General features: G+C 34.6%; 2 protein-coding genes and 1 pseudogene across 18 annotated transcripts; all 3 read right to left on the bottom strand.

Moving 5' to 3' along the window:
- Positions 1-39,169: 39,169 nt before the first annotated feature.
- LOC145115318 (laccase-4-like) lies at positions 39,170-41,653 on the bottom strand. The gene is made up of 5 exons (XM_079051590.1): positions 41,551-41,653; positions 41,021-41,172; positions 40,656-40,900; positions 40,428-40,556; positions 39,170-40,329 (listed from the first exon to the last, which is right to left on the bottom strand). The coding sequence occupies exons 1-5, from the start codon at positions 41,638-41,640 to the stop codon at positions 39,269-39,271; spliced, it is 1,677 nt and encodes a 558-aa protein (XP_078907716.1). The 5' UTR covers positions 41,641-41,653; the 3' UTR covers positions 39,170-39,268.
- Positions 41,654-44,447: 2,794 nt separating this feature from the next.
- On the bottom strand, positions 44,448-50,391 carry LOC145113865 (vacuolar-sorting receptor 2-like; annotated as a pseudogene). The gene is made up of 8 exons (XR_013710889.1): positions 50,050-50,391; positions 49,290-49,967; positions 49,081-49,189; positions 48,836-48,989; positions 48,618-48,724; positions 48,451-48,516; positions 44,611-44,768; positions 44,448-44,466 (listed from the first exon to the last, which is right to left on the bottom strand). The product of XR_013710889.1 is annotated as a vacuolar-sorting receptor 2-like (transcript).
- A 9,222-nt stretch (positions 50,392-59,613) lies between these two features.
- On the bottom strand, positions 59,614-62,602 carry LOC145110973 (uncharacterized). Of its 16 annotated transcripts, none has more exons than XR_013710135.1 (6): positions 62,194-62,602; positions 61,833-61,990; positions 61,381-61,557; positions 61,201-61,307; positions 60,712-60,815; positions 59,614-60,614 (listed from the first exon to the last, which is right to left on the bottom strand). XR_013710135.1 is itself a non-coding variant. In XM_079047279.1 (5 exons), exons 2-4 carry the CDS (start codon positions 61,883-61,885, stop codon positions 61,223-61,225), a joined length of 315 nt encoding a protein of 104 aa, XP_078903405.1. In that variant the 5' UTR covers positions 61,886-61,916; positions 62,194-62,602; the 3' UTR covers positions 59,614-59,921; positions 61,201-61,222. The 16 variants fall into 16 exon arrangements, 3 of the variants coding, with proteins under 3 accessions (XP_078903405.1, XP_078903406.1, XP_078903404.1); XR_013710134.1 differs by having other exon boundaries at positions 61,833-61,916; XR_013710136.1 differs by having other exon boundaries at positions 61,833-61,913.
- Positions 62,603-72,089: the final 9,487 nt, after the last annotated feature.

Raw genomic sequence — 72,089 nt, 5'->3', positions numbered from 1 at the left:
CCAGTATGCCTTGCATGGCTACGCTTAGATAGTTGAACAAATGTAATATTTGAGTCTCTATATATAGAGCTCAATCTTTCTTATTCAATACATCTGATAACACTACGCATCTTGAATCTTATATCCTATGTTATTACTCTCATCTCCTTCTTACTCTCAAAGTTCACTTAAATATAACTGAATATTATCTCTCTTCGGAGCAAGTCATTCTTGACTTAATCACTAAGTTTGATCTCACTTACTAACTTGGTCTGATTGCATTCCTTGTTAAGAATCAACTTATGTGTATACTTGATATAATACATGCTGTCATTTATATTTCCTTACATTTCTGCACCTAACTCTCTAATTATCTAACTCTAACTTATTATTATTGTTGAGCTTTTAGATCCTTCGAGATAAACTATTCCACAACTACACTTGTTCTAACGTTTGTTCAAGTGTGTCTCAAGTTTTTCTCTCAACATAGTTGCTCCATTATATGTTCAATTAGGATGAGAACCTTGGAAAAATCATATTTGTATGTATAATTGAGAAAACATGGATCCAAGGTTTCTAGGGTTGCATGTACACCATAGGAGTGTTAGAATGCTCAAAACCCATCAAACATTTCATTTGGGGACTATCTCCCCAGATTCAAGGGAATGTAATTGTTGCAAACCCAACAACTTTCGACAGCGCCAAGCGCCTTGCTCAAAAGCTCATTGACCATGGGGTACAGAAGGGCATAATGACTCCCGTCACCGAACAGAAAAAGGGAATTGATAACAAGAGGAAGTTTGGAAGCAAGAAGAAGGGACAACCAACCCAGGAACCCGCGAAGAAACAACAGACAGTGGCGGTTCATGCCGCTGCCACCCCTGCTGCACCAACACCTGTAAAGCCGTATGCGGGCACTCTCCCGAAGGGTGATAAATGTAACTTTCACCACAACGATGTCTGCCAAGAGATGCACTGTACAAACTGCAACAGAAAGGGCCACACTGCCCGATACTGCAGAACACCCACACAACAGGCCACCCAACCCACTAATGTTGGGGTGAGTCAAGCGTGCTATGGTTATGGAGAAACAAGCAACTAAAAGAGTAACTGTCCAAAGGCCAACAATAGGAACGATGGGGGAACGGGAAGAGTCCTAGCAATATGACATGAGGAGGCAATGAAGGATCTTGCAGTGGTCACTGGTACGTTCCTCCTCAATAACATTTATGCATGCATACTATTTGATAGTGGGGAGGAGAGAAGCTTTGTGAGTCATAAATTTAAACATATACTTAAAAGAAACCCTCAAACACTAAACGAAACATTTACCGTGGAAATGGATAACGGAAAAACCAAAACAACAAACGATGTATTCATAGGGTGCACACTAACTTTGAATAAACACTCCTTCCAAATCGACTTAATGCCGGTTACCATAATGAGTTTTGATGTGATCATCGACATGGAATGGCTAAGTCCTCACTGTACCGACATTATGTGTTACGAGAAGGTCGTTCGCCTTCACCTACCAAGCAACGAAAGACAGTACAAACCCGGTACAAACCTTTGCCTCATCTCATGTATCAAGGCACAAAAGTGTTTACACAAGAAGAACCACGCCTTCTTAGCCCACGTGGTTGACAAAAAGAAAGGAGAAAAGAACATTAAAGACATCCTGGAGGTGTGCAACTTCCCTGATATATTTCCCGAAGACCTCCCGGGAATACCCCCGGAACGACAGGTCGAATTTAGAATCGACTTAATACCCTGAGCCACGCTAATCGCCAAGTCGCCATACATATTAGCTCCTGCGGAGATGCAAGAATTCTCAAGTCAATTGAGTGAATTACTGGACAAGGGATTTATACGGCCAAGCTTCTCACCCTGGGGAGCTCCGGTCTTATTCGTAAAGAAGAAGGATGGGTCGTTTCGCATGTGCATCGATTACCGAGAACTAAACAAGCTCACGGTAAAAAACCGATACCCTCTTCCCCGGGTCGACGGCCTATTCGAACAGTTGCAAGGGTCAAGTTACTTTTCAAAGATAGATTTAAGATCCGGGTACCACCAACTACGGGTCCGAGAAGAATATATCCCCAATACCGCATTCCGAACTCGCTACGGTCATTATGAATTCGTAGTAATGCCCTTCGGTCTAACCAATGCGCCTGCAGTGTTTATGGACTTAATGAACCGGGTGTGCCGGCCTTACCTAGACAAATTCATGATAGTATTCATCGATGATATACCAGTCTAATCACGAAGTAAAGAAGAACACAGCCAACACCTACGGCAAGTTTTGGAAACCTTAACGGCGGAGAAGCTGTATGCGAAATTCTCCAAATGCGAGTTCTAGATCCGAAGGGTGGATTTTCTGGGTCACGTGGTCAGTGAAGAAGGGATACAAGTGGACCCTTCGAAAATCAAAGCAATCGAAGGCTGGGAAACCCCAAGAACCCCAACGGATATCAGACATTTCTTAGGCCTCGTTGGTTACTATAGGAGGTTCATACAGAAGTTCTCCAAAATCGCTAAACCGTTCACCACCCTAACTCAGAAGGGTGTAACCTTCATCTGGGAGAGGAAACAAGAGGATGCCTTCCAAACCTTGAAACAGGCCCTATGCAGCGCCCCAGTCTTGTCTCTTCCAGAAGGGACGGAAGACTCTGTGGTATTTTGTGACGCATCCAATCAAGGATTAGGCTGTGTACTCATGCAGCGAGGAAAGGTCATAGCCTACGCGTCAAGACAACTAAAGAACCACGAGGTGAACTACACCACGCATGACCTTGAGCTAGGAGCAGTCGTTTTGCACTAAAATCTGGAGGCACTACCTCTACAGTACAAAGTGTACCATCTTCATGGATCACAAAAACCTCCAACACATTCTAAACCAGAAAGAGCTCAACATAAGGCAGCGGCAATGGGTAGAGCTACTGAACGACTACGAGTGCGAGAACCAATACCATCCGGGCAAAGCCAACATGGCAGCAGATGCCCTGAGCCGGAAAGAACACTCGGGTCGCCGAGTAAAGTCACTAACAATGACCATCCATTCCCACTTGTCTTTGCAAATCAAAAAGGCTCAACTGGAAGCTTTGAAACCAGAAAATATCACAAACGAAGCCGTGCGAGGGATGGACAAGAACCTTACAATCAAAGACGACGGAGCCTACTACCTCATGGACCGAATCTGGACACCGACGTTCGGTGGGTTCAGAGATGTGGTCATGAAAGAAACCCACAAGACAAAGTACTCCGTCCATCCAGGTTCGGACAAAATATACCTGGATCTCAAGAAACATTATTGGTGGCCGAACATGAAAGCCGAAATCGCTACCTACGTGGGCAAGTGTCTGAATTGCGCCGAAGTTAAGGTAGAGTACCAGAAGCCCTCGGGTCTACTAAAACAACCAGACATACCCGAGTGGAAGTGGGAACGGATAACTATGGATTTCAAAACCAAGTTGCCCAAGACGGCAGACAGACTTGACACCATCTGGGTGATTGTCGACAGGTTAACCAAATCCACCCACTTCCTGCCAATAAAGGAAACATACAAGATGGAAAAGCTAACCAGGACCTACATAAAGGAAATCGTGAAATTACACGGCGTTCCAATATCTATTATCTCCGACAGAGATAGTAGATTTACCTCACGGTTTTGGCAGTCACTTCAAAAGTCCTTAGGAACCAAGCTCGATATGAGTACAACTTACCATCCTCAAACAGACGGGCAAAGTGAGAGGACCATTCAGACATTAGAAGATATGCTAATAGCTTGTGTGATAGACTTCGGCAAGGTGTGGGATACCCAATTGCCACTGATTGAGTTCTCATACAACAACAGCTACCACACTAGCATCAAAGTCGCTCCATTTGAGGCTCTATATGGACGTAAATTCATATCACCTCTGTGTTGGGCGGAGGTGGGAGACATACAACTGGCAAAGGGGCAAGTACCCAATAGCACTCTCACCGGTCCCGAGATCATTAGGGAGACAACCGAGAAGATCATTCAAATTCGGGAACGACTATAGGCCTCCAGAGACCGACAAAAGAGCTACACGGATAAACGACGGAAGCCCTTGGAATTTCAAGTCGGCGACCGCGTGTTGTTGAAGGTCTCTCTTTGGAAAGGGATGATACGCTTTGGAAAGCGTGGGAAATTGAATCCAAGGTACATCAAACCGTTCGAGATCCTTTCCACAATCGGTCTGGTGGCTTACAAGCTTCAGCTACCACAAGAGCTCAACAATGTACATCCTGTCTTCCATGTGTCTAACCTAAAGAAATGCTTGTCTGATGAGACCTTGGTAGTCCCACTTGACGAGATTGAACTAAACGAGAATCTCAACTTCAACGAGGAACATGTGGAGATAATGAATAGAGAAGTCAAGCGGACAAAACAAAGTCGCATTCCCATTGTGAAGGTCCGATGGAACACCAAAAGAGGACCTGAATTCACTTGGGAGCGCGAAGATCAAATGAAGCAGAAGTATCCACATCTCTTCCCTAGTTCATGAGGGCCTACTCTAGAACTAATTTCGGGATGAAATTCCCTTTAACGGGGGGATGATCTGACAACTAGAAAATTTTGGGTCAAACCAAGTCTAAGGAGGTCTTGTGTATAAGTGTATCTACAATGTTTATTTATGTAACTTTGATACAATGATGTTTATTGAAAGTCAAGAGGACACCATTTCTATGATTAGAGATGATATAGACTTGGAAAATTCATGTTAAAACAAGCCTTGAATGATCAATGCAAATCAAATAAGAATCAAATAGTTATAACATAACAACATGTGTTTATGCCATTCTCGAATTTTTAGGGCCACCATCCTTATGATGTTTATCCCTCAAAACCGAAATCATCTCTTAGTGGATGATCAAAAAAACCGCAAACCCTTTTAAGGTGTCACCTAGGACCGCAAACCCTTTTGTGGATATCCCTAAAACTGCAAACCCCTTCAAGAAAAAGTAAAACCGAAAACCCTCCTTGGCTAGGTGATTTCGGTCACCTCAAGACCGAGAACCCCATGGGATTTCGGTTGGTTGTAGCATCCAAAGCATTGACCTGCAAGATTGGCATCTTCCCTTTAAATCGCTTATCCATCAAACATCCATACTATACATACCAATACTCACCATATTTCCATGCCATGCAAACATTTACACACCAAGTATCTAAGAATGACATACAAGAAACCAACATGTAACAATAAAGGGGATAACCCCCTCCTCCTTTTAAGCATCGGCCGAGAGTGGGTTATCCCACTCTGGCATTTCATTTTGCTGAAACTTTTCTCTCCTCTCTAAAAACAAGGTCATCTTCTTCAAGGATCACCATCTCAAGGTCGATCTTAGAGTTTTTGGTAAGCTTCTTCGTAAATCTCAAGTGTTTTTATACATTTTGATGTTAAATTCATCATGTTTACACACATTTTCGTGTGTTAGATTACTAGGATACCAACCCTTCCAAGAAGCTTACCAACTCCACACAAGAAGCTAGGCTCGACTCTCGTCTCTCCCTTCAAGCCACCCACGAAAATTTGCCAAGATGAGCTTCATACCCCCATTTTTCGAGTTTAACATGCTTATTTTTTTTTGGGGGGGGGAATACAAGTCAAAATATGTGTCTTATGGATATTTGCATACTTCATCTTATTATTTGAATATGAAGTAATATTTGTTGGGTTATGAGCATTCTAACACTCCTATGGTGTACATGCAACCCTATATACCTTGGATCTATGTTTTCTCTATTTTACATGCAAATATCAATTTTCCAAGGTATCAACCTAACTAGCATATTATGGAGTATATACCATATGAAATATAGTTGAATGACATGCCTTTTGTTGTAGCTTGATTCCTTGTACCTTTAAAGATCTTAGTGTCCCAAGTGTTGCACCTCAAATGGTTCACACAACACCACCAACAATTGGAATAACTTGAGAGAAGATTAATTACACTCAAAAATCGGCTAGCCCTAATGTGTCTATCACTAGTCACTCCTTAGTGCCAATTTCATGAGCTTTGAGGCTTCATATATAGTGTGCACATTAGGGTTACACCATGTAACTCATGACTTTACATATTCCTCATGATCCATGGGTTTTAACCTCCATGGAGTATCCATGGGTCACCACATGGGTTTAGCCCAACATGAAGAACTATGGATCATAAGCCCACTTTATAAGAATGAATGATTTACCAAATCAATCCCCATTTATTTAATTAGTCTCTTTTGATCACAAAATTAATTCTAAACTAATTATTGATCAATACTAATTAAATAATATTAATATATTAGAACTTATAATATATTAATAAATCATAAATATCCTCTTCTCACAAAAGTCTATCCAAATTGTTCCGATGTCATACAACCCAAATGGACCATGCTACTCTCGGGTCAAGTACATACCAATAATAGTTATGGGCTTAGACACCTAATCCAACAGTCTCCCACTTGGATAAGTCTAATAACTATTATTGCAAGCATGACTCCAACCCGACTAGCTATCATAGATCTTAAAAGTCGTTGTCGAACTCTGATCTAGTCAATGACGTGTCCATTAGATAAGGGATCATATATTCCTCTATTCTGGATATCATATGGACTGACACATGGATTATAATCATTCTCTCTGTCCATCTGTTGTTTCCCGATTTCCGATTTATGACGACCGACTAATTGAACAAATCAAATCAGTCAGGCTTGGCCAAGCACTTAGGAGTGTCATCACTAATTCATCGAGGGGCCCACATGTCACACCCCGATCCTTGTCGGAATCGATCGAGGCGTGATATATTGTTCAAAGTCTCATGACAACTATGTTATAATATGATTAGATTCAATTAAGTACTAAGTATGCAAACAAGATCCACAACATACAAATACAAATCCAAATATGAACAACATTTATTACATCAAATTTAAATAGTCTTGTGGATTTCTAAGGCACAACCTATTTTTCATCAACTTCATTCTTCAAATCTGCATCATGGGTAAAAACAGGTCAACTACGAGAGTTGGTGAGTAATCTAATTTTAGTAGAGAAAATTGTGAAGTTGAAACCTTTATAATTGGAAATTTGTTTTCTTTTGAAGTCGGCAAACAATTGTATTTGAGATAACGGTTTATAAATCAAAAATTGATTAACAAATGATAACAACAACAATAAGTCCTCACCCTATATATTCATATGTGTATATATATATATATATATATATATATATATATATATATAAATATATATAGGATGGAGCATCTAATCATCATACACACTCAACCACGTGCGATCAATCACCTTCGCGTCCCAAGGCGGGGTGGTCAACCCAATAGCGCTATTATTGTCCATAATGTACCTCAAGAATACGGGCATAGTCATGGAGATTAGACTAAAAATGGTAATGCACTACAAGTACATGTAGCGTAAACAAACAATAGTTATACAATTAATGACTCACGTATAAATGTCCCAACAATGTCTCAATTGTGATAAAACAATAAAATGAAGTTGGAATATATTAGAACCACATGATACACCCCAAAAGTATTGAAAATTATAAAGTATGGGGTAGATTACTCACATTAGTCCCAAAACGAAATGCGTGTGTCGTACGATAGACGATTCGGGTCAAAATGACGTAGAACCTAATATAATTAATAGTTTTGGTTTAGGAACTGCTAAACGAGAATGGAGTATTAATACAAATAATTAGACACATATTCTTATATTAGATGAATTAACAATAATTCATTTTGATTATAATATTAAGGTATTTATTTGTTAAATGAATTTTAAATTGAATTACTTACTTTGCATAATTAATTTATATTTTCAATTTAGGCCAGATTTTAATAATTTCTTATTAAAATAATAACTTGCCCAATTATAATTATTTACAGATTTTAACAATTATTTATATGAAATAATCATTAAAATGCATTTTTACATGCTTAAATACTTAGGAAAATAGTTTTAAATAGTAAACAGTATTGAAAAATTATGAAATTATTAGGAAATCATTATTTCATACAATATGAATTACTGTAAAATTTGTATATTTTTCTGAACTGTTTTAGTATTTATTTAATATTTTAATGATTAAACAACACAAAATTCGGGAAAAATAGTAAATGATTCTCAAAAAATCTGTAAAATTAACCATAGTTTTATAACATGATGTAGAGCTCAGTGTATAAGTTTCAGATATTTGTGACTATGGGAAGTATTTTTTATATATTTCATTATTAATTAATCAATAAAATCATAAATAATAGTAAACAGTAATATAAATGCATGAAACTTCATAAATTATGTTTAATCAATATATTGGTCATCCCAGAATTTTCTTAGAATTTATAGAATGCAAAAAGTATTTTATGTGAATTATTGCCCTACTTTATTGCAATAATTATAGTAATTCAATAAAAATAAGTTATTTTCTAAAAATTTCCAGAACTTCTTATTTTATTGATGGGATTCTGAGAAAAATCAGGTTTATGCATAAAATGAGTTTTAGATATTTTGGTGGGTTTAATTTGTTTCTTGTAAGAATATGAAACTTTTAACAACATACCTTGATGAATGCTTCAAGAGGGATGAAGATTTGAGTATAATAGATTGTTCTTGGCTGGAATATGAGTATTTCTTGGATGAATTTCGAGATTGAGAGTGAGAGAAAGAATAGAGAAGGTTTAAGTGGTGAAGAGAATAATGTGTTGGGAGAAAAAGGAAAGGAAAGTGGATGGGAGGTGTGAGTGGGAGACCATGGGAATAATCTTTTTGCTTTTGGTGGTCTTCATAAGTTCCCACTAACACAAGCATCTTTTACATAATTAATATAAGAGTTTTATAAAATTTAATGTAAAGTTTATAAAAATAGAGTTTTATAAAATTTAATGTAAAGTTTATAAAAATAGAGTTTTATAAAATTTAATGTAAAGTTTATAAAAATGGAGTTTTATAAAAGATGAGTTATTATTTGATTATAACAATCTACTTTGATTTGAAGTTTAATTATAGCATTCAAGTTTGATTCTTTTAAATTTAATTAGAGCATTATACTTTGATTTGATTTTAATATGGTATCATAATTTAATTTGATTATAGTTATAACGTTGTACTATACTATGTTGCTATTAACGTCAATTTATATCGTAGTATATGAGTTTCGATCCTATTAGCGTCAAGTAATATTGAGTAGGGTTTGAATGAGATTGCGAGAGGTTTCGTTTGTGATCTTTTTGAGTGTCCGGCTTCGCAACGCAAGGTCCATAGACCCCGTTAAGCCATGATTTAGTGTCCTACACAATCCCGATGATTGGGCAATAGTGTTTTATCGCTTTGGTTCGTTGTTTAGCACTGTTAAGGCTAAGGAATATCAAACACATGAACTTTCCAAATGATGTTTTCTCATTAAAATAGCGAATTGTACAGTGATTACATAGCGTAAACCCTAACATACAAGGGTTAATGGAGTTGATCGGTTTAACTTGTTGACTTTGTTTGACTTTGACTTGACCGAAATTTGATGGTTGTCACATCATCCCCCCGTTAGAGGGAATTTCGTCCCGAAATTTGCATTTTGACTGGGACTTCAAGAGTTTGGAAAAAGATGTGGAAAACATTTCGTAGTATAAGAAATTGATTATGGTGAGGAACAACCCTCCTGATGTCACATGACGACCTTGGAAATTTCTTATTGTAACTTGAACTGAGTCAATTTAAAAGGAGTTTATTATTTTGGGATGATAGAGTATTCTATGTGTGCTTTTATACTCCCTGTTTTATCCTTGGTATTTCCACTATGAATATTTTATAACGTAGTTAGTGAGTTCCATCATTACGAATGTTTCAACAAATTTTGACGAAATTTGCATTATAAGTCCTACAAGTTCTTTTATAGTCGATTGTCGTAAACTAGTCGTATATCATTAAGATTGCAAGGGCATTTTGGATGGGTGACCCCGCCTTAAGCCCACAACCAAACAAGGAACAGGGAATGAGGCGGAATCACACATTCTAAGTCCATAGAATCTTAATTATATATGACCATAATGTTTACACTAGCCCTCATAGATTCCAGGGGCGTAGTATTATTGGGCTAGAAGTAGGAATTGTAGTTCAAAATAAAATAGTTATAAGCCTGCTATCTTCAAACTTGGGCTTTGGCCCCGCCCGATTCCTAATCAGAATGGTCCAATACTCCCAATTCTCCAAGCGACCAAGCGATATCAAGAAATCAAAATCGATTCATCCCCATTTTCCCAATTCGCTGCCTATCTCGCCTGTTGTTCGTTTGTCGCTGTCTCGCCAAGTCAGTCGCCTGGTCTCACTCTCGCCAATCGCCATCGCCAAGTGCCCAAGTCCCCATTCTCACTTCACAGAAATCAGGTATGTAATCCCGAGACCCAAATCCTGTTCAGATGTTCTTTCTTTTCTGATTGTAAGATTGTTGATTGTTGGTGTTGGCGTATTGCACTGCTGCTGCTGTTTTCTGTCAATTTGTTGCCTATTTATGCGTTACTACTGTCTTACTGAGTTTCCTTTTAATTTGGTTGTCATTTGCGATTTGGCGATTTGCCAATTTGATTTATAAGTTATGAACTTATAGATTTGGTTATTGATTTGGTTATGCTTAACAGCTTGTCAGCTTCAAACAAAACTGAAAAGTGACAACAAAGATTGATTTGGTTATTGTTAAATGAGTTATTGGTTATTGTTCTAATTTTGAATTTGATTTTGTTTTGATTGGATCAATTGTTCCTTCATTTTGATTTTTCTAGATATAATCATGGGAAAGATGAAAACATTGAAAGAGAAATTGTTGTCTGCTTACTAATATATCATTCATAATCTGTTTTTAAAGACATTAAAGGCTGTCGGGCTGAGTTGTAATTCTTTTTCTAGGTGTTTTTGGTGTTTATTTGTAGAAAACAATCTAATTTTTTTTTAATTTTAATTTCAGTTTATAATATTTTCGCCTCCCCCCCCCCCCCAAGTTAATTGTTCAAGCTCCGCCACTGATAGATTTACTAGTAAAAACCCTGAGTTTTTTTTTACATAGATGATAAGACTTATTTGGGTTTTGCCGTGTTCTCAAGATTCATGGTTTATATACTTGAATCGATGCTAGTTTTAGTAATAAAAAGAAATTTTGAATTTAAACGTCGAGGTTAGAAGCTTGTACTGATATTTAAGGGGTTAAAAAATAAAATTTTATTAGTTACCTATAGCGACACACAAGTCATAATTTGCATGTGTGAAGACTTGGAGTACTTTCTAATTGGTTCGTGTGTGAAGACTTGGAGTACTTTCTAACTGGTTCATGTGTGAAGACTTGGAGTACTTTCTAATGAAAAGTGTGCTACTGGGGAAATTTGAAACTGGTACGTAGCTTCAAAGTCAAGAATATGCGGTAGGCATGTGATGTATTAAATGCATGAGGCACATAAGTCATAATTTGCGGCAACATATACGTATATGTGTGTGAATTGAAGAAGAAGGTTACAGTTCAAAGATCATATATATTCATTTCCTCTTTATTTGTTATTAATTACTTCTCCCACTTCACTTATATAAATCATCACATTCTTACTGCAACTTTTAACTTCTCCCTCACAAATGGATCCACCTGCAGATCATCAAAACTCCATAGATGACCTTGATTGGTTTCAGTACTTTGATCATCAAGATCTTTTCAGGTATATATAAACGTCACTCATTACCCCATCTTTCGCACAGAAAAGTGATTTTGTCTATATTGATCACAACATGGTTTGGATTTGTAGTGATCAAAAAGAGTCTTTCATCATGTTGGATTTGATTATCTTGAGTTTTTTTTTTTTGGATTTTTGCAGTGGTGACATGCTCGACCATCATGATTACGAGTTGTCGGAAAAATTGCATGAAGTGCTCGATCAGAACGTTTCCACAGTACTTAACAAAGATCAAAACATCATTTCTAGAAATGAGTTTCACGATTTGGATCCCCTTAAAGACATAAGCTTATGGGATTGTTGGGAGGATGGTAATTTACCATTGGTTAGTTTCAGTGAAGACTGTAAATCCGGTGGTGAGGCTACAGGTAGTTCTAGTGCTGCCACCACTGATCACGGTGGCCGGAAGGTGGCAAATAGATTGAGACCATTGGAGTTTGAAGAGATAGCGAAGTACTTTGAGATGCCGATAATCATGGCAGCAAAGGAACTAGGGATAGGGTTAACATTGTTGAAGAAAAGATGCAGAGAGCTAAACATAAACAGATGGCCTCATAGAAAACTTAAGAGCCTTCAATCCCTCATTCAAAATGCCAAGGTAAACTACGATAATAACCTTCTATACATTACTCATGCATGTATGCATGCACTTGGTAACCAAAGTTGTTTTGGTATTTTCTAAAATTTTAATTATTAGTTTCTTTATAACATAAACATAGGCCCTAGGCATATGCCACATCGAATCAATTGTTTTACTACGATTTCTAATTTATATTTACATAAACTTAACTCATTGTAAATTTTATGAACTCACACGAAAAATATATTGCATCTACCTAAAAAAACTAGGAGTTGGGATTAAAGGAGGAGGTAGAGACGTTAGCAGGGCACAAGAAGATGATGGAGAAATTGCCAGGTATGGAATTGACAGAAAGAACAAAGAAGCTTAGGCAAGCTTGCTTCAAAGCTATTTATAAGAAGAGAGGACTTAACAATCCTTAGTCCTTACCTTTTCTTTTAGCCATTTTGTTATAATTAGTGGATTTTAATCTACATTGTATGTGTTTTTCTCTTGATAGATTGATACCCTTTTTAGTTTCATTGTGTTTGTCTATTGATTTTTTATGCAGAAAATTTTGTATAATTTGGGTATTATAGTTTGTATTATGTATTTAGCTATATTCTAGATTGCCGACACGACTACGCTGACGACTCTATACTAGAGGTCTATATAAATAGACTTATGAATTTAGTAGGAATAACTTGATTATAATCTTGTGATTTGTTCCATGTCTGATCCACTCCTAAGATTCACTCGACATGCCCCCAGTTATGTGTAATTAAAATTTTATTAGACTGTTGATCCTAATGAGTCTACCCTAAGTCCACAACCAAACAAGGAACATGTCAACTATGAGAAACACGCATATGGACTTGTGAGTTATTTGTAAATTGATTAGGGAAATAAAGTTTTTTTTTTTAGACATTGTTGGGTAAAATAATTGTAAAACACTTGTTGGGCCATGGTTAGGAGTGTTGGGCACCTTTTGGGCTTTCCATGGTTACTAAATGTGAAACATGTAGCACTTGCGTGGGCCCCCACAAAACTAAGTTTTCACATTTCTTTCCCATTTCTAGGCCCATTAGGGAACTTAATAGTCCAATGAGTTGGCCATTTTGGAGTGTATCCTTTCGGATACGTTTGATAAGGTCGGGTATTTTGATGGCTCAAAAGTAATGTGAATGACGCGCTTTGGCCTATAGGTTTGGGAACTCTCGCCTTTGGTCCCCAGATAAGCAAACTGGTCCCTCGGTTGATTGGGATGTATACGAATGTTTACCTAGTCAGGACTTTCGGGCTACCGGCACCTCCCCCTTCCAGTTACTACGCGTCAATTACTATGATCCTACCCGACTAGAGTGGATGACTTTGAATTTCCTATGAGCTCTAAGGAATATATATGTATATACATTTTTTTTTAAACCACTTGAATATGTGTGTGATTTTTAGAGAAAGAGGAGAATATTCACCAGTGTATGCACACATATAAGTGTCAGGAGTAATACGTATGCACTTAAGGGAGCAATTAACACACAAAGGTATTCCTAGGATTTTCTAAGTGTGAATTGTATGCAGTTGTGTGTGTATTTTATAAACTAGCATACGAGAGGACCCTAGAGGCTATAGACTAGGTCAAGGCAATTAACCTAATTCCCTATAGTCAAGGGCTTTGATACCAATCTGTCACACCCAGATCCTTGTCGGAATCGATCGAGGCGTGATATATTGTTCAAAGTCTCATGACAACTATGTTATAATATGATTAGATTCAATTAAGTACTAAGTATGCAAACAAGATCCACAACATACAAATACAAATCCAAATATGAACAACATTTATTACATCAAATTTAAATAGTCTTGTGGATTTCTAAGGCACAACCTATTTTTCATCAACTTCATTCTTCAAATCTGCATCATGGGTAAAAACAGGTCAACTACGAGAGTTGGTGAGTAATCTAATTTTAGTAGAGAAAATTGTGAAGTTGAAACCTTTATAATTGGAAATTTGTTTTCTTTTGAAGTCGGCAAACAATTGTATTTGAGATAACGGTTTATAAATCAAAAATTGATTAACAAATGATAACAACAACAATAAGTCCTCACCCTATATATACATATGTATATATATATATATAAAAATATATATAGGATGGAGCATCTAATCATCATACACACTCAACCACGTGCGATCAATCACCTTAGCGTCCCAAGGCGGGGTGGTCAACCCAATAGCGCTATTATTGTCCATAATGTACCTCAAGAATACGGGCATAGTCATGGAGATTAGACTAAAAATGGTAATGCACTACAAGTACATGTAGCGTAAACAAACAATAGTTATACAATTAATGACTCACGTATAAATGTCCCAACAATGTCTCAATTGTGATAAAACAATAAAATGAAGTTGGAATATATTAGAACCACATGATACACCCCAAAAGTATTGAAAATTATAAAGTATGGGGTAGATTACTCACATTAGTCCCAAAACGAAATGCGTGTGTCGTACGATAGACGATTCGGGTCAAAATGGCGTAGAACCTAATATAATTAATAGTTTTGGTTTAGGAACTGCTAAACGAGAATGGAGTATTAATACAAATAATTAGACACATATTCTTATATTAGATGAATTAACAATAATTCATTTTGATTATAATATTAAAGTATTTATTTGTTAAATGAATTTTAAATTGAATTACTTACTTTGCATAATTAATTTATATTTTCAATTTAGGCTAGATTTTAATAATTTCTTATTAAAATAATAACTTGCCCAATTATAATTATTTACAGATTTTAACAATTATTTATATGAAATAATCATTAAAATGCATTTTTACATGCTTAAATACTTAGGAAAATAGTTTTAAATAGTAAACAGTATTGAAAAATTATGAAATTATTAGGAAATCATTATTTCATACAATATGAATTATTGTAAAATTTGTATATTTTTCTGAACTGTTTTAGTATTTATTTAATATTTTAATGATTAAACAACACAAAATTCGGGAAAAATAGTAAATGATTCTCAAAAAATCTGTAAAATTAACCATAGTTTTATAACATGATGTAGAGCTCAGTGTATAAGTTTCAGATATTTGTGACTATGGGAAGTATTTTTTATATATTTCATTATTAATTAATCAATAAAATCATAAATAATAGTAAACAGTAATATAAATGCATGAAACTTCATAAATTATGTTTAATCAATATATTGGTCATCCCAGAATTTTCTCAGAATTTATAGAATGTAAAAAGTATTTTATGTGAATTATTGCCCTACTTTATTGCAATAATTATAGTAATTCAATAAAAATAAGTTATTTTCTAAAAATTTCCAGAACTTCTTATTTTATTGATGGGATTCTGAGAAAAATCAGGTTTATGCATAAAATGAGTTTTAGATATTTTGGTGGGTTTAATTTGTTTCTTGTAAGAATATGAAACTTTTAACAACATACCTTGATGAATGCTTCAAGAGGGATGAAGATTTGAGTATAATAGATTGTTCTTGGCTGGAATATGAGTATTTCTTGGATGAATTTCGAGATTGAGAGTGAGAGAAAGAATAGAGAAGGTTTAAGTGGTGAAGAGAATAATGTGTTGGGAGAAAAAGGAAAGGAAAGTGGATGGGAGGTGTGAGTGGGAGACCATGGGAATAATCTTTTTGCTTTTGGTGGTCTTCATAAGTTCCCACTAACACAAGCATCTTTTACATAATTAATATAAGAGTTTTATAAAATTTAATGTAAATTTTATAAAAATAGAGTTTTATAAAATTTAATGTAAAGTTTATAAAAATGGAGTTTTATAAAAGATGAGTTATTATTTGATTATAACAATCTACTTTGATTTGAAGTTTAATTATAGCATTCAAGTTTGATTCTTTTAAATTTAATTAGAGCATTATACTTTGATTTGATTTTAATATGGTATCATAATTTAATTTGATTATAGTTATAACGTTGTACTATACTATGTTGCTATTAACGTCAATTTATATCGTAGTATATGAGTTTCGATCCTATTAGCGTCAAGTAATATTGAGTAGGGTTTGAATGAGATTGCGAGAGGTTTCGTTTGTGATCTTTTTGAGTGTCCGGCTTCGCAACGCAAGGTCCATAGACCCCGTTAAGCCATGATTTAGTGTCCTACACAATCCCGATGATTGGGCAATAGTGTTTTATCGCTTTGGTTCGTTGTTTAGCACTGTTAAGGCTAAGGAATATCAAACACATGAACTTTCCAAATGATGTTTTCTCATTAAAATAGCGAATTGTACAGTGATTACATAGCGTAAACCCTAACATACAAGGGTTAATGGAGTTGACCGGTTTAACTTGTTGACTTTGTTTGACTTTGACTTGACCGAAATTTGATGGTTGTCACACCACAGATATCGCTTTTATCCACATGGGGTAAAAGGAATGGATAAACTTTGACCCAAATGCTCACTTATACTTACTCATTAATTACACACAACGATATGTTTTATAACAACCAAGTTACTGGTGCGTTTACATATGTCAATGTGCAACCGACTTGCAACTACAACTCACATGTCTCCGTTTGAAGAATATAAGATATTATCGTCTCATGATCACTCGTGATAAAATCCATGAAGTGATTCAAATGAGCGTGGGTTGAGTCCAATACTCGAATCTTATTCCAGGAGCACTCATGAACACTTTAGCAAACTTGTTCTATGACCAAAACACACCTCTACAGACCCATTCATGACAGTCTTGCCTCAATACCTACTTCCAAAGTATGATCGACTGTGGATGGTTTGAAAAACCTAGTTATTCGGGAAGTCAAAACATGAAAAGTGAAACACAAGAATAATACTAATCCTATATGTCCCCAAAACTTTTGAGCCATATTGATTACTCATCATTCATTGTATAATGTTTCGAATAATCAACTTAATACTTGAATTAAAACAATAGTCATGCCATGCTCCAAGCATGCACACTATGTTTGTCTAAACAATAGTTATGTCAGGCTCCAAGCATGCACAGTATGTTTGTCTATGGTCCTTACTTTGTGAATTAGATCAATTGAAAAACATTTCAATGATGCTCATTTCACAATTTTAAATCCTTATTGCAAGTGTAAGAATTCCAAATTCTTGTCACTGCTAGAAAGTGTTACATTCTAAACTATCATGCAATGATTCTTTTGTAATGTCTAGGTACCAAAAGTCACATAGACTTGACCAATGATATTACAAAATATTCCTTTGGAGATTGTTACAGGACAATTCCATGGAAATGAAGTCTCAAATTCAAAGTACATTGCATGCAGTTGTGTGTGTATTTTATAAACTAGCATACGAGAGGACCCTAGAGGCTATAGACTAGGTCAAGGCAATTAACCTAATTCCCTATAGTCAAGGGCTTTGATACCAATCTGTCACACCCAGATCCTTGTCGGAATCGATCGAGGCGTGATATATTGTTCAAAGTCTCATGACAACTATGTTATAATATGATTAGATTCAATTAAGTACTAAGTATGCAAACAAGATCCACAACATACAAATACAAATCCAAATATGAACAACATTTATTACATCAAATTTAAATAGTCTTGTGGATTTCTAAGGCACAACCTATTTTTCATCAACTTCATTCTTCAAATCTGCATCATGGGTAAAAACAGGTCAACTACGAGAGTTGGTGAGTAATCTAATTTTAGTAGAGAAAATTGTGAAGTTGAAACCTTTATAATTGGAAATTTGTTTTCTTTTGAAGTCGGCAAACAATTGTATTTGAGATAACGGTTTATAAATCAAAAATTGATTAACAAATGATAACAACAACAATAAGTCCTCACCCTATATATACATATGTATATATATATATAAAAATATATATAGGATGGAGCATCTAATCATCATACACACTCAACCACGTGCGATCAATCACCTTAGCGTCCCAAGGCGGGGTGGTCAACCCAATAGCGCTATTATTGTCCATAATGTACCTCAAGAATACGGGCATAGTCATGGAGATTAGACTAAAAATGGTAATGCACTACAAGTACATGTAGCGTAAACAAACAATAGTTATACAATTAATGACTCACGTATAAATGTCCCAACAATGTCTCAATTGTGATAAAACAATAAAATGAAGTTGGAATATATTAGAACCACATGATACACCCCAAAAGTATTGAAAATTATAAAGTATGGGGTAGATTACTCACATTAGTCCCAAAACGAAATGCGTGTGTCGTACGATAGACGATTCGGGTCAAAATGGCGTAGAACCTAATATAATTAATAGTTTTGGTTTAGGAACTGCTAAACGAGAATGGAGTATTAATACAAATAATTAGACACATATTCTTATATTAGATGAATTAACAATAATTCATTTTGATTATAATATTAAAGTATTTATTTGTTAAATGAATTTTAAATTGAATTACTTACTTTGCATAATTAATTTATATTTTCAATTTAGGCCAGATTTTAATAATTTCTTATTAAAATAATAACTTGCCCAATTATAATTATTTACAGATTTTAACAATTATTTATATGAAATAATCATTAAAATGCATTTTTACATGCTTAAATACTTAGGAAAATAGTTTTAAATAGTAAACAGTATTGAAAAATTATGAAATTATTAGGAAATCATTATTTCATACAATATGAATTACTGTAAAATTTGTATATTTTTCTGAACTGTTTTAGTATTTATTTAATATTTTAATGATTAAACAACACAAAATTCGGGAAAAATAGTAAATGATTCTCAAAAAATCTGTAAAATTAACCATAGTTTTATAACATGATGTAGAGCTCAGTGTATAAGTTTCAGATATTTGTGACTATGGGAAGTATTTTTTATATATTTCATTATTAATTAATCAATAAAATCATAAATAATAGTAAACAGTAATATAAATGCATGAAACTTCATAAATTATGTTTAATCAATATATTGGTCATCCCAGAATTTTCTCAGAATTTATAGAATGTAAAAAGTATTTTATGTGAATTATTGCCCTACTTTATTGCAATAATTATAGTAATTCAATAAAAATAAGTTATTTTCTAAAAATTTCCAGAACTTCTTATTTTATTGATGGGATTCTGAGAAAAATCAGGTTTATGCATAAAATGAGTTTTAGATATTTTGGTGGGTTTAATTTGTTTCTTGTAAGAATATGAAACTTTTAACAACATACCTTGATGAATGCTTCAAGAGGGATGAAGATTTGAGTATAATAGATTGTTCTTGGCTGGAATATGAGTATTTCTTGGATGAATTTCGAGATTGAGAGTGAGAGAAAGAATAGAGAAGGTTTAAGTGGTGAAGAGAATAATGTGTTGGGAGAAAAAGGAAAGGAAAGTGGATGGGAGGTGTGAGTGGGAGACCATGGGAATAATCTTTTTGCTTTTGGTGGTCTTCATAAGTTCCCACTAACACAAGCATCTTTTACATAATTAATATAAGAGTTTTATAAAATTTAATGTAAATTTTATAAAAATAGAGTTTTATAAAATTTAATGTAAAGTTTATAAAAATGGAGTTTTATAAAAGATGAGTTATTATTTGATTATAACAATCTACTTTGATTTGAAGTTTAATTATAGCATTCAAGTTTGATTCTTTTAAATTTAATTAGAGCATTATACTTTGATTTGATTTTAATATGGTATCATAATTTAATTTGATTATAGTTATAACGTTGTACTATACTATGTTGCTATTAACGTCAATTTATATCGTAGTATATGAGTTTCGATCCTATTAGCGTCAAGTAATATTGAGTAGGGTTTGAATGAGATTGCGAGAGGTTTCGTTTGTGATCTTTTTGAGTGTCCGGCTTCGCAACGCAAGGTCCATAGACCCCGTTAAGCCATGATTTAGTGTCCTACACAATCCCGATGATTGGGCAATAGTGTTTTATCGCTTTGGTTCGTTGTTTAGCACTGTTAAGGCTAAGGAATATCAAACACATGAACTTTCCAAATGATGTTTTCTCATTAAAATAGCGAATTGTACAGTGATTACATAGCGTAAACCCTAACATACAAGGGTTAATGGAGTTGACCGGTTTAACTTGTTGACTTTGTTTGACTTTGACTTGACCGAAATTTGATGGTTGTCACACCACAGATATCGCTTTTATCCACATGGGGTAAAAGGAATGGATAAACTTTGACCCAAATGCTCACTTATACTTACTCATTAATTACACACAACGATATGTTTTATAACAACCAAGTTACTGGTGCGTTTACATATGTCAATGTGCAACCGACTTGCAACTACAACTCACATGTCTCCGTTTGAAGAATATAAGATATTATCGTCTCATGATCACTCGTGATAAAATCCATGAAGTGATTCAAATGAGCGTGGGTTGAGTCCAATACTCGAATCTTATTCCAGGAGCACTCATGAACACTTTAGCAAACTTGTTCTATGACCAAAACACACCTCTACAGACCCATTCATGACAGTCTTGCCTCAATACCTACTTCCAAAGTATGATCGACTGTGGATGGTTTGAAAAACCTAGTTATTCGGGAAGTCAAAACATGAAAAGTGAAACACAAGAATAATACTAATCCTATATGTCCCCAAAACTTTTGAGCCATATTGATTACTCATCATTCATTGTATAATGTTTCGAATAATCAACTTAATACTTGAATTAAAACAATAGTCATGCCATGCTCCAAGCATGCACACTATGTTTGTCTAAACAATAGTTATGTCAGGCTCCAAGCATGCACAGTATGTTTGTCTATGGTCCTTACTTTGTGAATTAGATCAATTGAAAAACATTTCAATGATGCTCATTTCACAATTTTAAATCCTTATTGCAAGTGTAAGAATTCCAAATTCTTGTCACTGCTAGAAAGTGTTACATTCTAAACTATCATGCAATGATTCTTTTGTAATGTCTAGGTACCAAAAGTCACATAGACTTGACCAATGATATTACAAAATATTCCTTTGGAGATTGTTACAGGACAATTCCATGGAAATGAAGTCTCAAATTCAAAGTACATTGCATGCAGTTGTGTGTGTATTTTATAAACTAGCATACGAGAGGACCCTAGAGGCTATAGACTAGGTCAAGGCAATTAACCTAATTCCCTATAGTCAAGGGCTTTGATACCAATCTGTCACACCCAGATCCTTGTCGGAATCGAGCGAGGCGTGATATATTGTTCAAAGTCTCATGACAACTATGTTATAATATGATTAGATTCAATTAAGTACTAAGTATGCAAACAAGATCCACAACATACAAATACAAATCCAAATATGAACAACATTTATTACATCAAATTTAAATAGTCTTGTGGATTTCTAAGGCACAACCTATTTTTCATCAACTTCATTCTTCAAATCTGCATCATGGGTAAAAACAGGTCAACTACGAGAGTTGGTGAGTAATCTAATTTTAGTAGAGAAAATTGTGAAGTTGAAACCTTTATAATTGGAAATTTGTTTTCTTTTGAAGTCGGCAAACAATTGTATTTGAGATAACGGTTTATAAATCAAAAATTGATTAACAAATGATAACAACAACAATAAGTCCTCACCCTATATATACATATGTATATATATATATAAAAATATATATAGGATGGAGCATCTAATCATCATACACACTCAACCACGTGCGATCAATCACCTTAGCGTCCCAAGGCGGGGTGGTCAACCCAATAGCGCTATTATTGTCCATAATGTACCTCAAGAATACGGGCATAGTCATGGAGATTAGACTAAAAATGGTAATGCACTACAAGTACATGTAGCGTAAACAAACAATAGTTATACAATTAATGACTCACGTATAAATGTCCCAACAATGTCTCAATTGTGATAAAACAATAAAATGAAGTTGGAATATATTAGAACCACATGATACACCCCAAAAGTATTGAAAATTATAAAGTATGGGGTAGATTACTCACATTAGTCCCAAAACGAAATGCGTGTGTCGTACGATAGACGATTCGGGTCAAAATGGCGTAGAACCTAATATAATTAATAGTTTTGGTTTAGGAACTGCTAAACGAGAATGGAGTATTAATACAAATAATTAGACACATATTCTTATATTAGATGAATTAACAATAATTCATTTTGATTATAATATTAAAGTATTTATTTGTTAAATGAATTTTAAATTGAATTACTTACTTTGCATAATTAATTTATATTTTCAATTTAGGCCAGATTTTAATAATTTCTTATTAAAATAATAACTTGCCCAATTATAATTATTTACAGATTTTAACAATTATTTATATGAAATAATCATTAAAATGCATTTTTACATGCTTAAATACTTAGGAAAATAGTTTTAAATAGTAAACAGTATTGAAAAATTATGAAATTATTAGGAAATCATTATTTCATACAATATGAATTACTGTAAAATTTGTATATTTTTCTGAACTGTTTTAGTATTTATTTAATATTTTAATGATTAAACAACACAAAATTCGGGAAAAATAGTAAATGATTCTCAAAAAATCTGTAAAATTAACCATAGTTTTATAACATGATGTAGAGCTCAGTGTATAAGTTTCAGATATTTGTGACTATGGGAAGTATTTTTTATATATTTCATTATTAATTAATCAATAAAATCATAAATAATAGTAAACAGTAATATAAATGCATGAAACTTCATAAATTATGTTTAATCAATATATTGGTCATCCCAGAATTTTCTCAGAATTTATAGAATGTAAAAAGTATTTTATGTGAATTATTGCCCTACTTTATTGCAATAATTATAGTAATTCAATAAAAATAAGTTATTTTCTAAAAATTTCCAGAACTTCTTATTTTATTGATGGGATTCTGAGAAAAATCAGGTTTATGCATAAAATGAGTTTTAGATATTTTGGTGGGTTTAATTTGTTTCTTGTAAGAATATGAAACTTTTAACAACATACCTTGATGAATGCTTCAAGAGGGATGAAGATTTGAGTATAATAGATTGTTCTTGGCTGGAATATGAGTATTTCTTGGATGAATTTCGAGATTGAGAGTGAGAGAAAGAATAGAGAAGGTTTAAGTGGTGAAGAGAATAATGTGTTGGGAGAAAAAGGAAAGGAAAGTGGATGGGAGGTGTGAGTGGGAGACCATGGGAATAATCTTTTTGCTTTTGGTGGTCTTCATAAGTTCCCACTAACACAAGCATCTTTTACATAATTAATATAAGAGTTTTATAAAATTTAATGTAAATTTTATAAAAATAGAGTTTTATAAAATTTAATGTAAAGTTTATAAAAATGGAGTTTTATAAAAGATGAGTTATTATTTGATTATAACAATCTACTTTGATTTGAAGTTTAATTATAGCATTCAAGTTTGATTCTTTTAAATTTAATTAGAGCATTATACTTTGATTTGATTTTAATATGGTATCATAATTTAATTTGATTATAGTTATAACGTTGTACTATACTATGTTGCTATTAACGTCAATTTATATCGTAGTATATGAGTTTCGATCCTATTAGCGTCAAGTAATATTGAGTAGGGTTTGAATGAGATTGCGAGAGGTTTCGTTTGTGATCTTTTTGAGTGTCCGGCTTCGCAACGCAAGGTCCATAGACCCCGTTAAGCCATGATTTAGTGTCCTACACAATCCCGATGATTGGGCAATAGTGTTTTATCGCTTTGGTTCGTTGTTTAGCACTGTTAAGGCTAAGGAATATCAAACACATGAACTTTCCAAATGATGTTTTCTCATTAAAATAGCGAATTGTACAGTGATTACATAGCGTAAACCCTAACATACAAGGGTTAATGGAGTTGACCGGTTTAACTTGTTGACTTTGTTTGACTTTGACTTGACCGAAATTTGATGGTTGTCACACCACAGATATCGCTTTTATCCACATGGGGTAAAAGGAATGGATAAACTTTGACCCAAATGCTCACTTATACTTACTCATTAATTACACACAACGATATGTTTTATAACAACCAAGTTACTGGTGCGTTTACATATGTCAATGTGCAACCGACTTGCAACTACAACTCACATGTCTCCGTTTGAAGAATATAAGATATTATCGTCTCATGATCACTCGTGATAAAATCCATGAAGTGATTCAAATGAGCGTGGGTTGAGTCCAATACTCGAATCTTATTCCAGGAGCACTCATGAACACTTTAGCAAACTTGTTCTATGACCAAAACACACCTCTACAGACCCATTCATGACAGTCTTGCCTCAATACCTACTTCCAAAGTATGATCGACTGTGGATGGTTTGAAAAACCTAGTTATTCGGGAAGTCAAAACATGAAAAGTGAAACACAAGAATAATACTAATCCTATATGTCCCCAAAACTTTTGAGCCATATTGATTACTCATCATTCATTGTATAATGTTTCGAATAATCAACTTAATACTTGAATTAAAACAATAGTCATGCCATGCTCCAAGCATGCACACTATGTTTGTCTAAACAATAGTTATGTCAGGCTCCAAGCATGCACAGTATGTTTGTCTATGGTCCTTACTTTGTGAATTAGATCAATTGAAAAACATTTCAATGATGCTCATTTCACAATTTTAAATCCTTATTGCAAGTGTAAGAATTCCAAATTCTTGTCACTGCTAGAAAGTGTTACATTCTAAACTATCATGCAATGATTCTTTTGTAATGTCTAGGTACCAAAAGTCACATAGACTTGACCAATGATATTACAAAATATTCCTTTGGAGATTGTTACAGGACAATTCCATGGAAATGAAGTCTCAAATTCAAAGTACATTCCTTTGAACATCCTTCTTGCATAAAAGTTTCTAACTTTCTCCTCTATTCTTCAACTCCCAATATGGAAATATTCCATATTTGCCATACGACAATTCATTATTAATAGACTCTTGTCTATTCATAATAATGTCAATATGGTCCTTCCATTACTATACTTCCAGCTGTCCTTAAGTGACCAATCTTTGGCGAACCTTAGATTGTCCTTAACAGTTGTTTAACCACTTTAGTCAAATCCGGTTCTATTCCTTTTTCCCTCTTAATGCCCTAGGCATTTGGAAAATTAGAACACGGGAATATTATAGCATATGCAATCGATCCGATACCCGAAGCATATGGGACACGATTCATAATGTCTAACATAAAGACACGATACTTAATTAGTCTTTTGCTATAAAAATTTTATATTTGCCACGTTCTCACAATTCGAATTATGAAAAGGGATGCCGTAATCATAATCAAATTTGAGAACGCAATTAACATTTCCATATATAGAATTTCCTTATGTTGGACCATTCCAACATAACATTCATATATATTTAACTAAAATTGATTAAAAATTCAATCTAATCTTTTAGAATTAAAATGAAGTATGAATTCCTCTCCCTTAATTATAGCAAAACAACTTTTCAAACCCCTACAACTTTGCGAATTGAAACTTTTGTTTTCTATAATTAACATTGCTAACTTGCAACATTTACCATAATTGATTATGCTCCCACTAGCATAATAACTATTTCTCTTAATAGCACAACACTTATGCTCCCACTAGCTTTGACATGTACTCAGAAATCAGTTGGACTTCTAGACATCAATACTTTATTGACTTTCTTACCAAAGTTCAGATTTCTAATACGAGATGCTTCGATAAGTCTTTATATAGGCTTCTCAAAATCATACACCTTTCCTTAGACAGCTCACATGTGTGTCTAAACAATTTTAGAACTTACAACCATAAGTCTGAAACGTTTAGACCTTTGCCATTTCTCACAATTCGAATTATGAAAAGGGATGCCGTAATCATAATCGAATTTGAGAATGCAAATATCATAATTCTATCTCCTTAAAACCTACTTAGTGAAAGCGTTTCCTCACCATCATTTTCATTAATCGGAGAGAAACCTTATGGCACTTAGATTTTATGGTGTATGTGTTCCTATCCATGTAGATTTGTCAAAACCATAATTACAAGACAAGGTTAGTGACAAATCCAAACTCATATGGACTGAACTTATTCAGTCTTAATTTCTTGCCACTTGGTGGCACAAGGCCTACCATTGCTTCCAGGTTGTTATGCAAACATTTGAGAACTAATAGAACTCACATGCATAGTCAACTTTAACTGGAATGGGCACAGAAACAAGAATATGTCAACACGATAGGTTCCAAACCTCAAGTCGTGTGCTAGTGATAAAAATAGGTTTACTCTTGATTAGTTCTTGGAACATGTCAAGATCTTTAAGACTCCCACTGACCTCTTGACATATAAGATTCACTTTGTCAAGGAACATAACTTGACAACCAAATATTCAAGAGTTAGTGCGGACTCTTACCAAGATAAACACTTCACACAATTGGTCTTAGTTGGTCTTTGTTTTATCCAAAACATCACAACTTACCAATTTCAAATGTATAAGAGTAGAAAACTTTTACTCTACATTTGATAAGTGTTTTAAACCTTTCTTAAGATCATGTCACTCAAGGTTACAATCTCAGAGTATTACTCTTAGACTTGTTTTGGGAACGAAGTATGATTCACCTTTTTGATTTAACCATTTCAACAATTCATGAATCCTCTTCTTAGCCATAAGAATGCACTAAGATGTCCTTAGAGGATTAATTGTGATATGGTTTTCCATAATCATTAAGACGATCATAAAACACGATACTAAAGTACTCTCCCATCTTTTCAGATTTGGAGAAACTTTTATCTTTCTGCCTAATTTGATTCTTCTCATTCGTTCTGCCATACATTGAACCTTTTCCAATGTTTCAGAATTATACTTAAACTTGTAAGCATAACCATGTTTACTAAACTTTAGTAAATCATGACGAATAGTCTTATCGATCTTTGTGGTGGATCTTGACCAGCGCACACCCAGTAAACCCGATCCTCTAGTCCTTCACTTGACTCGCATATACATGTGAACAAGGAATTAGTCTTAATTTACCAAAGATGAAAATTTTCATTCATCATACAATACAACTTGCATGATTCCAAGTTTCCGTCCAATTGAAACTTGGGTGATGAGAATCTTTCCTTATTTGGCAAATCCTCGACACTACCACAAACGAAAGAATCAAATTCATATTGCTAACAATAGAAACATACAAACATCAAGTTTTCATAAATGCCATTGTAAGGAGATATAAGATAAGATAAAATTAACAAAAATTTTATTTATTTGTAAAATGCGGAAATTTTTTTCCTTACAATGTAATTACAAATGAAAACTATGTTATTACATATTTCCTAGCAATCTATCATAACTCCTAAGTAGCAGCTCAAAAATCTGATCTTCGAACCATGCGATTGAAATCCATCTTCGTGACCAGATTCAGCATACTCTTCCTTTAAGCTTCCTTCCCTTTGTTTGATCCTACAAAACATCAAAATGCAACCTTGTCACATCATGTATTAAGAATCAACAATTATGAAATTAATAGAGTTAGATAGTAGACTTACCTGAAGTAGAGTCAAACTTTTCGATTCTACCTTTTCTCAGATCTTTCAGGTAGTTAGGGCAGCTTCGCCACCAATGCCCCTTCTCTTGGCAATAGAAACATATAGACTCTTTGGGAATGGTACATGGGACAAACTCATACTTAGCCTTTCTCTTTCCTTTGGAAAGAGAAATCTTTTTTGGACTTCCAATGTATCCATTGTCAATGTCCATGGAAGTTTGGAGAGTAGATCTTCCAATCAAATTTGCTTTTCCAGTGGGCCAAATCATTGTTGATTCAGCAGCAACAAGCAAATAGGTAAGATCAATAAGGTTCATGTTGTGGTCTGTCACATAGTAGTCCTTAATGAACTCACTATATGACTCAGGAAGTGACTGAAGAACCCAGTCAACAGCCAACTTCCTTGAGACTTCGACACCCAATACTCCCAGCCTGTCAATATGTGACTTCATCTCCAAGACGTGAGCACACACAGGCCTTCCATCTTCATGTTTCATTGCAAGTAGGGCTTGAGTGACCTTGAATTTTTCAAGTCTTTGAACTTGTGGGTTAGGGAGAATTATTGGAGGAGGTGGAGGAAGTGAAGTATGACTTCCACAATCCAACCGCGGGACATCATCTTCAAGAGGAAAGCTTGTTCCAAAGGATTTAGGAAGACCATAGTTGTCTAAACTAGACATCTACAATGGGAGAAATTCAAGTTAGTTGATTTAAGTCCTTAATATAACACCCAAATGAAATATTAAGGCTAGGACCCAACAAAATATTTTACAATTTGGAAGAGTGATGTCGTAATCCAAACTACAAAATATTTGAAGGTAGGTAAATGATGATTTACCAATTTCCACCATGAAAAACGAAATTGAAAATTAAGTTTTAATTGGATTGAAACTCCTAGATCTTTTAAGATTCATTGAACTATTCAATGGCATGTTTAAATCTCGATTGTGCCCTTCAAGTTTGTGAGTGGGATGTCGAGGATCACAAACAAGGAGTGAATAACCATGCAAATTAACATGGTACACCCAATGTTACAACCACCTAATCAATGTGCCGGTTAACCACACACACTCCATTGATCTTATGATTAACATCAAGCTACCCTTTGCCACGCACTTTCAGTCCCGATTAGTGTGTCGGTTAACCACACACGCTCCACTAACGGCTTAACAAGGTGCAAAGTGCAATTTCATGGGTTAGCACTATATTCACATTTTCCTAAGTAACTAAGATTTGGGAATTTATAAGTGTTTAGTTACTTTATATTTATCATTATACTTTTAATGAAGGGAGAATTAGAGTCCCATCCTACCCGTTCGACTAACGACCCTCCACCAGTCAAGGAAGCGGTGGGTGAGAGTGGACACCCATTAAACTATCATTTTATAGGCAGTAACCTTATACCCCCCTTATAGACTGGCTTCACGAATGAGGCCTACTAACGGTAAGACTGACTTGCTCTTATACATATATATATAAATATTAAACCTATAATATTATAATAGTATAAGGGTAGAATTTTAAACTTTAAAATTCTAGGGTTTGGAATTAAATGTTTCAAAAGTTAGACTTTTACATTTACAAATTCCAAAACTTGAGGGAAAGTTTTGAACAATTCAAAAACTTTTGGAATCCATAACATATGAGTTTAATATAGCTTTAATGGAGAGACTCTTGAGAAAACATAACTTGAGGACAAGTTATGGAGTTCATAAAACTATTTATGGGAAAAGACTCTTCAAGTTTATAATCTATGGCTTTAATAACTTTTAAAGGAAAAACTTTTGGTTTTCCATAACTTGAGGACAAGTTATGGAATCCATTAAAGGCCATTTAAATCACCAAATAAACTAACAAACATATCTACCAATATTCATGATCTAGATTAAACTCATATGAACAAGACAATTCAAATCAAACAATTTTCATGTAATTAGCCTAACCATTAAACTAATACAAAACATGAAACTTTGACAATTATATTTTGAATTGGATTAGCATGATCATTACCACATCAAAAACAAGTTTATAAGTTCAAAAACAGCTTAGGGTAATGATCCTAGACCAATTCCAGCCTTAAAACTCGAAAATATGCTGTCAGGGGCTCCAACTCGTCGAGTGCATGAACAAACTCGACGAGTTGGATGAGTTTGTGAGTGGACTCGACTAGTCCATCAGTGGACTCGGCGAGTTCACTGTCCAGAATGCACAAAAACGAGTTTTTTCAGCCTTTTCAAGCAAGTAGCATCAAATATAATTGAAAACAACCCTAGGCTCTGATACCATTGTTGGGTTATGAGCATTCTAACACTCATATGGTGTACATACAACCCTATATACCTTGGATCTATGTTTTCTCTATTATACATGCAAATATCAATTTTCCAAGGTATCAACCAAACTAGCATATTATGTAGTATATACAATATGAAATATAGTTGAATGACATACATTTTGTTGTAGCTTGATTCCTTGTACCTTTAAAGAGGTTAGCGCCCTAAGTGTTGCACCTCAAATGGTTCACACAACACCACCAACAATTGGAATAACTTGAGAGAAGATTATTTACACTCAAAAATCGGCTAGCCCTCATGTGTCTATCACTAGTCACTCCTTGGTGCCAATTTCATGAGCTTTGAGGCTTCTTATATAGTGTGCACATTAGGGTTACACCATGTAACTCATGACTTTCCATATTCCTCATGATCCATGGGTTTTAACCTCCATGGAGTATCCATGGGTCACCACATGGGTTTAGCCCAACATGAAAAACTATGGATCATAAGCCCACTTTATAAGAATGAATGATTTACCAAATCAATCCCCATTTATTTAATTAGTCTCTTTTGATCACAAAATTAATTCCAAACTAATTCTTGATCAATACTAATTAAATAATATTAATATATTAGAACTTATAATATATTAATAAATCATAAATATCCTCTTCTCACAAAAGTATATCCAAATTGTTCCAATGTCATGCAACCCAAATGGACCATGTAACTCTCGGGTCAAGTACATACCAATAATAGTTATGGGCTTAGACACCTAATCCAATAATATTTTCATAAGGTGTAGTCATCACCATTATTTTTATACAAAAATCGTGACCTATGAGGCTTGATTTGTAAAGATGACAAAACATAACTTATTTTGTGATACAAATACCAACCGGAAAATATGAGTTGTAAAAGCTACAAGTTTTTGGTAATTTATACTAAAAATAGTTTTTCTAGTAAAACTTGTTATATTTTAGTCATTACTCTTTTAGTAGGTTATAACCCGAGGATATTATGTTTTAATAACATATATTAACACTAGACATGAATTTAGCTTTATATTTATATAAAAGTTTGTATAAATAGTCCACACAAAAACATACAAGGCAAACTATACTTGGTATAGTTTGGGAGTCACAAAACCACATTTTCATAAATTTTCAATGGAATAATTATTTCATTATATAAGAAAAAGGGAGTCGTAGTTCACGTGAAACCATTAATGCTCTAGTGAGACATTCTCTTCACCGTACCTATCTAGTGTACACTTTAAGTCCTGCATTATAACCAAAGTCTCTTGGAGGGAGAGCGAGATAGTTATGTATAAATCTATACGGGATTGACAACCCCACACCTGAGTTGTTCGCTATAGTTAGACCGACAAGTCTAGGGTGACAAATATCTACCGATTCCGACGCTTGAAGAACGTCGTACAGGCATAACAGTCATATTAAGCATGGTTATAATAACTCACATAGGGATTAACAATACTATCTTGGTTTACGGGAAGCTTACACTTCATTGGTTTTATAAAAATATAAGACTACATACTACCTTTCAGTACATTATTGCTCACATTTCTGGTCTTAGGGTTTAAGTCTACAGTTCACATATAAGAAAATATTGGATTTTCTGGAAACATACATACATTATCATTTTGCAAGGAAAAAGATACAAAAGACCTACATACATTTTTAGTCTTGGATATAAGACTAACAGCCCATTTTATAGAAAATAACGGATTTTCTGGAAGTATAAAAAAACTATTTTAAACAAAGCAGTTACAAACCCTTTTCATACAAAATGCTTATGAACTCACCAACATTATTGTTGAATCTTTTCAAAATCACTTGTATTCTCAGGGAACCAGTAAACAGGTATCCACATCTTTTGAGAACAGGAGTTGCTACATTATGGAATTCTACTTTTCAGTCATTATTGTGTAACTTTTGAACAAACACAGTATGTAAACTATGTAAACTTGTATTCTTCATGTATGATGTTTGGGTTGCTATGTTTCGTTTATATTCAACTGTTATGATACTCTACAATGACGTCATCCGCCCCCGGACGTTTCCGCCATCCTGGTTCGGGGGTGTGACAGCACAGGAGCCTGATCTGCCCAAAAAATTGAAACCATCCATTACACCTGAACCCTTCCATAGATGCCCTCGACATAATGATACCTTATTTCAAAACCTACATAACAGAAATGCTTACACATAGACACCCGCAATTCCCAATGCGAGTTCCCACTAAGAACCAACTCGGTACCCAACTCATAATCCGAGACCCAAAGATCTACACTTGCAGTTCACCCAAAATCCTGTGATTCAAGACGTCCCTCCCTAGACCGGAAGGTAATAGGCTCCCAACCCAATACTGAGACTACCAGCCTCACACCTGTTCCAACCACCAATTTCTCAAGAGTCCAAATAACAATGCTACCCAGCCTATAAACCCCTATGCGTCACATACTGACTACACACTCAAACCTGCAACTCAATATTCAAAACCTTGACCCAACGGTCCTTACCAGGTCCCACCTGTTTTGCCATAATCACATGAGCCTCGCCCATGGGTCCCACCCAAACTATACCACGGAGCGGCCTCGCCCACGGGTCCCACCTATTTAGGGCTACACAGGCCCGACTCCGCCGTGGATCCCAATGGTCCTTAACCTAAAACAGAGAAATAGTCCTCGACAATCCTGTCCGTCGTGCCCAAGGCACGAACTGATCCTCCTTTAAACTCACGAACACCTCATTGATAGGCTGCCTCAACCGGTGAATGCTACGATCCCATCTCAACCTTACAACAATCTCAACCTTACAACACTACCAACCAACCATGATTACCACCCCTGGTTTCACCAAATACGCAAACCATCTCAATCCCAAAGTCTTCGTAACAAGACAAGAAACGAGGCTCTCACACAACCCTCGCCCTAGATCCATTCACAAACCTGCTATGCATAACAAGAATACGCCGACCAGCTAATTGAGGTTTTCTGAACTCCTACTTACACAACCTCAATCCAAACAGCCACTTGGGTCGTCTCCTACTGACCAGGATGTGAAACTTGCCCTAGTTCCACACCCGATCCAACTCCTGACAATTCTGATCGATTCTCCCCCACTTGGATTCGACGAAGCTCTCTTATCCCACAAATCTGATGGATTTCCCCCAACCCATCAAACCTCATATAGCGAAAGCCAATTATGACCTGCGCTTACCAATACTAGCGTTCCATTACTAGCCAATCTTAAAGATCACCCAACTCCTGAAATCCTGAAGAATACTCTTGAGATCTTAACCAGCCTGATAATCCAAATCACCTCCCATGATACCATACCAATTCCTTGAGTTCCTAAGTTGGCGACTAGAAACCATAACCCTTACCCTGAATGACGAATCTTCGCCCCGACATCCATTCTCAAAGAACCATTGAACTTTAACCGAATACAACCCATGCAGAAATAAAACTCCCCCGACACATCCAATGAATAAACAACTCATGCAACTGACACCACTATCTTCCTGCTACCGCTCCTCTTCTAGCAACGGTCGTGCGTGAACCCAAAAGTTCTTCCATAGGCAACCGCCGATCATACCAGAACAGATGACAAAACCATTGAACCCAGACCAAAGATCTTCCAAGCAACACCCCTGAATTGATCCCGACCAATACCCAGGTCCATAACTGAACACATTGAAACCCGCTCAACAAGATATGACCCTCTAATGATTCATTGAATACTCTCGACATGCAAAAATGGCATATCACACTCCTTGATAATATAACCCAAACAATAGAAGAAAATCTACTCGAGATATTGCTTACCCGAACCCAAGCAAAATTCCAACGCAATACAAATTCCCGATAACAACCCATAAGGAAACAGAAGATGACATACCCACAAAAGCCTCAGAAGGAATCCTGAGTTACCCTGACCATTCTGGGGACATGGTGCAAAACTCACCTCCAATCCCAAATGACAAGAAATAACAATAGGATCCTCCTTCTTGAAGGATTCTAGAGGTCCACAAGCTTTAGGCTCCGGACAAGCCCCCAATTGCCCTAATACAACCTCGAGCTGAAAGGCCCCGAGGTGATCATCCAAGAACTCCAAAATCCTTTCCTTTACTGAATAAAAGACCACCGAGGTTCATTCCAAAATACCGCGAGTAATCTCCGATGAGATGAACTCCCGCATCCGCGCATCGATTGGCTCAATACCTGCTCCTGAGTCGGAACCAGAATCTGAACCCTACTTCCGAGTGCTCACCACCATACCGAAACAACATGAAAAATATCCGAATATACCCAAGAATCCTCATCCCACAGGCTTCCTAGATTCTCCAAGAATCTCCTTGATTCGAGTATGGATCATGTGTATTTAGTAGTACGGGCCCAATACTACCTTCCACACCTATCCATACTTTCTTCAAGAATCCTCCCGAATCCTCTAAGTCACTTCCTCAAATCAATACACCAACCCTTGCTAGCCTGCACAACAAAACCCACTGAAGCAACGCCTAGACTTTCCTAGGTTCCTGACCTCACCCTGCCATCAACTGCTGAAGAACTCCTTATAATACCAGTCACCCATCTCATGAATACAATCACATTCAACAAAGCTTATATAATCTATCGAGTAAGACAATCATCCCTACAACGATTGGACTCAGACAAGAGCTGCGCAATAGGGTCAAATCCATCACTCTGAGATTATTCAACCTTTGTCACATGTGACTTGACATATTCACTTAATAGCTAACTTCCATCATTTAAGGGTTCCACAAAGCATAAAGCAAGCAACATTCGTGCAGTACACTCCAATATCACATACTACAACTCATACAAGGAGCTCCCACTCCCGCTACAAACTGCCTACACATCCAACTCAACCCAATCCAGCATCCCACGCTTCCTAGACTACCATGCATCACATATCAGGCCAACCTATCACTTGCTAATCAGAACTAGCATGCAAGTCTACAAGCTCATACAATAGGAAAACAAGGCATCTCTCCTAGCATTCTACCATGCAAAAACTGAGTAGATCCTTAACCCTAACTAGCATGCAATTCACAGATTCACATATCAAAACATATTAAATAACATGTATGGGTATTATGGGAAATTTACTTGAGTTCGGCTGATTGCATGCACCACACCCTTTTCTTATTTCAGAAAACCCTTTCTTAAGAATATATATATATATATATATATATATATATATATATATATATATATATATATATATATTGAAAAAAAACTTACCAAATCCTCGGTTTGAGTTTAGACACACCCGAGAGTGTGCCCGCATCCTTCAAACCAAGGCTCTAATACCAACTTGTAACGTCCCAAAAATAATGACATAAAATTTACGTTTTTAAGATTAATAAATCGTTAATACATAGTATTTCCATAAAACCAAGGTAATCAAGAGTTAGCAAAACATCATCAAATCAGAGTAAATAACGGAATGCGGAAACATGTGGTGTGTGCTCTACAATCATCCCGAGCTCTTCCATTTGAAAACCAAAGTACCTAAAACATAAACTGAAAACCGTAATCACAAAGCTTAGTGAGTTCCCCAAGATACCTCATACCATACATAATAAATCACATACTAGGCCCCCGCCCTCTATCGGGCCTCGCCCGGTCTCGAGTCCCACTCGTCATCGGGCCTCGCCCGGCATCGAGCCCCGCTCGGATTACAGATCTGTCAATTACCAGGCCCCGCCTATCATTAGGCCCCGCACGATACACATATAATCATATAACCCTATAATCATATAAACATATAACCTTACTAACACATGCAATAATCACAAAGACCAAAACATACCATACAATCATCGAGCCCCGCTCGGCATCAGGCCTCGCCCGGTAAGCATAAAACAGTTACTCATAACCAGCATACACTATACTCCTCAGGCCCTGTCTGGCATCGGGCCTTGCCCGGTAAGCATACCATTCCATAACGCACGCAAGATTTACACATACATCTATCATTCTAACATAAAAACCATGGGCCGACATTGGTGCCTTCGACCCGCTAAACCCATTGAGGAGACTCACCTCGTACTACCGAATCACACAGACGGTCCTTGGATGCTGGCTGACAGATCCCCGAACTGTCAACATCAAAATAACACCCAACTAAGAATTGGGTTCAAATCCATAATCCATAATCCATAAATCCATACTTGGTGTAAAATGACCATTTTACCCCTAACCTAGCTTTGTCCAAGGATGAGGCCCAAACTCGAAATCTAAAAGGACCAAAACCTATTAATCACTCAAGGCCCATACTTGGCCCAATTTTCCAAATTGGGCCTAGACCCCTTACATGGGCCTTACCCTAATGCCCAAACATAGCCCAACATAACTCATGGTCACCCTGATCAAACTCCTGGTCAAAGTCAAAGTCAACAACCCATGTTGACCAAACACGTCGTGTTTCCCCTTGGACACGCCGTGTTCTTCCATCATCTAGATAATTGGGAAATCCCTAGCCAACACGTTGTGTTGGCTTGCAAACACGCCGTGTTGGCTTGCAAACACGTTGTGTTTGCCCGAGATTCAACAGCTCAACCATTAAGCACTTAATCCATAAAGGCATGCCCCCAAAACATAGATCTAACCTCCTTGAGCTGGATTATCACGTAAAGTTGCCAACTTTACGTCCCTACATGACTAAATGAAGCTCTTAAGCTAAAAAGGGACTTAATAGAGGGCTTAAAGCATGCATGACACCATTCTTCACATAAAGCTTGCACCTTTATGCTCAAGAATACCAAAACAAACTCAGATCTGAAAGAACAATCCCTTAAACAACCCAACTCATCCATGGACCCGAAAAGGAGACCAAAATCATAATAACTAGTCATGAAGAGATCTAATCAAACACAAGTCAAGATGCAAACTTGATACCTCAAAGAGACTGCAAGAAGTGGAGAGATCCTGGATCTATGATCTTCCTTCCAAGCTAAGCACCTTCAATCTTCAAAGCTTCCTTTAGAAATGAGCAAAATAACCACAAGAATCCACTTAAGGCTCAAGAACACCACCAAGAAAGCTTAAGGGACAAATTAGGGTTTGAGTGACAATGGAGGCTGGTAAGGAGGCCATCCATGAAGAATTAAGGCCTTTAAATAGGGTGCAACACCCTAAAATTAGGGTTTCCTTCCCAGCTGCCAACACGCCGTGTTAAGATACCACAACACGCCGTGTTGGTCCATTAATCTCCGCGTTTCTTTAAATCTAGACACGCCGTGTTGGTTCCTCCAACACACCGTGTCCAACCCTAAAAGGGGCTTTACTCCCAACAATTCTCCTCAAGATTCATGTTGTTACAAGAAACTTAAAAATCACAATTTTTTGTTATATTTTTTTTAGAATCGTCTTTTTTACTGTTAAATCGTCTCGAGGTCCTCATCCTCGAGATCATTGGTCGACATAAAAACTTGTTTCTGAAGTAATGTTTGTTGTTCAAGTTTTGCTTTATTTTTAAACTCCATCTTTAGTTTTTGCAATTGTAGATTTCCTTAAATTTTTCCTTAAAAAGTATAATTCATTTGGTTTCGATATGTTCTTATTGGAAGATGATGCAACTCGCTTTATTTAATCCTTTTATGCGTATCGTTGAAGGGTTTCTTCCAATGGAATCTCGTTGACAGTATCGTTGATGTCGATTGTAGTCCGAGAGTTAAAGTTTATTTTGTAGTTGTTCGATTCGGGCTTTTTAGACCGTTTGTTAGATCCAGTAGATTGTGTTAGTACATCTCGCAATACTCATTTCAGAGCATTTTTAGAACTTTATTTGTTTTGACATGGGTAAATACTTTATTAGTGTGTTGTTACCGATATTATTAGAGAGCGATGACAAAGAAATCAAAATCATTTCTTATATTTTTATATTAATTGTTAAGATTGTTGTAAATCCTATTGAACGGGGTAATTTTAGCTTTCATCTCCCGCAATTTGGAAGAAAGACCGTCGTTATTCTGATAAACATTTATTTCTATTTTTGTGTGGAATTGTCGAGATGTTGTGTTTAAGGCAAACAACCCATCTCGGTTACGGTTTTTGTATGGTGGTGGTGTGTTGTAAAATAGTAGATGAAAAAATTATTGGTTTGCATATTATAGAATGAATTGTAGAAATAATTATTGGATTGCATATTATAGAATGAAAGATTGTAGTGTAAAAATATTATGTTAAATTGCCAACAATTCATAAGGCAATAGAAATGGTGTTCACGATGGTAAGAGGTGTCCCCCTAGCATCACGCCCATAATATGGTATTTATACTTTCTAAGTTAACAAAGTAGTATTTTGTTACTTCTTACATTTTTCTTAAAATAAAATAATAATAATATGTCAAAACTATAGTAAGAAATCATTATAATAAATGAAATTTCTCATTCCAACACAATCATCCCATCTTTTGACCTTTGGAGTGGAATAGGGACGAGGGCATATACTACTTCTGACAAGATCATTCGATTCTATTGAGTATCCGGAAAAATATTTGATTATATGTATGTTACATTCAATATTTAATACCCACAAATGATCGCTGATCAATCCCCATATTTATGAACACTCATGTTTATTGTAATATGTAATGCGTATTTATGTTTGTTTAGAGGGTGAAAACATAACTAGAATAATTTCTGTTTTATTAACAAACTATTTTACTTTAATTATAATTCATATGCTTAATTTTATAGACTATGGTTAATGGATATCTTTTACTTTAATTGGCACAAAAATCTGTATATATAAAAAACCAAAATGTAATATTTTGAAACGCTGAAATCACAGATGGCATAGAGCCATCTTTGATTTCCTACTCTCTGACCTTCGATTTTGTATTTTATTTTTCAATGAAAGTCTAACATTTTGACTAAGATTTATGAAATTTTGACTACAATTTTATGTTTGACTGTGGTTTTGTTCGTTCATTTTGACTACAATTTATATAAAATAAAAATGTAGAGTATGAGTTCTATTGACCAATTTTTCAAAAAACAAATACTTGTAATTATTTAAGAAGCTCTTACATATCAAAAATCGGGATATCACATTGTTAATCTTTTTCAAACAAAAAAGCTATATGTTTAATTCTAAAATAACCAATACATAAATTTCACTTAGAAAAATTGTTGTAAATCTTAAAGAATAAATCCCTTAAATCTCTCTAACATTTTGGTAGATCCTTTGGAGGTGGCAAAAGCGACTGATTTGGCCCCTTCCCATTCTCCACCAGAAACGCCATTTTTAAACCCCAAGTTGTATGCACTTCCAAATGACAATGCAAGAACCAAACACCTGGATTATCTGCTCGAAATCGAATAGCAACCCAACCACCAGAAGGCACACCAATCGTATTCCTCTCAACAGGGTCAACAAGGTTAAACTTTTTCTGGTCTTTCTTCGAGTTATAATTCCCGATTCCCTTACCCACAGCAAAGAAGTTGAACCCATGAAGATGAATCGGGTGATTCTCCGCAGCAATAATACTCGTGTCTTGTAGCACTAATTGAATAGTAGAGTTGTACTTTACCCGATAAAGCTTAGTCCCATTACTTGTAGCCATGTTCGCCGGCGGGGTACTTCCGGTATAATTGAAAACGGTAGGTGGGTTAGATGGAAAATCGGTAGTGAAGACTCCTTTCGTTTTGAAGTAATGTGCTTGAAGAAGAGCTGTAGTTGGCATAACGAATGTAACATTGTTTACACCCGCCACAACTCGACTTCCATTACCTGCTTTGCATGTCGGACATGGGTTGATGCCAAGACCGACTGTGAAATACAAGGAGTGATCGATTTTCAATGGCACTTTGGCTGGATACTTTTTGGAATTCAAACTACGGAGGGAATCTATAAAGCTGTTTGCTACTGCGGTGGCGTTTTGCGCTGGTGGGGTGGCTAGGGTGGTAGGGGAAGAGGAAAGGGTGCCGGTGTAATGGATGATGGCGGTGGCAGTCTTGTTGTCAACGGCAATAGGGGAGTCCATGAATGGGGAAGCAATCATTGAGTATTTACCGGAGTTCTTGTCGGCGGTGATTATGACGTTGGTGGTTTGACCTGGTGCGATGACTATTGTACTGGTTTTGAATGGTTTGACATAGACGGCGTCCACTTCTACCACCGTAAGCTGGTGGCCGGCGATCTTAAAGAACAGTTCTTCGTTGAGTGCAGCGTTGATTATACGTAGCATGTAAGATTTTCCTTTTTCAACACTCAAATGAAACCCTCCTATATTACACAACAAAGTACGTAAACCAGCTTTAAAACACATGCATGCAGATCGATTTTATAAGATCAAATTAGGCATCAAAATAAAGAAATTGGACCTTGTGTCTGACAACCATGGATTCGTCCTGGATGACCATTGATGGTATGGGCATCTGAGATGTTTGGCGCCAAGCCAGACTTCAACGCTTGGTTGATCACTGCTTCGGTATCTGATTTCCACCATTCACCTTCATCCATGAAACCCCACAATTAAAGGTCAGATGAATCATAATTCCTGTTACAAAGCTATAATTAATTAAGGATCAAATTTTGTACTCAATTCTCACCTAAAATCACGACTTGTTCCATATGGGGTTTGGGAAATGGATAAGGAACACCAAGTTTAGGTAAGATGACAATGGCACCATGGACAGTAGCTCTTAGCCAGAGAATATGAGCATGCCAAAGAAGTGTGCCTCGTTGCCCGGTAATGGTGAAGTTATACACGAAGTTCTGCCCGGGCTGGATCGGGCATTGTGTTATATATGCTGGGCCATCGGCCCATCCTGTACGTAGTTGTCGAATTCCATGCCTTCATTTTCAAAACAATCAAGCATAAACAAAAACCCCATGATTCTCATTTTCAGGTAAATATATATATGTGCATAAATATAAACCGAAAGTTTGTATATGAAACCATGCATATATATACCAGTGGATGGAGACGTTATATTTGACAAGGTTGACAACTTTTACAAGCACATTATCACCCTCTCGAGCATAAAGAGTAGGTCCAGGGAAACGTCCATTAACTGTCACGATCGGCTTGCTTGAGCATAAACGGTTTGCGTTCTTTGTAACCACCTACATAAGATCTTATATATCATGAACCTTTTTGTAATTCTTTATGTTATATAAATGTATTTCTTTATTTTAATATCGAAAATCCCCAGAGACATGAAATCTTGGTTGTAATTTTTCTCCCCCAACCTACAACTCCGACATGTCGATGCAGAAAGTTGGAATTTTCAGAATATTTTGATGATCATCAATATATTGACTGATGAAATGTTGTCACATTCAATGTGTTGCTAAATATCTCGTTGGAAAAAGTCAGTTTCTTGTAGTGCATTAATTACACTATGCATGCATGCAGGATATGTTATTCTTGAAAATATTTTACTATCATGCACGTTGTGAGTTTTTAATGATTGTTTTTACGAAAACAAAAAGACTACTCACATTAAACTTGTAGTGTCGAATTCGACCTTGAACTAACAATGGGAAGAAGAACCCGACCACCATTAAAGCTCGAACCCAGCTACCCTCCATCTTGATTAGTTGTGTTTGATTGTGTGTGTGTGGTAGATGGTTGATTGCAGTGAGATTGAGATGGGAGATGACTAGCCAACGCAAGTTTATATATGGATTATGACCTGATTGATTGCTAGCTGGAACGTCGTTTTAGGTGGGTGTTGTGCATGCCACCCAGCAAGAGGACGAGCAGCAGCAACTGCTGGTAGTATAGTTTGATGGGGGAGAAGACACTTGATTTATTTCTTTAATCCAAAGCAAGTTTCTATGGAGGCATTGTTAGGCTTGGTTCAAGCTAATTTCTTCCATTTCACATAAAGTAATTTAGTGGGTGAGAGTTTGTTTAGTGTCTTTTCCTAGTCAATTATATATATTAACTTTTTTTAATATAGAAATGAAGTTAAAGAGTTATTAAAAAGTGAAATAAACTCATTTGGTTCTACGATGTTAAAGTCGTATAAAGTATACGAAAATGTTTATAGTCTTCCAAATTATATTCATTTAAAATTTTGTAATATTTGGGAAATAGATTTTTTCGTTTTAGTTAATATATTAATCACTAATAAAAAGATTAAAAAAAAGGCTATTAGGTTGGTCACTGAGACAATCTCCCAATTTAACTATTTACTCGTTTGGAGGCCTGTGGTATCGGATTGGTCCATTTTACCACATACAATTATCACCTAACGTTGGTTTTGTAAGTAAATCTTGAAATTTGGTTGTTACAAGTGTCAAATCGAACGCTTGGATCTGAATGATAAAGATATATTTGGGAAGTATTTTTAACTAGCCCGGATGATTCTTTTGGGGTGAAGTCTTATATCTTTGACATATTTATATATAATGTTATTGAGAAACTATTTCTATAAACCATTATTCAAAATTTGCCGGCCATTTATATAATTCATGTAATTTACGAATTACACATATATCATTTCTATATTTTCGCTATTATAGTGACAAACTCTATAATATCGTTATTACACAGATATCATTTTTGCAATTGTCTTGCACAAAAAACGTTACTATAATTTTTTTTCTTACACAGATCATTTCTGTAATTTCATTATTAGGGACGGAATACGAGCAATAGACTTAGGGAGGGCAAAACCAAAACTTAAAAGCAAAAGCATATAACACAATTTTAATTTTGATTCAAGGATGACCTGAGATCAAGTTAGATAGGCCAAAGCCGAGCCAGAGTGTGAGCTTCAATTAATGATATGGATTATGTATATGTTGATCGTCTATAAATAAAATATAATAGTATATATTATTGTTGAATTTTGGTCGAACAAAATTTTATTGAATTTGAATAGATTTTTAAAGTCAAATGTAGTTTATCAATGATTATCTTGATTAATTAAACCTTGACTCGTTAAGAATTATAAAATTAAAGAGAATTTATAGTTCTCTCTATTAGTAAACATACTAAAGAAAAGTTTTAAGATAAGTAAATACTTTATTGGGAAATGTATAATAAAGTCCCTGAAGTTGAAGTTGGCTTTATTGACGCCAAAGAAATCCCTAAACTATTTTTTATTTTTTATTTTATTTATTTATTTATTTATTTATTGCAATTTTGCTCAAAAACCGATAAACAATTGCAAAAAAACCCTTGTTCCTGGCTACTACCGATTTCTAGGGATTTTCTAAAAATTTGAAGGACTTTTTTGAAAATAAAAAATCAGAGATGACTTTTTCATTAATAGGTTAAAGTTTAAGGACTTTTTTGAAAAAAAAAATCTTTTATATATATACTAAATTAATTTGAAAAAAAACTCATATTTATTCATCAAAAAACTCAAAATAAGTATACCATCTACATCATTTTCACTAAAAAATAGTCATTTTTATTTATTAAAAACCACAATAACGATAATATATATATATATATATATATATATATATATATATATATATATATATATATATATATATATATATATATATATATATAGGGTTAGGTTATAATGTGGATTGTAACTATTGTGTGGATGTAAGGATCCTTTGTGGTCCAAGCATTTTTCCTAAATTAAATTATATTTAAAAATGGAAATTATCGGATTGCAAGAGATAATTGATTTTTTAATTTTAAAAATTATGATTGTTTTTTAGTTAATTCAAATCAAACATATTTTTTTAATCATAAACGATCTGATTCTGTTAGAATGATATTCGGGCAGAATACATATTCTAATTGAATGAACATTTTGAAAAATAACAAAAATTTGAACCGATGAGTTGAAGAATAATAACAAAAATTACATTAATTCTTATAGAATACGGGTAACAATTACTAAGAATTACATTTATTGTTAAAGAATAAAACTAAAAAAACTTTCAAATCGGGAAAGAAAACATCAAAATCTAACAAAGACACTAATACATTCTAAAAGAATAATGTTGCTTAGAATCACTTTCAATTTTGTGGTCTGTTCTTCAAGCATCAACTTCTGTGAAAACAAAACCAAATTGTAGTTTAGAATCCAATAATGCATTAGCAAATGAAAAATAAAAAACTAAATTCCTTTGGAAAAATATGCGGACTTGTGAATTGCACCAAAACCAATAACCAAGAAATGTAGAACATGCATAAATCAGTGAGAAAATATTCATATTCCATTCCAACATAATTGGAATTCGTGATTCCATTCCAATAGAATTGGAATTCAAGATTCAATTACCGTATGTATTCTGTTGGAATTAACTCATAAGTTTTACTTCACATGAGCATTATGTAAAACAAAATTCAAATATTTAATTACCTCACCTCACATTATTCATACTGTAGTATAGATTCTACAAACAAATCCATTATCACATTACCAGTTATCAATTAAGCTTGCAAAAGGTAAAAACCAATAAATCATATAACGAATTACTCAAAAAAAACCAATAAGGCTTCAAGTATATGAAGCTAAGAATTTCAGCGAACAGTTCAAACTGAATGAACATTTTGAAAAATAACAAATAACAATCACTTACTTTTGCACTCCTAAATGATACATCTTTTCAGCATCAGGAAATTTCTTCAATTTCTCATAATAAAGAGCATAGGCCTGGTAAAATAGTGACCTCTTGTTCCCAATGTGATTCGCCTTCATGTTCTCCAGAACAGCACCAGGGTCATCAACAAAATCTAACTTCACATACACAACAATAACATAAATATTAAATATGAATGATTTTTCAATCTAAGCACAGTTGCTACAAGAAAACAGATTTCAATTTGTGACAAGGAACTGCAGGAAAAATAGATTTAGGGTTTTGTGCTTACCGGAGCGATGGGAGAAGAGGATCTGCGCCATTGTAGGTTTTGATATCAAAAATCAATGAAGAAAATAGATTTTCCTTGTTGGTGTTGGAGTTATTCGCCATAGTTGGACCTTCAGGTGAGGTATGTGCGTGTGGGAACGTCTGCCAGGCAGGGAGACCTAAACAATTGAATTGACAAAAAAATAAAATTCAAAAACACAGATTTAGATTAAGGGATCGAACAACATACCGATTTTGTGGAATCGAGAACTTACCTGGGAGAAATCGATGATGGCTAAGAGAATAGGGTCGGCTGAATCGATGAAGCACACAGTCAAATTGAGTCCCGATCTTGACGATGGCGATAATTAAATCCCTTCCTCCCACAACCACCGCCTCCACCGATGCCCGGTTCTCGATTTCCTACCTTAAGGCCTAAATCCCTATGGCATCGATCCGGCGATGATTCAAAAACCAAATCACGATTATTGCTCTTTTGTTGATTTAAACCAAATCGAACGAGAAAAAGAGTGAAAGAGAGATAGAGAGAGAGAGAGAGAGAGAGAGAAAGAACGACAACAATCGTAGCTTGAAGATGTACGGTGGGTTGCAGTGCTTCAATGGTAGCTTCACAGGAGAGAGGATGTGCTAGTCGGAGGTGGTTCAGTAATTCTGGATGGAAACGGGAGGGATGTGATTTTGTGGGTGTTGATGGATGAGGCAATAAGGTTTTAAATAAACTAATTTGCCTAAATTAAAGGATAGATGATTTAATAAATAATTTATTAAAATTAAATAATATTTGGCCCATATTAATCCCTACATCCACACAATATTTGAACATCCACATTTAAACCTACCTCTCTCTCTCTCTCTCTCTCTCTCTCTCTCTATATATATATATATATATATATATATATATATATATATATATATATATATATATATATATATATATATATATATATATATATATATATATATATATATAAATGAGGTTTTAGTGAAAATGATGTACATGGTATCTTTATTTTGAGTTTTTTAATAAATGAACGTGAGATTTCTTCAAATTAATTTAGTATATATAAAAGAAATTTTTTCAAAAAAATCCTTAAACTCTAACCCTATTAACGAAAAAGCCATCTTTGATTGTTTAGTTTTAGAAAAGTCTTTCAAATTTTCAGAAAATCTGTAACACCCAGAAATCAGGTAATTCCATTTTCGACCCAAAAGTATAGTTATGTGGCAAGTTAGTACCTTACACCATGTGTACTTGGGGCGTACGCATGACGTAGCTCGTTTAATGAAGTCGCACATTCATGTGAGTACGCTGGGTGTACTCACGAGTACGCTGGGCATACGTAACAACTGATCAAACCCTAATTTTTAGGGCTTGAGCCCTATTTAAATATCCTTATCTCCTCACTACCCTTTCCCTCATCAGCCTCCATCTCCAAAATCGTCCTTTGCTAACCTTAATCCATTGTGTGAGCATTTTGAGCTTGAGAATGTGTATTTTTTTGTTCTTGAAGGAAGGAGGAGATAGTGGAATCATTTTGGAAGCTCAAGGCAACCAAGATCCAGAAGTATCTCACCCTCAAGCATCATTTAAAGGTATAAGGTTTAAAACTTGATGAGTTATTTGCTTAGATCTTGCTAGCCTAGAGTTTGTGTTCATTTTGGTCCCTTAAGCTTAGTGTTCATGAGTATAACTTACTCTAACCATGAAAGTTGTCATTTCAGATGTTTTTAGGTGTTAAGAACCATAAAAATGTGATCTTGATCCCTTTCCTTTCTTCATGCATGAGTTATGAGGTTTTGGTTGTGTATTAAGTTAGGGTTTGGTTGTTGGACTCATTTTATCCATTGAAAGTCATAAAGTTGGAAACTTTATGACTTAGAATGTTATTTGGAGCTTTATATGAGCTTTGGACGTTAAGTCTTAATAGATTAAACGCTTAACAAGAAAGAGTAAATTTAGGCCGAGTACACTGGGCGTACCAGGGAATACGTTGCACGTACTAGCCAAGAACCCTGTAATTTGTATGAATCGCGACTACACCCAGCGTAGTGACTGAGTATGTAGGGCGTACTCAGTCTGCTTTGACTTTCCCTGACTTTTTGACTTTCTGATATTGACATTTGATAAGGGGTTTGACCAAGTTTGACTTAGGGTCATTTTGGGTATTTTGGGTGGTAGATTGAGTTTAGGTAACTGTTTATTGTATAGGTGACCGGTAGAGTCAATAGTTGGAGCTTTGATATGTTCAGCTACATTTCGAACTGTGAGGTGAGTTTCTCCTCACTATACTCGTGGGTCGAAGGCACCAATGCCGACCCACTAGGTTATGTATCCTGGTATATAGGATGATATTATGCTTATTATATGTTAGATATGTCGACATATTGTGGGTGGGTTGAGGCTGTACGGTTTTGTGTTGTCAGCCAAATAACCCGGGCAATCCAATCGGAGATTGTTGTCCAGGGTAATCAGTCGGGATACTGTGGATCCAACATGCAATATGTATATTGGTTTTGTTGTGTGTGGTACTTTGGGGGAACTCACTAAGCTTTGGCTTACATTTTAAGTGTTATGTTTCATGTACTTCAGATGATCGGGGCAAAGTGAAGGCTTGATTGTGCACATCCTTCAGATTTTATAAGATATGATTTTGAGATACTCTGACTTGTGATCTTGACTCTTGGAAACTATGTTTTGTAAACATTTATGGTTTTTGGTTTGGTTTTCAAAAATAAAAATTTTACCTTGATTTTTGGGATGTTACAAAATCCCTGAAAGTCGGCATTAGTCAGGAACAAAGATTTTTTTGAAAGTGTTTACAGGTTTTTTGGGCTAAATTGCAAAAAATAATTAAATAAATAAAAAAAATAAAAAAAAACAGGGATGGTTTTTGCGTCAATGGAACCAACCTTCAAGGACTTTACTGTAGATTTCTCATATTTTGTTGATATTGTTTTTCTTTTCTTGCGGCATATATGCACAAGGTGGATAACAATTTTTAACATGAAATCGATTTGGCATTAGCGAAGTATTTTGTTTCTGTATTATTATATTGGCATGTTTTGATATTTATTGAAAGAAAATATAAAATATTAACAATAATATTTATATTGTATGGAAAATAAATACAAACTAAGAAATGAGATTAAAAAAAAAAAAGATTGGAAGTGTAGTATGAAAAAATAGGAGGTTTTAAGAGTTCAGATCCATTTTGTTTAAATGAAACAAAATAATTTATTTCCTAGCTTCAAAAATGATAGTTTATAATTGTTTTGCTTGCTGTTGCAAATTGAATTTGCTCATGTATTATCCTTTACTGATCGATTCTTGAGAAAAATGTAGTTTATATAACTCACAAATCACTAAACCATGGCAATGTGATCCAGTTCACTGTTCACCATTATATACATATATCTATATAAGATTGAGAGACAATCTTATAACAAACTATTATATAAAATACATGAGATGGTGTCAAAGTATACATATGAACACCAAAAGCACATGCATGCTGCTTAGATTTCTCCATGAGATCCATGAACAGGAACCTCCCCTTCATTACCCAATGGCATATACTGTGACATGATAGCTCTGATTTCCGAGTCCATGTATCTCTGCATCAAGATTACATATATTAATTAGTTTCATGAAAGTGGAAAAATGGTCACAAAAATAAAAATAGCTTAATACAAGGAAAAGGTAAATGTGTACGTACTCGAACTCTATATTTGTAGAATGTATATCCAACAACTCCAATAGCGGCCACACCAAGAACAACAGTCCATGCAAAACCCCACCCAACACTTGTAGCAACATCTTTGCCTATTTCCCATTTATGCAACAAACTTTCACTTTTATACCAGTAAATGCAACAATGTTTTACTTGAGTATTTTGTTTGAAATTATGGAGAAAATTTGAAGCTCTATACTAACCATGACTCAAACAAATTGGTGGCTCTGTGGTCTCTTTAAATCCTGAACAGATGGCTTTTAGAACTGCTTTTTTATCAAGTTTACCTCTATATTCTCTGTTGTTTATTACAAGAGTTGGAAGGATCATCACATCCCCACGAATACCTTTCTCTATCTTTATATATACATGAACATGAAAGATCATATCATCACATATGCAAACTACAAATCCACAAAAAAAAAGAATATATATTTTTAGACCACACCTGTGCTTGCTGCTCAGCCTTGAGGACTGCATTTTCAGCATCTGCTTCTGGATCACCCATGCATTCATCAATTTTCTTGAGATCAACTCCTAATTAAGAAGCACATGGACTCAAAATTAGACAAAGAATTAAGCAGTATTCAAATATTTATATAAAAACCATAACGTATAAATAGACTAATTTATCACCAAAATGTTTGCACAACTCACCAAGTGACTTCATCCGCACAATCTTTTGTGAATTTATGCTCCTTCATCGAGCAATTTGTAGCAAAATCTGTCACAAAATCCCATCAAACCCACGGTTTTCCACTTTCATGCACTACTTTATAAAAACAAGCATGGCGTAAATTTTGAACAACAACATCTTTCCCTTCATACCCTTTACTAAACTCATGCTCTACATCTGGAGCACAATATCTTCCATGGTTGATACAATGAGACTTGCACTTTGTGCTTGAAACATACTCCTCAGGGCAAAACCATGTGGTGTGAACCGAGTGTACCCTTTTCTCTCAAGTATTTGAGCAACTCCTTTAAAGCTTTTAACAAAATATTTATGGGTATCACACTTGGGCCCACACTCATCATTGCTATTTGTCCAAAACTCGTATTCGACCCTTTCATCAGCGTAAGGGAGAGCTTCTCTCCGATCAAGATTCACAAAAACAAGGCCATTGTTTTCTAAAGCTTTCTTGATTGAAACCCCAAGTGAGTTGCTTATGAGTACTGATGGGATGGTTATGTTTTGTACGCAAGGAGGATCTTCTCCTTCTCCATCTTTGGGAAAATCCATGGTGATCAAGTCTCTAGGCCAGTCATCTGCAACTAGAATGCCTGAAGCCCCTGCGTTTTGTGCATTCCATGCCTTCAACGTGAAGTAACAATCTGAAAATTCAAGAAACAGATATCATAAAGAAAAATAAAACATGATAAAGCATGATGTGGTTAATTAAAGTATTATTATTACCACCGCGATCTGCAAGAAGAAAAACGGGGAGGCTACCGGGTTTCTTTGATATCAAAGGGATATGATCAGTGAAGTTGTTGCAAGCAAGTTGATTGAATTTTGGATATACAACTAATCCGCTTAATGGTCCTCCATATCGAGGAACGCCAAAATCACCGATTGCACATTCATATGTATCTCTTAAATTCTCAGGTGCAATCACCTTCAAACTGTTCTTCTCGACCACAAAATTACACAAACAAGATCCATACATAAACAAAAACCAAACATAAATTACAAACCCTAACTTCGCCGCTTTCATAATTTTCACTTTTATGAAACGACCCTCGTTCCAAAAGCTTTAAACTAAAAGAAACTCAATAACAAAAACTTAAGGTTAGTAAAATTGGCCAAAAGATTTTGACCAAGATGATATGATCACGCTCAAATGTATGTAATTAACGAACCCAATGGTAAGAGTTGATTTTGAAGACAATTTGAACACAAAATTCAAATAATCTACAGATAATCAAAATAGAAATTTTTCTTCACGTTGATGTCAAATTCACATGGATATTTAGCTAAATTTTGAAGGGAAAAGGGTAAGCGGCTTTCGACGTGAGCGTGTGTTCTTTATGCTATGTACATTGTACAACATTGGAGACTACGATGATCTCTTCTCTACGAGTGGAAAGCAGACAACAGAGAGCTCCAGGTTGCAGCGGAGAAAACTAAACTGCCATTTAAATAAATTCTTTAGTTAATTACGTAATTCACTTATTAACAAAATTCGAAATAGATGTCTGCTAATAAATTCCAGGGCAAAATGACACAAATGCCCTACGAATTTTATAGGATTGGTCTATTTAGTCCCTAAACTATTTTTGTGGCTTTATGAGGGAATGAAGTCGTGTTTGTATTACGTCATTTTGGCCAAAGTGAAGGATCATACTGTTACCCCTTTCCACATTAACATTTTGTTGACCAATTTCCCCATATTGACTTTGAATTTTCCCAATTTGTTGGCAAAACTTTTTGAATTTTCCTAATTTGTTGGCAAAACTTTGTCACATCACCAATTCTCCTCCAATTGAGTTCATTAATTTGGAGAAATTCTCAAGACTATCACGTCGGTGTCAAGATAAACATCACAGTATTTGTATAACAAACAAAGTGGAAGATGTTTTGGCCTAATCGCAGCTTTCACCACTGAATCCTCTGTAATTTCATATAGTGCCTTCAATAAAGTCATAAACCCTTCTGTATAAAATGGATATTGAAACACCTCTCCTTCGACCTCATGCTTCCTCTCCTTCGACCTCATGCCCTCCATCATCCATTCCTGTGCATTCACAACTACTTCTTCTTCCTCCAAAATCTTCATCGGTCTTTCCAACTGGCATTCTGAATCTAACTTCGCCATTATCATCCGGGATATATACAGTAAAGTCCCAATATTTTCATCGATTTGACAAGAAAGTCCTAAACTTTATTTTTTTGACAGTAAAGTCCAAATTACCGGCAGTTTTTGACACTTTTACCCTTTTTTCCCGGTTAGCCGGTAATTAGGACTTTTTTGTCAAAAAAAAATAAAGTTTAGGACTTTCTTGTCAAATCGTCAATTAGGACTTTACTGTCCAAAAAATAAAGTTTAGGACTTTCTTGTCAAATCGTTAAAAATATTGGGACTTTAGTGTATATATAATTTTTTTTGGTTAGAAATTTAATGGTATAATACTCTTTAAGCATAAGAGTTATTAAAACATTCTCTAATCAGTTAGATCCTATTGAAATCCTTAACGTTTGCTTCTTGTTAAATCGTTTTTTAAATCTCAACAAACCGACATTGAAAAAAATTGAGATAATCAAGAAAGAAAGAACCTGGGTTCGGTTTCTTATTTCTCCATTTTTGGGACAGCAAAAAACCAACACAACCTTGGTTCTTTCTTTCTTTTTTATTATCTCCATTTTTTTCAATGTTTGTTTGTTGAGATTAAAAAAACGATTTAATAAGAAGCAAATGTTAAGGATTTCAATAGGATCTAGCTGACTAGAAAAGATTTTAATAACTCTTATGCTTAAAGAGTATCCTACCATTAAATTTCTAACAAAAAAAAGGAGATACACACTAAAGTCCTATTATTTTCAACGATTTGACAAGAAAGTCCTAGACTTTATTTTTTTGACAATAAAGTCCTAATTGACAATTTGACAAAAAGTCCTAAACTTTATTTTTTTTGACAAAAAAGTCCTAATTACCGGCTAACCGGGAAAAAAGGGTGAAAGTGTCAAAAATTGCCGGTAATTTGGACTTTACTGTCAAAAAAATAAAGTTTAGGAGTTTCTTGTCAAATCGATGAAAATATTGGGACTTTAGTGTATATATCCCTTATCATCCTCAACCTATCTCTCTTCTCCATTTCTCTTTCACCTAATAGTTTCACTGGTTCACCTAACTGCCTTAGTCTCATGTTTCTCTCTAAACAACCTGCTATCTTCTGAGGTTTCGTATTCGGGACTTGATTTGTCACCATCTTCATCGGAATCGGCGTTTTCGTTTGTAGTCTTTGCAACGTCGCCATTTTGTGGACGAATAGAGGGAAGAAAGGCAAGTAAACGTGGGATTGAGGGAGGCAAATGAGGGAGTATTGGGATGTGAGGGATTGAAGCGAATGGAGGTGTGATTACGGTTGAGATTTGTGGAATCGAAGATTCAACTGGTGCGATTTGGTTGTGGAGGTGAATTGGTGGCATCAGGTTTAGAGTTTTTCTTGTCGTCGATCTCCATTGCTATGTCATCGGTGATATGGCAAGTTTTGTCTATAAACATGCTAAAACAAGTAAAGGGGACTAAAAAAGACGGGTTGCCAATGAATTGGTTCCTCGTTGAGCCACGAAAATAGTTTAGGGATTAAATAGACCAACCCTAGAAAATTCGTAGGGCATTTGTGTCATTTTCCCTAAATTCCAGGTGGCAGCTGTTTTTGGTTTTTAGGGTATATCTATTATTTATTTTATAGAGAACAAATGATGAAATCGTTCTTATAGTTTGTCAAACTTGCAAGTTCGGTGCTTAAACATTTTTATACTTAGACTATCCTTATAATTTGAATCGTTGTGTTTTTAGTCCGACACACATTTTATTATTTTTTATTATTTTATTATTATTATTATTTCATTTTAAAATAAAATAAAATATACTCACCACATCCCCCACCCCGCTTCTAATCTCTTTCTCTCTCTCTCTCCCTCTCCCTGTCTCTCTCTCTCTCTCTCTCTCACACACACACACACATTGATCTTGAAAAACACTCGAGACACCATGTTACCCACTTCGATTGGAAACCACCCACCACTGCTGGAAACCACCTAAAACACTGAAAACCACTTACCACTGTTGATAACCACTTTGTTATGTCTCTCATCTATCTAGAAGCACCTTCCTCCGTCTCTCCACTGCTTGAAGCCCCCCCCTCCTCCCCCATTTGCCTCTCCACTACCTTCTACGACGAAAATCTCAAGCCATTGTTGCCGGAGTAGCTGAAATAGAAGGTCACCCGACGACATGAATCGGAACCTTAGGCGGTTTTACATTAGGTTGTTCTTCTTTTCTCTCCGGATCTACTTATTAATTGTCTTGGATATGTCTTCCATAAACGTTGTTGAAGACGTTGTTGGATCCGTTGGCAGAGACGTTGTCAGATACGTTGCCAGAGACATTGCCTTTTCCATCGTCTTCATATATATCTCCTTTTGGCATATCCACCACCGATGAAGACGAAGCTAGTGAGGGGTAGAGAGAAGCGTTGACGTAAGAGAAATCTATAGGAGAAGTCAACGGGAAACCCTTTAGTACCGACGATGGCGACCGTGAGGATTTTAGAGACAGAGTGGGAGGATTTTAGAGACAGAGTGGAGAGAAGCTCCGACGACACTCTGGTGGTGGTAAGATGAGATCCAAATTTAGAGTTCTATTTCTTCTTTAACTAAAATGAGAGAGTAACACCCCGCTCCCGAGTTGAAGCAAAGAAAAGAAGAGAAGAGAAAAGAAAGTAAGGAGAGAAAAGAACAGAAAAGAAAGGAAAACAAATTTGTCTTTTGTGCTCCCGAGTTGGAGAGAAATGGAAGTAAAGTTAAACATTTTATTCTTTCTTTTCAAATCCTCCAAAATCGGAAGGAAAGTTAGGAGGGAAAGTGATCCTTCCATTTCCTTCCACTTCCTTCCTTTAATGAAACTCGAGAGCATCAATCTCTCTTACTTTCCTCTCATTTCCACCCATTTCCTTTCTTTTCTCTCCTTAAGTTGAACTCGGGAGCGGGGTGTAAGAGATAAGGTGAGAGAGAAGAGGAAGAGATAGTTGGGGTGGGGTTAGGAGTGAGACTCATGTATTTATTACTTAATTCTTTTTTCTACTTTCTTTAAATATTAAATAATAAAAAAATGAAAAATGAAATACAAAGGGTGACATAGGCTTTTTATCTCTACAAATGACTAAAAACGCAACAAAATGATATGTTAGAGATGGTCTATGTGCAAAAAGAAAAGAAGTTAGGGTCCGAACTCGTAATTTTAACAAACCAGATGGATGATTTCAGTAATTTATTCTTTTTTAGACAAAATTACATATCATTATCGTTTGGTAAAAAGTATAAACAAAAAAATATATAATCGTAAGTCTTTTTGAAGAATTTTTAACATGGTTAGGATACAATAATAATAACATTGCTAATAATATATACACATATTATAAAATAAGTGTCGAAGGGACACATGTCACACCCCCGGCGGGTGGCGAAAATGTCGGGTTGTGCGACGTTAAGATGTTGGATCATGGATACAAAATTATATTGAATAGTACACAAATATTATGCAAACGTTACTTTTTATTCATGAGGTAATATAAGATACACATGTATTCAAGGTACATATACGTTACGGAAGTAAAGCATAATAATAAAACACACAGGTACTCAAGGCATCTTGTTGCATCACCGGGGTCTTGCTCATCTCCTTCGGGACCCATTCTTCTGAGAATACATTTGGTTTGAAATGTGAACATAATGTTGGTGAATTCACAGGTTCTGTATATTGATAAATATTTTGTGGAGTTGGTTATGTTAGCGTTGTTGTTTTCCTGAACTCGCATACTTGAGTTGTATTCTATCGCTACTTTCTTGGGTTTATTTCTTAGCAGTAGTTTTTAGATAGATTAGTTTAACAACGTTACGATGAGTTCTTATAATCGAGCTATGATTGTTGTTGTCATCCGCCCAGATTCCCGATGCTTCATTAGACGTCGTCCGTTTTTGGAAAGTTATGCAGACACCGACTGCTGTCGGTTTGTAGCTAGCAACTGCAGGTGGAGGTGTCAACTCTGTATAGATCAATACATATATTCCCTGCACACTTAAGATTAACAATTATAGGTTTGGGGCTTATAGATAAATGTATTCAGCTAGGGGATGAATCGTGTCTCATCTAACACTTGTTTGTGTAAGCCTCCACTGGTCGATCATGTTGTTGTTCTTTGTTGTATTTATGCAAGATACTTACTATATATATCAGTGTTGCAGAAATCGGCCTTGGCGGCCGATTAATCGGCGATTAATCGTTTGGCGGCCTCGAACCGATTACGATTAGGGGGCTTGACGGAAATTCGTCAAAATCGGTCAAACTCGGGCTTGGCGGCCTTGGCGATCCTCGGCGTTCATAGGCGGGAAATATTTAAAAAATTCAAAAAAAAATAATTTTCAAATATTACACCAAAATTTTAAAATTTTAAATTTTAAGCTTTCAAAATTTAAAATATTATAATAAAATTTTTAAAAATTCAAAATTTTAAAATTTAAAATTTTCAAATACTTAATTTTTAGGAAATATTAATTTTTTAAATAATTTTTTTAATAATTTAGGGTCCCCGATTAATCCACGCCGAGTCTGATTAATCGTTTATCGTCAGTCGACCGTCGAGCTACCGCCGAACGATTTTTACAACCTTGATATATATATATATATATATATATATATATATATATATATATATATATATATATATATATACATTATCATATACATATATATATATATATAACTAAGTTAGCGTGTTTTGCGTAGCCGAGTATTTGGGTAGAGTAACCATTAGGTACTAAGCTTATCTAAAGGTTGCCTATAGTAATGACCAGAGAAAAAGCGTTTCCTGGCAACTGACCACCGTAACAACTAGGTATGATGTTTTTTATTAGTGTAAGTCGGCATAACAACTAGGCATAATATTATCCCTAAAAGATAGGCAGGGTATCTACTGGGCATCATATCATCCTAATGTTCTAGGCATAATCATATAACTAAGGTTATACATTTAGCAATATTTATGAAAGCGATATTTTATAACATGTATCCCCCCTTCCCCCGGTAAAAGGATTGAAAACAGTAAAGTGGGGTTGTGAACCCACCATTGATGTAGGGTAGAATTCAAGAGTCTGGGACTTGGGAGATGCTCGAGAATTAGTGGCATGGAAATCGAGAGAGAATGAGAGAGATCTTTGAGGTGTGAGAATAGAATTGTCGGGACTTGCTATTTATAGCAAAATCTGGATTGCGCGCCGCGCAAGTGCACGTGACCCACAAGGAGCTGCCACGTGTCCCCCTCTCCTCGTGCCACGTCGTCCGTATCCTGACAAATCCAGTCGTCAGGTGTGCGTCGCGCACTGCGCGCAGGTGCACGTGAGGGTAAAAATCAAACTTTAAAAATTCTTAACTCTCGCATACGAGCTCCGTTTTCAACGACTCTTATAGTGTATGTCTCGACGTACACTACAACTTTCCTTTTGGTCATTTTGGCTAATTATAACTTTCGTTTTTAGCCTATATTTTATAACCGTTATGATTTTATAAAAATCATAACTCTGTTATACGGCTTCCATATTAGGCGTTCTTTGTCTCAAAATTCCTACTATGAGTAGTAATATGTTTCTCCTTTTGGTGACTTATATCAAAAATCAATTGTTCTTTTCGTAGTTTTTGACGTTGTAACTTTTTATGTGCGGAAGATTTTTTATTTACCATAAAAATCATATCTCTTCCACACTAAGTCAGATTTTTACGAAGTTTAAATTTTTGGAATCGTGGCAACGCGTATATTCTAAAAATGTTAACATGCTCTCAAGGTGACACGATTTTTCGTGCACTTAATTTTGAGCCTAATTATTGACGTAATTAAGGACAAAATCGAATATATATCTAATTATATATCGAAAGGTTACGTAGTTGTCATATTACATGCTGCTGACAGTGTTAGATTCTAACGGCAGTTGGTGACATATTTTTTCGGGTTGTCACAACACATCTATGATATTTTATCAGCAAACTTTTAGTAAATTAACAAACAATTTTTTACCGGAGCCAATCGTAGAAATATGGGTAAGTTTGATTTTTGGACACGACGAATTGGTGGAAAACCAACTTATATATGGTCGATGACAAACTAGATACATACAAGCCTTATGCTTTCATTGTATACTTCAAGTTAATTAATAAGTTCTTGTTTATAAACTTTGGAAAACGATTGTGTTTGCCTCCCTCATCCCACCCCATCTACACTTGTTTTTTGTGAGATGTCGTGCTTGGAGGTGTTAACACACCAATTAGGATCAACATTTACTATTAGGGAAGTTTCCTTTTTTATTTGAATCAAGATTTGATAGCATCCAAAATTAGTTCGGGTAACAATTGTAACACCTCATCTTAAAATACATTGGAAATAGCAGCATACTTTGCAAATCATAATATTTTAAAGAAACATCATTGTGTTACGACCAAAAATTCACACACCATAAGTAAATAATTCAAGTTACAAGGGTGTTACGCCAAAATTTTAAAGAAACATCTTCGTAACACTTACTTTTAACATCTGAGACATATAAAAATAATACGTTAGTCTCATAAGTCTAATGATTAGCATGAGTATTATTACTCATATAAATATATAAAACCTTAAGCATTGAACATTATCATAATTAGGAGCTAATGTAATAGGTAAAATATCATAATTTGAATGTTATAATCTTATGTCTGAACCTATCATACTCATCCCATTTGCAACCCATAAACATGAAATTCCATTATAATGTGGAATAAACTTTTGTAAACGACTTTGCTTGTAAGCATCATGTAAAATCTTTAAAATTCCTATTCCATGCAGTTATATATATATATATATATATATATATATATATATATATATATATATATATATATATATATATATATTAGTAGGCGACCCGCGCGATGCGGCGGCGGCGATTGTTTTACTTCTGCAAATGTTTTGGGCGGCGATTCGTTTCCGTTCCTCGGGTGCCGTTATACAATCCATTTGATGGATCGAGATTCCGTAACAGCATTATCGCGTATCCAACTTTTAGTTGTAGGTAATGAGGGAAACCACTAACAGAAAGCGTGTTCAAGAATTCCATAGGGTAAAAGTTATTTATCTCCTCTACGGTTTCATCAAAATTATAGTAATTATCAATCGGAGACCGGGACAATATTTTGAATAACACTAAGTGATGCAACGGCTGGCTAACGTTTGGGGGGGGGGGGGGGGCAATGAATTTTTTTTTGCATAGAGTTTTCTTTTCGGTAATTTGTTCTCTCTCGAAGGCGTCAAATAATTTTCATGCGTCAAGTACATTCCTTTCAAATCTCAAAATGCTTTCTCGAAATCCAAATACATAAGCAAGCATTTGGAAACCGAAATATTTAGAGATGGAGATTCTTGATTTTAGTCAGGTATTTGTAAGATGTTGATACTAAGGACACACGTATATACATTCCGCGTGTATCAGATCTTTACATTCATCAAGTTTATGATACCTTTGAAGTTAGAAAGATTACAAGAAGCACTATGATTAGCAACATTCTTTTAATCAATAAATGTCTAAATTCTTTCCTGTTATGGAATTGTACTTTTAAAAGTCATATCATCCTAGGCCATTGATCTTCCAAAAGTTTTTGAAGTACCTGGATACCCTCTTTTTTTAATTACTATTAACAGTTATTTGGTGAATAAAAACATCCAACTTTCTTTTTGAACTACACATTCAGACCTTGAATTAAAATATTGGAGACCATGAACCAAGATATTATTAAACTAAATTTTCAATATTTTTATAATATTATCACTAAAAACTAAATATTTTCGACAACAGAGTTTATGTCTAAATCTGCTTAAGCGACAATTTTAGCAGCACGAGGCAAAGAGAAGAAACACAAACTAAGATTGAAGGCTTTAGGGACAGATTAGTCCACTAACAATGCTACTAAAAAACACAGCTATCAACCACATCTAGGGAATAAGTCAATGGAAATTTTGCCCAAACATAAGGGGCATTTTATTCAAAACTCAAACTAATACTTTATTAACAGCAAGACCACATTAATCAAATCTGGGACCATAAGTTCAAAAATAGCAGGAGCATATCAGAGGCATATTAGTGAAAACCATACTTAAACATAAGAAACAACAGCAACATATCAGAGGCATATCAGTCAAAACCCCACCAAAACTTGAGAAGCAGCAGCAAACAGGAGCAAACAACATAACATTAGCAACTTTAATTAAAATTTTCCATCTGTGTCCCAGATATACAAAAGATAGTATAAGCTCATCAGTCAGAAATGATATTAGAGATGCCATAGATAGTAATAAGATTTCCTAAAGTTTTTCCCCATCTATCCACACTTGAAGTGGTTTCATTGAACGGAAATGGTTGTAACAGCAAAGAGGACCGAATTAAAGGTAACAACATCTTCTGTAAAATTTGATCAGGCAGGATAATTTGGAGCTAGCTTAATAATTTGGTTGGTTTATTCCAACTTTCTCACTTTTCTGGACCTGTATATACACATATTCAAAAAAGTTGATCATAAAAAAAGATATCAATTGTAAAAAGTATTTGGTCATGAGATAGTAGCCAAAAGATTTTGAGTTTACTTTAAACTCACATAAATTTCATTGAAATAATAGCAATTCAAGACCATCTACAACTATTTACACTAAAAATTGAAATAGCAAAAAGATATCTAACCAACCCTCATCAGATTTTTTTTTCAGCTGGAGTCTTTACCCCTTACAAGTCCATACAAACCCAAAGAGTATAAAATAAGCATGCAGGTTAAACTATAGGAATCGAATAAAATACTAATCTATAACTAAAATCGTAATCATGATCAAACATCAATTAAACATAATCAAACATCAAATAATCATAAACAAACTTTAAAATTAAGAAAATTTTGGGATATGTTTGGGTTTATATGGGTTAAAAGTAAAGGAAGGGAGAGAGGTTAACATGGATTTGCTTTTTGCAAAGGAGCGCACATGGTTGGACTGAGAACAATCGACGGTAACGGTTGTTGACCTGGTGTCGTGGCAGTGGAGAAGGTTGGCTGGTGGTTGTTTAGCGTTAGTGAGAATAGGGGCGTTGACATACAGTCACCTTCATCAAGCTTTGAAGTCAGATCATCAGCTTCCACAGTTCATAACAATCATTAGTGTCACCATACTTTATCATTATAGACATGTAATCTACAAGTATATTGATTAAAATAAAGTAAAATATGCATTTAAATCTAAACAAACAATCAATCACATCAAAAAAAATTATTCCGGTAAATAACCTTACCAGAATCAACAGGTGCAACATGACCATTAACATATTTCCCAAATTTTGTTATGTGTTGACCTCAAAAATAATAAAACAAAGATGAATGAGATGATCTTTAGGACCTAAAGAGGAAATATACACAGAAAAATAAGTGAATAAGCACTAATTTCCAATGTGATTCTTATAAGTCATGACCAAATATCGTTGCAACATAATAGAAAAAAAAGAATCAAAAGACAATGAAAGCACACATAAAACAAAATAATAATAAGAATATGTGTTTGAGGGAGTAACTAAGAAAACTAAAAAATGAGCTAGGTAGCCAAACAGAAGGCTTATCGTGCAATGCAGTTTCCATGTAAAATATCTATTGCATCTGGCCATCAATGTTGATTTTGTGTTTGTACAAAAGTATGTATGGTTAGATGCAAAAAATCAAATTATATACCAAAAACAAATAAAAATACATTACTTGGACATGAAAGGTTTATTAGATGTTCTCCAAACCTTAACATGTGATAAAGAAACATCAATAATGGCTATAGTCTTGAAGGGGCTTTGTATCAGTTGTAGTGCAGTAAAGCCCCAATAATACATACAAATTCAGTTCAAACCTAAATCAGAAACATAAAACTTATGATATGTTCAAAAAAAAACTAATTCAGAAAGAGAGAAAGGGTGCCCTACTTGGGGTTTTGTTCCAAATCTACCTTAAATATTTGGTGACAGCAGCATAAACGGTGGTGGCTGGCAGATTTGTGGTGGTAAGTGTGACCGGTGGTGCTCTGAGATTTAAAGTTTTCAGAAGCCATGAACAAACTAACCCCAATTTCCTTTAAGGTACTCCTAGATTTTTCGAACATCCTGCAAAAAAAAAAAATAATAAAATAAAATAAAAAAACCTTAGTAAAACTGTCGAACCTTCGATTGTCCCTTTAAACAATGTCAATGATGAGAAATGTTAGAGATTATCTACAAAATCTTTTGCAACTTTCTCAGATACACATGCATCAGGCGTTTCTGTTTAGAGATAAACACAAAGAATGTCGAAGAGCTCACAACCAAAACTCTAAATCAGCGATTAATAGACAAAATAAGAGAGAAAATTGAGGGTAAACTTCATTGTTCATTAGGTTTACCAGGGAGAAGGTGGTGGTTGTTCGACAATTGTGAAAGTTGTGGTGTCTTCCATGGATGCTTATGACGACATTGTAGAATTCCTTCTTCAAAATAGCACAACAAAATTAATCTAATCAGATATGACGGGCCTTTCATCCACTGCACTTCTTTAAACAATCTAATGAATGAAACAAAAGGAATCACCAAAAAAAATTAAAACCTAATGGTTTAGGCGTTGTCTTTGATATCTCTTTCAAATCAAAACCCTAAATTAGAAAAACCACAATACATATTGAAAAATAGTTTCAAAGAAACAATCATCTTTATTTACACTCGTCATTAACTTTTGGGGCAAAAAAATCCGGTTAAGGAATTTATTACCTTTTTTTACTGAAGAGCATAGCAGAGGAGCATAATGCTTAGCCACCAGTTGCTAGCGGAGATGGGAGCAACAACGATGGCAGTGTCGATGACGATGAGTAGTGGCAGGGTTGGAGAGTGAGTCGGGGTGGAGAGATTCGGATATAGATGATGGTGAGGGTTCCTTGCAAGAAAAGCGGGGCGATGGAAGAGTGATGGTGGAGATAGCGGTCAGATACGATGAATGGTGCAAGGTTGGAGACTGGATGGTGGTTCATTGCTGGCGCATAACGGTTACTTGGGTGGATGAGGGCGATGACTTGGGCGGATGTGGGAAACGGCGACGGCTCTCAGATTAGGGTTTTTGAGTATTTGATTGAGAGAAATTGTGGCTTTAGAGATATACAGGAGAAACGAAATTAGTGTTTAGAATTCGGATTTAATTCTGAAACGTATACGATTATATATATATATATATATATATATATATATATATATATATATATATATATATATATATATATATATATGATAAGCATAACAATGATTGTATAAGATGTAATACGATCTTGTACCTCTTAAATTTCAAAAAATGTTGAATATGCTTTATATAATATATATATATATATATATATATATATATATATAGAGAGAGAGAGGAATAATCATTTGAGAACTCAAAGTTTCCCAAGAACTCGAGAACCAAACGAAGGCCGTTAGATCAAAATAATTAAAGGTTATGATGATTTATGGCATTTTCGTAAATAACAAAGGGAAAAAAGAGGCGGGGGCATCTTATTTCACATGAATCAGGGGCATTTTAGAGACAACCTAATATACCGTCTCAGATGCCAGATCTGTTCCTGGTTCAAATCGGAAGACAAGATGGAGATCAAAAATCTAATCGGCGACCACCTCCTTCGCTCTCCAGAAAATCGACGCCAAATCCTCCTTCTTCGCCACACATTCTCTCATCCTCACCGGAGATCCATCTTCGTCTCATCTCCGACCTCAATCACCATCGATTTTGCTACAAACGGTGTCATTTTGACTTCGTCGGATGGTGTTGGTTGCCTCTGCCTCCATCTGATTGTGGAACTGTCTTCGTCTCACCTCTGCCAGAAATCTTTCTCAGTCTATCGTTGCCTCACGCCCTCACCTCTTCAATTTCAGTTACAGTTAATACCAAAAACTTAGGGTTTGCAATTGTTTTCTGTCCACGATTTCAATCTCGTGTTAGGATTCTAAATCAACAGAATCAACATTTCAGATACTATCTTCAACAGCGATGGAGCTCTCGATGAAGTTCATCTCAAGTAAAAAGCATCTGGCATAGCTCTCTGTTCTGTTCTCAATGATATTCCTAATTCTAAAAGGGTAATGTTTCCGATTTTTCAATTATATTGTAATTTTCTCTTTCTTTTTTATGTATCTGGTCTATTGATTCCTCTATCGATCCGGTAGATATAGAAACGATCTTCCAATCGCATTTGAGGTTCACTTCACTAGCCGATCAACTGTGACGGCTTATTGAGGAGTTTCAGGGCGGCGATTTCATATATTGAGGGTATATCGAAACAAGTTATTCACAAAAGGCATCTGATTATTGCAACAATTCACCAACTCTGATCTCTCCACTTTCGATTATGTTTCAAATTGTATCATCTTTTGAATTTGGTCTTCTGGTAGGTATTTATAACCTCTTCTTAGCTTTTCTCGATTTATGAGTTCAAACTTTTGTTTATAGTTCCAATTCAGTAAATTAGTTTTTGATTTTGTATAAATATATTCGTTCATAGATGTTTCTCTTATGATGGCAACTATTTCTAGGCTATTATTTATGCGACTGTAAGGCCATTTATGAAGAGTATATTTCTAAGAACTACGAGAATGGTGGTTGAGCTGTAGTGGCTGGAATTTGTGTGTGTGTGTGTGTCCAGAGATGCTATGGTAAAATTATATGGCTTTTTATTCTATACATCTTAAATATGGATCATGATATGAATTTTTTTGGATATTGGTGATGATCTAACATATATTCTTGTTGCTATTAATCCTTTCTGACAGTTAAAGAGATTTCAATATAATAATTATGTCTAAACGGGTGGTAATTACAGGTAAGGCTTTGCAGAAATTATTTAGATTACTTTGTTTTGTATTAATACGATATGATGTTGGTCCTAATAATTTTTTATTTGACATGGATCTTGTTGTAGGAGTTATGCTAGTGTTGTTTCTGCAACTCTTCCTCCATCCGGCTCCTTTGAAAATCACATAAATCGGATGACAATCAATTTAAGTGGACAGAGTGTGGAAGATGGAATTTATTATTTGAAAAAGCACCTTATATTTGGTGTGTATTGTGGAAGTAAGCACCTTATTTACGCATTGTGTTTTGAAACGTCTCCCAATCATAGCATTTTGCTTTCAGTTTTTTCCTTATTATGACACTATACTTTCAAAAGTCTGCCCAATTATAGCAGTGAAAATTGCTTTGTATTAATAGGAAGAAACGAAAGTAGGATGCTATGATGTACAAATCAATGGAAGTATGTTGCTATGTATTGAAGTTAACCCAACAACAAACATGACATCACTATCTTAAACCCTGAAAAACTCGGTATCTTTCTTGGAGGCTCTTCTGGTTTTCCACCATCATCATCCACCATAATAGTCCAGGCACCAATGTCAGCACCAACACTTGTTGTCCTTCTATGCCCTATGCCCTGAAACTTTGCTCTCATGTTTCTCATCAAGGTATTGTACTTTTGAAGGATGCTTTTGTTTCTGAATTTTATTTCTTGCATTTGGTATTGAATTTTCTTGTGTCTGGTGATATTTCTTTCAACCAATATTTCTAATTGACTATATGTGGTTGGGGGCATTTATGGTATTATACAGGCTGGGCACATCAGATAATTTACTGATTTCAATTCAAGACAAGATAAAAGGGGCAGGCACGATGAGTGAATTGGACAAGAAACATAAAAAGAGAATGAAGAAAGACTGGAAGAAGTCAAGAATGCACTCTCTCTCAAGGTCAGCACAGTAGCACTATTCCTTTTAATTTTCTTATCTAGGTAAAATATAAGATAAGGTCTTAATAATATTTCTGTTGTGTCTGAGTTCTGAAATGAATAGTTTTTTTTGTGGGGGGGGGGGGAGATGGAAGAGTGAAAATAGGAATGATTTGTTTTTGGATATTTTTGTCGATATGTGTTACTTACATGTGGCAGAAGTTACAAACTGAATCCCAATCAACAAATTTTTGGTTATCTATCGTAAGATAGTTTTAATCGTTTCATAAATATAAATGAATGTTTGGATTACAATTTTTTAAAAATCCAATAAGTCATTTTTTATAAGACACTCAATCTTATTTCACTACATTTAAGAATCGACCAAAATATCCTTTTAACATAACAAAAACTTTTCGTTCCTATGCTTCTAGATAAGAAAAACTCGCAGCAGCCTCCCTTCTTCTCTCGTCGCCTCCTCAGGCGATTCCCGATTACCTGCCGTCGATAGCTCGCCGCTGACTTCTATCGCCGGATACCGTCGCACCCAACAGCACCGGCGACCGTTTCATACCACAGATTCTATTCGATTCAGGTGCGATTTTCTTCATCTTGCTTTCGTTTAACTGTGCCAGCTCTAGATTTTCCTTTTCCCCTGATTGCAGTTGAAATCGAAATCATGTGTTTGTTGAAATCGAAATTTGTATGATGTCTACAAATTTTAGATGTATGAGTTACTGTTTTCGTTCAACTGCATTCAATTGCATGCTCTCGAGTTTCCTGTCCCCCCTGATTTCAGTAATCGAAATCATATGTGTTTATTGCTTGCTGTCACTGCAATGGTTATTGTAAATGCATATCATCGTTTGATTACAAACGAAGTTTACTATAAAAAATTATGTGTTGACTATATCTCTGTCTAATGAGAATATGTTTCGAAAAAAGTGTTTCCAAATTAACTCATTTCAGCATTGTAATGATATGACAGTCAAAGCATGATAAAAATGATCACAGTTAATTATATGCATTTACATAACCTCTCTCTCTCTCTCTCTCTATATATATATATATATATATATATATATATATATATTTATCCTACGTGGCTTTCAAAAGTAGGATTATGTCTAACAATCAAATAAAGTATTTTGTTATACAAGTTATCAAACACCTAAATCAACTAACAATTAAAATTCTCAGTTTTGGACCCAAAACAGCCACTGTTTAAAGCTGTTTTAGCACACTTGAAACCTATATAACTTCCGTTTTTATTTCATATTCCAGAAGTTAAGACTTTTATCTTTTCAGAATGTACTTTTGAAGGTCCAAACGATTTTTCTACAATTTTATATGATTTTTACAAAACTGCCTATCAATGCAGCTAAATTCTGACCAGCTGGTGAAAAATGTGATTTTCACCTAAGTTAGAAGCAACAAAAGGTTATGGAAAAATTAATGGATAAACTAGATTCAAAATGGAAACTTTGAAAGTTTACGGATCATTAATTCGATTCCTAGTGATTTTTCTATAATTTTTCCAATACAGGGACAGATTTGTAATTTTTGCTGAATTTTCCAGCTTTGGATTTCAAAGGCTTTTTGACCACTTAACACATTAAGCCATCACTAAGAACACCCATAAGGGTAAAAATTAGCCTCTTAACAGACGTGGCATGTCAAACAATAAAAATATCATCCCACTCACAACCCACTCATCAAGGTACAAAATATTTTGTGGAAAACAAAGTAGGTTGCACAAATAGGAACTTGGATTTCTTCCACCACCAATTCTCATAGAAGGACTTTGAAAGATTATTTTGAGGCTTATTGAGTGACTCAAAACATGATTTAATCTAAACAAACAACAACAAAATCATGATCACTCTTGTATTTATTTCTTTTCTTTCTCTGTCTCTATTGTTGGTTTGTGAGTATGCAGAAAGCAATTTTTCTGACTCCTTGGACATGCTTGAGGATAAAAGTTTAAAAATAGAAGATGATTCTGACTTGCCATCATGGTCAGGTGATGAACGTGGTGTCAGGGTTCTTATGAATGTTGATAGCTTTGGTGCTGTTGGAGATGGAGTTTCTGATGACACAAAGGTGAATATACATATATAGTCTTTCTTGAGTGTATTGATGGAGTCATTAAGGGGATTCTTTTTATTTTCATGTATGTTACATAACAGGCCTTTGGAGATGCATGGAAGGAAGCATGTTTTACAGATTTCATTCACGGGAAACAGTGCAATATATAATGATATATGCATGAGAACTCAACTGTAAAAATGGAAGAACAAGACTCGGAAGAAGAACAAGGATCTCCATGTGGATATGATTCAAAGTGTCATCCAACAACTCTTCTATCAGGTGAATCATAATTGATAATGGTTCATGTTCGAATTTTCTTGAATTTTTGTTTTTGTCTGAATCGTGGTGTGACGGTTATAAGTAAATCACATGTAATTCATATGTGAATTACATGTGATTCACATGTAAATCACAAGTAAATCACATATGAATTACATATGATTCACATGTAATTATGAATTTCATGTGATTGACACGTAAATCACATAAGAATTACATGTGATTCACATATAATTCACACATGATTCATATGTAAATCACATGTAATTCACATATGAATCACAAGTGATTCACATATGAATTACATGTAATTCACATATGAATTACATGTAATTCACATATGATTCACATGTAAATCACAAGTGAATCACATATGAATTACATGTGATTCACATGTAAATCACTAGTGAATCACATATGAATTACATGTGACTTACATGTATATAATATCTAATTCACATATGAATTATATATATATATATATATATATATATATATTATGCGAAAATGAAAAGAATCTATTAGAAAGTGTCATCTATTTTTCTTATTTTAAAAATATGACAATTAAATATTTATTACGTGTTATGATGGTGTTTAGAGGCGAGGAAGTTCTAATAATTTCATAGAATAATTATATTTTTTTAGAGGTGACAACATTAACCTAGTCAATATTTCTGCTGAATTTCTTGTCTATTGGCTTGGAATTATCCAAGTAGCACCAGACGACTTAGCCTCATGATTTTATCAACTTTGAGGTTTTAAATGAAGTCTTACCTTTAAATAACACTCGTTTTCACCATGTTGTTACTTCCATAGTTTACATGTTCAGGAGAACTATTAACATATGTGATGAATATTCGATTTATTTATGGGAATAGAAGTTAGTAATGTGCATGTTTATCTGTTAAAACTCTGAATCAAAATGGTTATTATGTGTATGTTTTTCTAATAAAATTTTTGAATCCAAAAGATTTTAATATATTTTTGAATCCAAATAATTTGCGATAACGCGAAAACAAGAAAAACCTATGAGATTGTGTCACCTCAATCTTATATTTTGGACAAGAATTCATCCAAATTTTAAACTACGTGATAATAATCGATGATACATGAGAAATTGTTTCACATTAGCAAAACATGTTTTTTGATTTTTTTATTATGAAAACTTGAATTTAAAAATGGTTAAGGACGTGAAAAAAAAACGGTTGTTAAAACCACCTTTAAATCTATATTACCATAACACCCTCCCATATAAACTTATTATCTTTAATTTATTGCTAATAAATTTAATTTCTAAAGTACATGCGTGTGATTTTTATAAGATAAAATATGTTTTCGCATTTTCACAAAGTATTTTTATAAGATAAAAGTCATTAATAACATGACTTTGCTTGATGAAAGTTCTTCTTTTTATGTTCGTAGATAAACTGTTCGATGAAATGTCTGAGTGAATAATTTTTCAAAGTATTCTGCTTTTTCATGATGTTTTCATATATGATCTACTAGATTGCATTTTAGGTATCCAGTGGACTACCTTTTTGTGAGGATGGAACCCTTTCTTTCATTTTGTTATTATTTTTTATCACTTGAGCGAAAATCTTAATCCAAAGTAATTGAAGTCCTTTAATCCTTTTTATATGGTTTGCATTAGTGATTGGTTTAATTTGGGTGCCCCTGAAACAAATTTTCAATTTTTAGGTAAAGTAAAATATTAGTTTGATGCAATTGTTAGAAAGATATCATGAGTTAATATTGCTTTACGGTTGTAATCAAGATTATATGGAATAAATTTGTGGCGGTTGATCTGCATATCAGTGTTGCACTTGCAACACAACTTTGGGATTAAGTTGAGAAAAATGGTGAGTATTAAGTAATTTATGCTAACTAAAATGGTAGCTGATAACTGAATTATAATCTTTTTATAATATTAGGATAAGGAAAATGAAGCTTCAAGAACGGTATACATCAATGGTCCCGGTGGCTACCCAAGAATGCTATATATTTGAAGCAATATTTCATTTCTAATAACAAGTAACTGTTATTAAAGTGCTTATAATCTTTTTCTCTGCCATGCTTCTAAAGAAACCTATTTGTCTGCGATTAGCACAGACAAAGAACTTACACTTATGTTTTTTTTTTTGTAAATTATCCAATTTCATTTTAATATACATGATGTCATTTACAATTATTTTATTAAATCAAAGTGGATGAAGGGAAATGTCTTTTAAATCGATCCACTTTGGTTGACAGCCGGTTATTTTTAAAATTAAGTTGCAATAAAATGAGCGTTTTTTCTTTTTTAAAAACTGATATCATATTGGTTGATGGGTTGTTTCTTTTAAAATTAGGTTTATATTTATAATCAAACTAGATGAGGGGTTGTTTGTTTAAAAGTAGGTTGCTATTTTATGCACTTAATTTTTTTGGTGCTTTAAAGTATGTTGCTATAAAGTGGAAAAGGTAAAGCTAAAAAATGTAGGTTGCTCTATGCATTTAACTTCCCGATTGTGCTTTATAGTTTATTCAAAGTTATTTTTGTTACAACATTATATTTTCGGTCATTTTACAATTCTATGGAAAAGTCTGAAAGGTAAAGTTTAATTATAACATGTTAAAGCTTTTAATCTCTTTTAAAAGCCTTTTAAGGAGATGACCATATATATATATATATATATATATATATATATATATATATATATATATATATATATATATATATATATATTCACTATTAGCAGTAGGATAAATTAGAAAATTTATAGTCAATTGAAAAATGATAAGTTTGTTTAATAAGTCATATATTTAATGATTTTTTGTATGAGTCAATCTGATTTCATCATTTTTATATATTTCCAATAATTTTATCAAAGTGATAATTTATTTTTGCTGAATAAAAGAGTTTAAAAGATTTTTTGAATAATAATATATTTTAAATGAGATTTATTATTAATTAAAAAGTAATACCATCTAATAAATATATTTTAAAAAGAGTCTAGGACAATGTTTATCGAAGGATGGTTTGTTTTCCAATATTGTCAATTAAAATCTGTTTAGAAATTATAACACCTCTTAATTTGCAGTTGTATTGATTATGTATATTTATTCATCATTTTAATTTGTAATTTATTTTATCTAATTTTAAATTTAACAATGTTATTTTCATGATTGATTGTCTTTATGTTTTTCAATCAATTAAATTTTATATTTCATGATATAACATCATTTTATCTTTATTCAAAACTTAAAGAACATTGCTTATATTTTCAAACTATTTTACATATTAATTTAAACTAAAAGTAATACGGTTATGGACAAAACTTCAAATTTCGTATATAAATAACTTTTTATACATTTATGATTATTAATTATGATTTTTAAAGTTTTTATGTTATTTTAACTTGTCACCCGTGTGATACGCGGGTTATAACCATATATATATATATATATATATATATATATATATATATATATATATATATATATATATATATATATATATATAGAGAGAGAGAGAGAGAGAGAGAGCTAGGTTCAAATGTTTCTAACAACTATTGTGTGTATGAATGCACCAATATGAATTTAGGAAATAATAAAATAAATAAATAAGGGTGATTTAGTAATTTGATATATAAATTCCATAAATATTCCCTATAATCATGCTAGTCAAATTGACTTTTAACCTAATTTATCCCCCTTTTTATTTACAGTCGTTCTTATTCCCTCACTTCATTTGTGTGTGTATGTGTGTGGTCGAACACGTTCATCATCATCGACAAACGAATGATGCCGCTTCTTCCTCCTGTCTCTCCACCGTCGGCTCCGTAATCAATCGATGTCGTTGTACACTACGGAGTGTAACACCCCGAATTTAGGAGACCTTGAAAGGGAAGAAAACCTCAAAATGAGGAAGCGACTCGTCGAGTAGATGGAGTGACTCGACGAGTAGGATCGCGATTTGGGTCACGGGTTAAGTGACCTACTCGACGAGTCAGAAGACTGACTCGGCGAGTTGGTCTGGGTTTGGGAAACCCTAGATGCGGGTCTTGTACCCTATTTAAAGAACATTATAACCTCTCATCAGCCTCCTTGACACTCTCTCAAGTCCAGAAACGAAACCCTAGCCACCCAACTCCATTATTTAGCATTGTGAAGCTAAAAGTTGTATTGGTGGTGCACTTCTTGGAAGATTGAAAGCAAGGAACGAGGGGGAGAGTTTAGATTCAGCATCTACCTCAGTTTGGCAGTTAATATAAGGTAACAAGTTGTTACCTTGAGCACTCATTTGATAGATCTCTTCATCTTGAGTTTCATGGTCTTTTCTAGCACATTTGTGGCTAGTGCTTGCATGGGGCACGATCTGAAGTTTGCAACTTCAGATCTGGACTCCCCAAGCTCCCTAATGCATTAAAGTCTCAAGCTTTTAAGGCTTAAAGCCCTCCTTCATAGTAAAACCCTTCCTTGTAGCTTAGTTTTGGCTTTTGGGAACTATTCACACGTAAAGGTTGCAACTTTACGTGGAAATCATGCTCC

This window comes from Lactuca virosa, chromosome 5, assembly GCF_052849685.1.
Source record: "Lactuca virosa cultivar CGN04683 chromosome 5, Lactuca_virosa_CGN04683_v6, whole genome shotgun sequence".
In the NCBI taxonomy this organism is placed as follows: domain Eukaryota; kingdom Viridiplantae; phylum Streptophyta; class Magnoliopsida; order Asterales; family Asteraceae; genus Lactuca; species Lactuca virosa.
This window is presented reverse-complemented; position numbering and strand designations above follow the sequence as displayed.

What these genes read in the sequence shown, in the direction of transcription:
- LOC145110973 (XM_079047279.1), bottom strand. Translation starts at nt 61,885, where the DNA reads ATGGAAGACACCACAACTTTCACAATTGTCGAACAACCACCACCTTCT. An exon ending in CAACCACCACCTTCTCCCTG is followed by an intron (nt 61,558 to 61,832) that starts GTAAACCTAATG and finishes TTTTTTTTGCAG; the next exon opens with GATGTTCGAAAAATCTAGGA. An exon ending in GATTTGGAACAAAACCCCAA is followed by an intron (nt 61,308 to 61,380) that starts GTAGGGCACCCT and finishes TTTCTGATTTAG; the next exon opens with GTTTGAACTGAATTTGTATG.
- LOC145115318 (XM_079051590.1), bottom strand. Translation starts at nt 41,640, where the DNA reads ATGGAGGGTAGCTGGGTTCGAGCTTTAATGGTGGTCGGGTTCTTCTTC. An exon ending in GGAACAAGTCGTGATTTTAG is followed by an intron (nt 40,557 to 40,655) that starts GTGAGAATTGAG and finishes TCATGGATGAAG; the next exon opens with GTGAATGGTGGAAATCAGAT. An exon ending in CCATGGTTGTCAGACACAAG is followed by an intron (nt 40,330 to 40,427) that starts GTCCAATTTCTT and finishes TGTGTAATATAG; the next exon opens with GAGGGTTTCATTTGAGTGTT.